Source organism: Hypanus sabinus, chromosome 7 (assembly GCF_030144855.1).
Source record: "Hypanus sabinus isolate sHypSab1 chromosome 7, sHypSab1.hap1, whole genome shotgun sequence".
Classification (NCBI taxonomy): domain Eukaryota; kingdom Metazoa; phylum Chordata; class Chondrichthyes; order Myliobatiformes; family Dasyatidae; genus Hypanus; species Hypanus sabinus.
In genome coordinates this window covers 165,048,369-165,117,535 of record NC_082712.1, presented here as the reverse complement: position 1 = coordinate 165,117,535, position 69,167 = coordinate 165,048,369, and the positions used below count along the sequence as shown (strand labels likewise).

Below are 69,167 nucleotides of genomic sequence, written 5' to 3'. Positions count from 1 at the left end.
TCCCCATTTTGTATTCCTTCCCTCCCCACCTTCTTATTCGGGCTTCTTCCCTCTTCCTTTCCAGTCCTGATGAAGGGTCTCAGCTCAAAACACGGACTGTTTATTCCCCTCCTTAGATGCTGCCTGACTTGCATTTTGTGCGTTTTGCTCAAGATTTTCAGCATCTGCAGAACTTGTGTTTATGAATTACAATCTCATTATTCATTATTTTCTACTATTTATTTATTTTTTATTTATAGTCATTTTAATTACAGTGTCTGTGCACTGTACTGCCACCACAAAACAATAAACCTCACTCACGTTATACAGTGATAATAAACTTGATTTTGATTCTGATTCCGTTCTGAGATGTTTGATGAAGACAAGATGTGATTGGCTGACTTGACCACAGGAAGGGCAGGAGTTGCCTGACAGAAGAAGAGAATGGAAAGTTTGTGAGGGGTGAACCCCTTCTGCCATTTATGCTGGACCTCTGTGTCATCTCAATGGCTTCCTGAATAGTTCACTGTGAGTTACCATGGATCAGAGTTTTCTAGAAGTCACTGAGAATATTTCATTTCATTAAGGAGGCTTTGAGTTTATTCATGAACCTACAAATTTAAATAAACAAGTATATATTATTCTTGGTTCTATCCACAATGCATGTCTCAACTCAAGATACTTTGACTGTAATTACTTTATGCTGTAAAATTCCTGTAATCATTATCTTACTTGTAAATCTTCTTCTTGGAAACACACCAATGCTCATACGTAGAAAGGTCTATAGAAATTGGTGGATACAGTCCAGTCCACAACAGGCAAAGCCTTTCAATCATTGAGTACATTTACAAGGAGCTCTCCCACTGGAAATCAGCATCAATCAAGGACGTCCACCATCCAGGCCAGGGTCTCCTCTCACCACGGCAGGAGATCCCACACCAGCTGATTCAGGAGCAGTTATTACTCTACAACCATCCTGAAAAGATGTGGATAACTTCACTTACCTCAACTATGAATTGATTTCACAACCTACAGAGTCACTTTCAAGGGCTTCTTTACAACTCATGTTCTCAGTTCTTTTTTTTAAATTTGCACAATTTGTCTTCTTTTGCACATCGGTTGTTTATCAGTCTTTGTTTCTGTGTAGCTTTTCATAAGTTCTATTGTGTTTCCTTATTTTCCTGTAAGTATCTTGTTACGTACCCCGTAACTGGGTGTCTAACCAGCAGAGAAAGAAGAATTCATTGGAGTCTGGTGGTACTATACTAAAGGTGTTTACTAATAAAAATAAGCAAAACCATATCAATAATGCAAATATACATATAAACCCAGTTAGCAGTAATAAACCTAAAAGTGTAGGAATAATAATAATCAATAATAAACAAGCTTTATCGATGTCTAGGGGTAAATAAATTGTCATAGAAAAGTATAAAGTTCAGTTCAATTCATGAGTGCTGATGTAGTTATGGTTGTTGCATTGTAATTGTTGGAGAGAGAGAGAGAGAGAGTGAGATGTCACCTTCCTTTGCTTTCTTAATCCGTCGTATCGGTGTGGTCATTCAGTTATGACCTCTCTGTCCTTCTGCTAGACCATTCTTCTATGGTGGACTCGTCACTCTGGCATGAGTGGATATACACACAAGTCCCCACCAGCCCTGCGTTTACACTGATAGCCTTAATGACTGACCTCCTGGATCGGTCTCTGAAGGCCCCACCTTTCTTGTGGGTTCCAACGCTCAATCAGTGTCAACTGGCATGTCTGGAGGGTGTCTCTCCAGACCTGTCTTTTATCCCTGTTACGAACCCCATAACTGGGTGTCCTACCAGCAAAGATAGAAGTGTCCATTGGAGTCTGGTGATACTATTTTCAACAATATTTATTAGCAAAAATATACAAAGTAATATCAATGCGAATATACAGAGAATATACGTTAGCAATACTAAACTTAAAAGTGTGGGTATAATAATCACTAATGAAACAAGCTCTATCGTTGTTTAGGGGATAATGAATTGTCAGATGGAAATATAAAGTTCAGTTCAGTTCATGCAGGCTGCGGTAGTTGTTGGTTGCTGTGTTGCAATTGTTGGAGAGAGAGAGAGAGAGAGAGAGAGCGAACAGTAACAGCTATTGACTTGCCAACTTTCCTTTACGATCTTGATCCATCGATGTGTTGTTGCTGTGGCCATTCAAGTATGACCCCTCCGTCCTTTAGCTAGACTGTTCTTCCATGGTGGACTCGTCACCCAGGCAAGGGTGGACACACACACAAGCCCCCACCGGCTCACTATAAAACACTGTGAGTTAAAATTTACTGACCCTTCGTTCGGTCTCCAGTCTCCCACCCTGTCTCGTGGGTTTCAGATGCTCACTAGAGTTTCTCCTGGTGCGTCTGAGGGGTGTTACCCCAGACCGCACTTTTATCCCCACCCACGGGGTCTCAGGTGTCAATCAGGTTGGGATGATGTAACCCATCAAACCAGCACACTCTGGTTGCCCCCTGAGGGGTTTCAATGAATAGAACAGTACCAAGTACACAATCCTTCTCCAAAAGACAATAGCAGTAATCAATGGTTCCGCTCTCCTTTTGTTAGCTGTGTCTCTCTCATTAACTTTCATGAGCTGTTATCAATAACAACTGCCCTGGCAGATTTCCTTTTGTCTCTCTTACTTCCTTGTTAACAGCATCGAAATAGTAGCGATTTGCGATTCTCCAAAAGGGAGGGGGCATGGGCGATTCTGCACCCTTCTTCCCATCAGAGTTGTTCATCCTTCGTAACATCCCTACTCACGGGGACTCAGCTAACCACCACTCCTGAATGACTGTGTCCATCAAATAAGGCCACTCCTTCAGTCCACTGAGGAATGTTTATGAGCAAACTATTGTCCTTGCAGCGAAACAGTAAGTAATTCAAAAAGGAGTCACAAAATGGTTAATCAGCAATTTCCCCCTCTCTCTTATCTGTCGCCGATGTTCTTGCTTGTTTTTTCGTCTCTCTTTCTCATGATCAGCATAGCAACAGTAATAATTTGTGTTTCTCAGGAGGGGAATGGTTAACTCTGTACCCCATTGTCCATCAGGTCTATTCATCACTCATAACAATCTGCAGGAAAATGAATCTCAAAGGTGATGTACACACAGTGGCCAGGTTATTAGGCACACCTGCAAACCTGCTTGTTAATGCAAAGATCTAATCAACCAATCATGTGCCAGTGCATTAAAGAATGTGGGTTTGGTCAAGAAGTTCAGTTGTGGTACAGACCAAACATCAGAAATGTAGTCCAAGTGACTTTGACTGTGGAATGATTGTTGGTGCCAGACAACGTGGTTTAAGTATCTCAGAAACTGCCGATCTCCTGGAATTTTCGTGCACAACAGTCTCTAGAATTTACAGAGAATGGTCCTATAAAGAAAAAAAATCCATTGAGCAGCAGTTCTGTGGGTGAAAATGGCTTGTTAATGAGGGAAACCGGAAGAGAATGACTGGACTGATGCAGGCTGACAGGAAGGTGACAGTAAGTCAAATAACCATGCATTACAATATTGGTGTGCAGATAAGCATCTCTGAATGCACAGCATGTTGCGTTTGAAGTGGATGGGCTACAGCTGCAGTAGACCACAAACATACACTGAGAGCCGACTTTATTAGGGACAGGAAGTACCTACTGAAGTGGCCACTGAGTGTTGGCATACTGTACTTTGATAATAAATTTAATTTGACTTTGACTTTTTCTTCAGGCATAATGATCAACTTTTGGGGAAAATACCCATGTAGAGTATTCAGGGCAAGTATACACAGAATCTCCTTACAAGCAATTGGATGCTTCATTGAGGGATCATCAAAATTTCTCGTGATCCAATAAAGATGGACTGAATTGTTCTACACATCGATTATTAACCTCTGAGCATCTAGGATTGTAATCAAGGATATGGTCACAATTCGTCATTATGAGAGTCAGAGAGTATGCAGTGTGGAACCAGGGTCTTCAGCCCTATGTGCAGCAATTTTGCTGAGAATGCACTGGAAAATAAATAATGGTGCTAAAAATTAATGCAGAGCCTTCAGAAATCTTCAGTAACAATCCTGTAAAATGACTTCTCTCCATTTCTTCCTTTAACTTTTTCAATAATTTTCAACAATATTGTTAAGGTTCGATGTAAGCATTTCTTTAACTTCTCTGTTCCAACTTCCCTTTTTTATATTCTTTGGTTTACCAATGTTTCACTAAAATCAGGAATTTCCAACCTCACCCTGTGGCAAAGTGACTCTCTTGGGGTCAATAACTAAAAACTAAACACAAGAGATTCTGCAGATGCTGGAAATTTTGAAAAACACAGATAAAATGCTGGAGGAGCTCAGTAGGTCAGGCAGCATCTACAGAGGGAAATGAACGGTTTATGTTTTGGGCTGAGATTCTTCATCAGGCCTGGAAGGAATTAGAATCAGAATCAGGTTCAGGTTTATTATCATCGTCATGTGTTGTGAAATTTCTTAACTGAGCAGCAGCAGTTCAATGCAATACACAATATAGAAGAAGGAAAATATATATATATATATATAAACAAGTAAATCAATTACAGTATATGTATACTGAATAGATTAAAAATCATGCAAAAACAGAAATAATACATATTTTAAAAGTGAGGTAGTGTTCAAGGGTTCAATGTCCATTTAGGAATCAGATGGCAGAGGGGAAGAAGCTGTTCCTGAATCGCTGAGTGTGTGCCTTCAGGCTTCTGTACCTCCTACCTGATGGTAACAGTGAGAAAAGGGCATGCCCTGGGTGCTGGAGGTCCTTAATAATGGATGCTGCCTTTCTGAGACACCGCTCCCCGAAGATGTCCTGGGTACTTTGTAGGCGAGTGCCCAAGATGGAGCTGACCAGATTTACAACCCTCTGTATCTTCTTCCCGAAGGGGAAAGATGCCAGAATAGGAATATTGGCGGAGGGGAAGGAGTGGTTAGAGAGAAGGAGATATCACAGAAGGGGAGCATTGAAAGAGGGACTCACTGAACTCCCGTTGAAGAGAATATTTAAACTTTTTCAGGGTGGGCATATCTCAAAGATACATCACAGTGGTGCACTGAAACATTAAAGTGTACTCTGATCTCCTCCCTTGACCAAAGTCCCTTATAGTCCCATCTGGAAAATTCACCTTTACATTAATATCAGTGGTTTGAGCTGCCATAATAAACACAGGAACCCATGGAAACACACAGCACACTGGGAATGATCCATGGAGAGAGGAACTGTTAAAGTTTCTCCTCCATGCACCCACCTTCCTCACTCACCTGGTCTCACCTATCACCTTCTAGCTTATCCTACTTCCCCTCCCTCCTCCTGATTCTGGCTTCTGCCCTCTTTCTTTCCAGTCCTGATGAGGGGCCTTGGCTTGAAACATTAACCATTTACTCCTCTCCATAGATACAGCCTGACATGTTGAGTTCCTCCAGCATTTTATGTCTTACTCTAGAGTAAACATCTATTCACCACCATTCTGCCACACAAACTGGACCACTTAAGGCTTATCTACAATTGATGTTTCGCATTTCGTTATCAGCTACTGGGTCCATTTTTGTTTTTGTGCCTGCTGCGGACTTGTTTATCTTTCACCTATGTTTAAATTTGGATGGTATCTCTAGCAGAGGATAAAGCGCACCTCCCTTCCATTAACCTGCAGGTCACCCTTGGGCAAGATGGAGCCGCTTAGCACCCCATCCCCACCCCGACTAGGGACACCTGAAGCCATGTGAGCAGATGGTGGATGGTCGTATGAGCAGCTGGCGCATAACCCAAGTCCTGAATATGCAACCACTGATGCCGGGTAGACTACCTCCGAAGAGGATTGAAAATGGCCAGGGTCGCCCATCTTGTAAAGACACTGCCCACAAGAAGACAATGGCAAACCACTTCTATAGAAAAATTCTAATCTTGATAAAGCTCTATTCGTTTAATTATATTTCAACTGTTAAATATCCTTAACCAAGTAGTTTAAAACTGCAATGATAAAAAAGCTTTAAATTAGTTACCTCAGCCTCTCAGATAACTGGTTAAGAAACGAGAACCAGTTCACTAAAGTCAGCTGACACCTGGGTGCTGACACTTCAGAAACTAAATTGGTGGTACCAGCAAAAAGCTCTAAGTCTTTTTGTAACCCGAGTTACAAAACCCGAGAGTAACCCGAGAGGACAGTTTTCATAGAATGTAGTTTTTGCTGATGGGACAGAATTAAGTTTTATATAACTAAACAGGTTTACATAAGTATTATATAAGCATTTGAAGGCAGGCTTGCAGGGCAAATTGTATGTTATCAGAAGGCAATTTGAATAAGGATTATGGGAGTCATTGCAATTGTACAGGACTTGGGGAAACCACAGCTGGAGTATTATGTGAGGATTTGGATTCCATACCTGCCATTAGAAAGAATGCTGCAAATATTCACTTGATTGGTTTCAGCAATAGCAGACTGAGCAGAGTTGGGTTAAGCTCTCACTGAATCCTATGGCTCAGAACCAGGCCCTTCAGCCCAACCCATCCATTCTACCCTAGATGCCAATCTATAAGCTGGTCCCATTTGCCGACTTTTGGCCTGTGTCAGAATCAGAATCAGATTTAATATCACCAGCATAAATCGTTAACTTTGTCCCTCTCAATCTTTCCTATTAACGTACCTGTCCAAGCACCTTTTAAATGTTGTTAATACACCTGCCTCAGCCACTTCCTCTGGCAACTCATTCAATATACTCCAGGTTAAAACAATAGCTCTCAGTTCCTAATATATTTATCCCCTCTCATCTTAACCCTAAGCTTACGGTTTTTGATGTTCCCACCCTGGGAAAAAGCAATGCATTAACACTATTAATGATACTCATGACTTTATGCACCTCCATCAGACCATCCTTCATTCTCGCTTGCTCCATTGAGTAATGTCCTCACCTCTCTACAACTCAGTCACTCGAGTTCTGGCAACATCCTCATAAGTCATTCTGCTTAATGGCATCTTTCCTACAGCAGGGTGACCACAATAGACAATAGACAGTAGGTGCAGGAGTAGGCCATTCGGCCCTTCTAGCCAGCACCGCCATTCACTGTGATCATGGCTGATCATACACAATCAGTACCCCATTCCTACCCTCTCCCCAGATCCCTTGACCCCACTATCTATAAGAGCTCTATCTAACTCTCTCTTGAATGCATCCAGAGACTTGGCCTCCACTGCCTTCTGGGGCAGAGCATTCCACATATCCACCACTCTCTGGGTGAAAAAGTTTTTCCACATCTCAGTTCTAAATGGCCTACCCCTTATTCTTAAACTGTGGCCTCTAGTTCTGGACTCACCCATCAGCGGGAACATGCTTCCTGCCTCCAGTGTGTCCAATCCCTTAATAATCTTATTTGTTTCAATCAGATCCCCTCTCATCCTTCTAAATTCCAGTGTATACAAGCCCAGTCGCTCCAATCTTTCAACATATGACAGTCCCGCCATTCCGAGAATTAACCTTGTGAACCTACGCTGCACTCCCTCAATAGCAAGAATGTCCTTCCTCAAGTTTGGAGACCAAAACTGCACACAATACTCCAGGTGGGGTCTCACCAGGGCCCTGTACAGCTGCAGAAGAACCTCTTTACTCCTATACTCAATTCCTCTTGTTATAAAGGCCAGCATGCCATTAGCTTTCTTCACTGTACCTACCTCTGCAACTAGATTCCTGACTTCTTCACTGAAGTCCATAGCCTGTGCAAATCAGAAATAACATCTCCTCCTCGCTGATAATCAACACTGGGGCACCTCAAGGATGTGTGCTTAGCCCACTGGTCTACTCTCTTAACACTCATGACTGTGTGGCTAGGCAGAGCTCAAGTGATATCTATAAATCTGCTGTTGACATGACTGCTGTTGGCAGAATTTCAAATGGTGACGAGAAGGTGTACAGGAGCGAGATAGGTGTACAGGAGCTGGTTGAGTGGTGTCGCAGCAACAACTTTGCACTCAATGATGGGCAAAGAATTGATTGTGGACTTCAGAAAGGTGTGGGAACACACACCAGTCCTCATAGAGAGACCAGAAGCGAGCAATTTCTAGTTCCTTGGTGTTAACATCACTGAGGATCTATCCTGAGCTCAACATATCGATGCAGTTGCAGTGGCTATATCTCATTAGGAGTCTGAGATGATTTGGTATGTCACCAAAGGCACTCACAAATTTGTACAGCTGTACCATGGAGAGCATTCTAACTGGCTGCATCACCCTCTGGTATGGGGGCAGGGGGAGAACTTGTAACAGAAACTCGTAACCTCTGTCAACTCCATCACGGACACTAGCCTCCCCGACATCCAGGACATCTTCAAGGAGCGATGCTCAAAAAGGCGGCTTCCATCATTACGGACCTCCATCATCCAGGACATGCCCTCTTCTCATTGCTACCATCAGGGAGGAGGTACAGGAGCCTGAAAACACACACTCAATGGTTCTGGAATAGCTTCCACCCTTTCCCATCCAATTTCTGAATGGTAATTGAACAAACAAACACTACCTGACTAATTTTTTTCCTCTTTTTGTACTACTTATTTAACTTTTAAGAAGTTCATACTTGTTACTGTAATTTAGTTTTTATTATGTATTGCACTGTACTGCTGCAACATAAATTTCACGACATGTCTATATTAAATCTGATATATATTACAAACAGTCTATTTTTTAATTTCATAGTGTCATCCATCCTATTAATAGTGCTTTTGTCGTTAATTAATTCCAGGCGTAAGGCTCTGATGTGACCTTTGAACAAATCAACCTTGGAGAGTTTATGGGCCTGTTACACAAAACCCAGCTGCTCCGGCTCTTGTGCTGACTTCAGACTGCAATCTTCTTCACCACGACCCCCTTGGACTGACTTGCACCAAGTATGTCCCTCAGCCCGCACACCTGCAGCCCGGAATGTGCCGTGTCGGCATTCACTCATGGACAGGTGGAAGACCAACACGAATCCACAAGCCAACTGAGCGTCAGCCACCAATTTTCAGCAGCACTGCCAGCATCTGCAGATTTTCTCGTGGGTTTGTGTTTTAATTTAAAATGTGTTCACTGTTGCATCCCTGCAAAGCCCTTTCCAACTGCGAAAATGTTGATTATTTTGCATAATTATTTTTTTTTTGTCTGCTCTGCACAGTGAACGTTTCAAAGGGAATGATAAATTGTATTCTTTCTGCTGGATTTCTAACGGTTTCAACACACATCTGCTCCAACAACTATCTCCACCTTGTCTCTATCGCGCAAAAAGAAAGTGCCCAATTGTTACCGAGCGGGGACGCCACCGAGATCGGACTACAAAATGGTTTCAGGTTCTTGACCAATCGCTGTGGAGGGACACGCCCTCTCCTTTGTGTGATCAGAGGAGTGGTGAAATCTAATTGGAGGAAATGATGTACAGGCGTTCCATGCCGACTGGTGATTGACAAGCTGAGTATTTACGGACTAGCGCTGAAAGCCCCGGTGCAGATTTTGCATGAGCATCGTAGGCAAAGCGGCGTTTAGTGATCGCGGTCCCACGGAAGCAAAGCGCACGGTAAGGATGCAACAAGTATAATCCAATGCTATATTGCAGCTACGCCCAGGTATGGTCATTTTTTAACGGTACTTAACGCGCGCCTATCGATAAAATCAAGGGATGGTGTTTGCAGATGGTCCGTCTTTATGCCAGCAGAATCTAGCGCCTTCATTTGGACAAGATGTACTGTTTGCAGCGGGTTAGGTATGTCCTCTACATTTTAAATGAGCGGTCAACCATTGTGGGGGTGGAGTTGGCTTGGACAGACCATGTATGCCCCCTCCCTTCGGGGCTGGACTGCGTTTAATCAGTGGTGCGAAAGAGGGGAAGGGTTATACAGAGGTATGTCATCAGGAGCATTGCTGAAACCTTCCCTCTCCCCGTCCCCCAGCGGGAAATCGCGCTTTGGATTTAAGCCTTTGGCGAGAAGGTTTCCGTTTTAGCGTCGTGATGAAGACCAGTTCCAGAGGAGGATCTGCGGTAAATAAAACCGTCCATTTAAAAGCGTGGTTTGGAGCGGATCCGAGCCGACAGTTTCATTAAGCCAATGGGCATTTTGCTTCTAGATTTTAAAAAGAGTTACTCCCAGTCAAGACAATGGATTTGTTTTTGGACTAGCAAATAAAAATCCTCGATAAAAATTCAGCCGAGGAAGCTGTGCAATGTACAAAGCCAGTTATAAAAGTGAGGTCACTTTTAGTGTGATTGAAAAATAACCCTTCATTTCGCCCTTACTTCAAAATACCAGCAGCCTGGTTGACTCTTGAGAAGTCCTGCGAATGGCTGTGGGATCAACTGGATGGCTCTTTCATCCAGAGCAACCCACACAAAATGCTGGAGGAACTCAGCACCGGGAATTTCCAGTGGACGTTTCGTGCCGAGACTCTCCATCGGAGCTTTTTCATCAAGTCTGTGGGGACCCAGTGGGCCAAATGGCCTCTTTCTGTGCTGGCTTCTGTCCAGTCTGTTAGGGAGCAGAACTAGATCTTGCATCAAGTCGGTATGGCCTTTTTGAGCCAAATGGCCTCTCCTGTGGCTGTGATAGGTGGTTGTTGAGACGTTTTTGCAGCCGCCGCTTGTTCTCCGCGGCACGGCGGCCTTTTGAACAGATTTCCTCCAGGTTATCTGTTAACTGCAGTGTTCAGATGGAGTTGGTGCACACAGTTGAACTGGCTACCACCTTGTAAGGTTTTACTGTGTGCTTTGAGTCTTTATGGATCACTGGTTTGCTTTCACACTGATAATGATCTTGATTTGATTTTATAACTAATTTCCTGACTAATTTGACTAATGTCCACTTGGCATTATTTACTTATTATTTAATTATTTATGGATTTATATTGCTATATTTCTACACTATTCTGGGTTGGTGCATCTGTAACGAAACCCAATTTCCCTCGGGATCAATAAAGTATGTCTGTCTGTATATTTGGTCTCAGCCTCTGATCATGTGCTGATTGACGTTGAAGGCCAGACCATCATCACTTCGGTATTGGGAGAAACTTTTTCTGCCAGTTGTTAACCTGAACAACACTCAGAGCAGAAGCTAGTTTGTGTTGGAGCCACACTGTAGTGAAACCAACTCATACCTCCTGGTACAAGGTTTTACTGCTTACGAAAGAACGCTTTCTGGGCAACTTTTCAAAACACAGAGAGTGATAACCAAGCAGTTTTAACTGCGTTCAGAAAGGAGAGAAAATCTGCAGATGCTGGAAATCCGAGCAATCTGGCCTGCTGAGGTCCTTCAGCATTTTGTGTGTTTAACTGCCAGTGTGCTGGTGTGATATACTATGTCCGGTGCTCCTGGTGTGGCCTTTTATATATTGGTAAGACTGAGAGACCGTTTCGCTGAACACCTACGCTCTGTCCGCCAGAGAAAGCAGGATCTCCCAGTGGCCACACATTTTAATTCCATGTCCTATTCCCATTCTGGTATGTCTATCCATGGCCTCTACTGTCAAGGTGAAGCCACACTCAGGTTGGAGGAACAACACCTTATATTCCTTATAACACCTTATAACCTTAGCTTCCAACTTGATGGCATGAACATTGATTTCTCTAACTTTCATTATTGCCCCCTCCTCTTCTTACCCCATCCCTAATTTTTAATTTTTGATAATTTTTTTCTCTCTTGCCCTCTCACAATAACTCCTTATCTGTTCTCCATCTTCCTCTGGTACTCCCCTCCCCCTTTCTTCCAAGGCCTTCTGTCCTGTGATACTCCCCCCCCCCCCCACCCCTTCTCCAGCCTTGTATCCCTTTTGCCAATCAACTGTCCAGCTCTTAGCTTCATCCCTCCCCCTCCTGTCTCCACCTATTATTTCAGGTCTCCACAACCCCCTCCCACTTTCATATCTCTTACTATCTCTTCTTTCAGTCAGTCCCGATGAAGTTGTCTCGGCCGGAAACGTCGACTGTACTTCTCCCTATAGATGCTGCCTGGCCTGCTATGTTCCAACAGCATTTCGTGTGCGTTGCTTGAATTTCCAGCATCTGTAGATTTTCACGTGTTTGCGTTACTGAGATAAAACAGCTGGATTCTCCTTTCTAAAAAAAAGTAAATTCCTTTTTATGTATTGCACTGTAATGCTGCCAAAAAATAAACTTCACATATATGTCAGTGATATTTATTGATTGATGCAGCATGGGAACAGGCCCGTCCAGCCTAATCAGCCCAATTATACCCATGTGACCAATCAGCTGACTAGCCCATATATCTTTGGAATGTGGGAGGAAACCAGGGTACCTGGAGGAATCTCACATGGTCACAGGGAGAACATACAAACTCCTGACAGACAGCGGTGGGAATTGATCCTGTGTCGCTGGTGCGGTATTGGCATTATGCTAAGCACTACGCTACCATGCCGCCCTCTCCGATTCTGAATAAATTATTTATTTTTATTCTGAAAGTTATCCCTCTGGTCATCTCCATGAATTTCTTTAACTTTATTGCCAGAGAGTAGTGAATCCGTACTATCTTTCTTTCCAGTCCTGATGAAGGGCCTCTGCCTGAAATGTCAACTGTTTATTTATTTCCATTGAGGCTGCCTGGCCTGCTGAGGTCCTCCAGCATTTTGTGTGTGTTGCTTTGGATTTCCTGCACTTGCTGATTTTCTTCTTAGTGAATCTGTTGAATTTATTGCCACAGGCAGTTGTGGAGGCCAGGCTTATACATATATTTAAGGCAGAGATTGATAGGTTCTTAATTAGTCAGGACATGAAGGGATTTGGGGAGAAGGCACTGAGAGGGAAATGGATCAGCCATGATAAAATGGCGGAGCAGACTCAATGGACCAAATGGCCTAATTCTACTCCTATATCTTATGGACTTGTAGTCTTACTGGTTAATTACTGAAGAACAGGTTTTACATTATGGTCTCCAAATATTGAATTAGTTATACAACACCATTGAAAGGTTACAACATAATTGTTTACCATTTGACTCAAGTCCATACAAGCTCAATGCAATTAATTCCAGGTCTCAATCACCTTTTATAATTGCTTTGTTTCTCTTTCAAGTATTTACACAGCTAACGCATGAACATGATTGAACTTACTTCCATTGCTACCTTGGTCGTGTATTCTAGACCCAATTTTAACCCTAAAGATGAAGAAAATTGAGTTTCAGCTTTCACATGCACGTTGCAACATACAGTCCTGATGAAGGGTCTCGGCCCGAAACATCGACTGTTTATTCATTTCCATAGATGCTGCCTGCTGAGTTCCCTGAGCACTTTGTGTGTGTGTTGCTTGGATTTCCAGCAGCAGCAGACCTTCTGGTGTTTATGATAGAGTAAAATGTATGATATACCGGTACGTCAAATCAGATCAGTGAAGTGTCACCACACGTCCAGCGCTAACAGAGCATCTCCATTCTTGTGGGCAGGTTTACTAGAGTTGCTGGGAGTGTTTTAAACTAATATGGCAGGGGGGTGGGAACCAGTATGATAGAGCTGAGGATGAGCCAGCAGGTTTACAAGTAATTGATGGATGTAACATGAATGCAAGAGAGTTCAAGCCAATGATTGGATACAAATGCGGACAGTGCAGAGTTCAATTGTATCACGGGGCAAAATTCAAAAAGGCGAAGAATGCAGGACTGAAGGTGCTGTATTTAAATCTGTGTCGCATTTTGAAATAAGATGGATGAACTCACGGTGCAATTGGAGATTGGTCGGTATGATGTTGTGGGCATCACTGAGTTGTGGCTGAAAGAAGGCTAAACAGTAGTTGGGAGCTTGACATCAAAGGATGTACTTTGTATTGAAAGGACAGGCAGGAACACGTAGATGGTGGTGTGGCTGTGTTGGTAAGAGATGGAATTAGATCTGTAGAAAGAGGTGACATAGGATCAGAGAATGTTGAATCTTTGTGGGTAGAGTTAAGAAACTGCAAAGGTAACAAAATCATTATGGGAATTTATATATAGGCTCCAACTCATAGGACGTGGGATTGAGATTGGGATTGAAAAGACATGTATTAATGGTAATAACACAATTGTAATGGGGGTGTTATGAGTGATGAACAGACCTGATGGACAATGGGGTACAGAGTTAACCATTCCCCTCCTGAGAACCACGAACTATCACTGTTGTTATGCTGACCATGAGAAAGAGAGACAGAAAAACAGGCAAGAACATCGGCGACAAGATAGGAGAGAGGGGGAAATTGCTGATTAACCATATTGTGACTCCCTTTTGAATTATTTACTGTTTCGCTGCAAGGACAATAGTTTGCTCATAAACATTCCTCAGTGGACTGAGGGAGTGGCCTTATTTGATGGACACAGTCATTCAGGAGTGATGGATAGCTGAGCCTGTTAGTAGGGATAAAAGACAGGTCTGGAGAGACACCCTCCAGATACGCCAGTGGACACTGATTGAGTGTTGGAACCCACAAGAAAGGTGGGGGCTTCGGAGACCGAACCAGGACGTCGGTCATTAAGGTTATCAGTGTAAAGTGGGGACTTGTGTGTGTGTCCACTCATGCCAGAGTGATGAGTCCACCACAGAAGAACGGTCTGGCTGAAGACCAGAGGGGTCATAACTGAATGACAGGCAGTGTGCCGGAGGTCTGAGTGTCAGCGAGCAGGGGTGAGTGCCATTGCTACTATAAATTAAAAGTGCTAGGTAAACTTAAAGGTCTCAAGGTGGATAAGTCACCTGGACCAGATGGACTGAGGGTCCTGAGAGAGGTTGCTGAAGAGATAATGGATGCATTGGTCATGATCTTTCAAGAATTACTTGATTCTGGTATGGTACCTGAACACCAGAAGATTGCAAATGTCACTCCACTCTTTCAGAAAAGAGGAAGGCAAAAGAAAGGAAATTATAGGCCAGTTAGCCTAACCTCAGTGGTTGGGAAACTGTTGGAGTCTATTATTAAGGACGAGATTTTGATGTACTTGGAGACTAATGATAAAATAAGTTAAAGTCAGCATGGTTTCTGTAAAGGGGAATCTTGTTTGACAAATTAGTTAGAGTTCTTCAAGGAGGTAACAAGCAGGATGGACGAAGGAGAGGCAGTGGATGTCATTTACTTGGATTTCCTGAGGGCATTTGTTAAGGTGCCACACATGAGGCTGCTTAGCAAAATAAAGTCCTCTGGCCTTTCAGAAAAGATACTGGCATGGATAGAGGAAAGGATAACAGGCAGGAGGCAGCGAGTGGGAATAAAAGGGACCTTTTCTGGTACGCTGCCAGTGATTAGTGGTATTCCTCAGGGATCAGTGTTGGGACCACAACTTTTCACATTGTTTGCCAGTGATTGAGGTAACAGAACTGATGGCTTTGTGGCAAAGTTTGCGGATGATACGAAGATAGGCGGAGGGGTAGGTCGTGCTGAGGAAGCAATGCGATTGCATCAGGACTTAGACAAATTGGAAGAATGGACTAAAATGGTAGATGGAATGCAGTGTTGGGAAATGATAATGCATTTTGGTAAAAAGAAGAAACATGCGGACTTATCTAAATGGGGAGGAGGTTCAAACATCAGCAGTGCAGAGGGACTTATGAATCCTCATGCAAGACGCCCAGAAGGTTAATTTACAGGTTGAGTATGTGGCAAAGAAGGCAAATGCAATATTGGAATTAATTTCAAGGGTGAATAGGACATAAAAAGCAAGGAGATGATGCTGAGTCTGTATAAGACACTAGTCAGGCCACACTTGGAGTGTTGTCAACAGTTTTAGGCCCCATATCTCAGAAAGGATGTGTTGCTGTTGGAAAGGGTTTGGAGGAGGTTCACGAGGATGATTCCAGGAATGAAGGGGTTAACATATGAGCATTTGGCAGCTTTGGGCCTGTACTCACTGGAATTTAGGCTGCGTGGGGATCTCATTGAAATTTACTGAATGTTGAAAGGATTAGATAGGGTGGATGTGGAGAGGATGTTTCCTATAGTGGGGGTATCCAGAACAAGAGGGCAAAGCCTCAAAATTGAAGGGCGACGTTTAAGAACAGAGTTAAGGAGGAATCTTTTTTTAGCCAGAGAGCAGTGAATTTGTGGAATGCTCTGTCACAGACTGCAGTGGAGGCCAAGTCAGGAATTTTTTTTTAGCTGGAGGGTAGTGAATCTGTGGTATACTCTGCCACGGATTGCAATAGAGGCCAAGTCCATGTATATATTTAAGGTGGAAGTTCATCATTTCCTGATCGGTCAGGGCATCAAAAGATAAGGTGAGAAGGCAGGTGTATAGGGTTGAGTGGGATCTGGGATCAGCCATGATGGAATGGCAGAGCAGGCTGGATGACCAATTCTGCTCCTATGTAATGGTCTAAACCTTTCTGTGTCTTATTTAAAAGTCCATAAGATATGGAGGCAGAAAGGTCATTTGGCCCATCAAGTCTGCTCCATCATTTTCTCACGGCTGATTTATTATCTCTCTCTCAACCTAATTCTCCTGTCTTCTTGCCCTCTCCTTGTAAACCTTTGACACCCTTGCTAATCAAGTACATGTCAACCTCCACTTCAGATATACCCAGTGACTTGGCCCCTGCAGTCATCTTTAGATCCTATGTGATTTTCAGTTTTAATCACTTTTTTTCACAACTTGCCCCATTATTTCAAATGATCCTTGCAGATGTACCCTGGGACCTGTCGTCATCCCATTTGGAATTGCATTCCCATGTTTATATTGCTTCACTTTCCCGTCCTTTAAGAAAATACCACTTCATTTCTCTGCTTTGAGTTACACCTGCCATCTATCTGACTATAGTGGTAGATTTCAGAATTTCTGAAGGCTGGAGGAATAGTCACGTGAAATGTTAACCAGTCATTCTAAGGTGAGTGTGAGGACTCCGTCGGTCCAGGTTGACCATGGATAGTGCATCCTTGCTATCTAGGTCTGAAAGCCGGGGTAGTACAATGTGGACAGCAAGCTGTTGCCCACGTAGCAAGCGCCCTCTGCACACAGCTAATAAACCCAAAGCAACAGCAGAGACTGATGCCGTTCGACATTGAACTCCATGAACGACTGCCTTAGGGGATCCAGCTTCGAATTCTTTTTCCCTCGGGGTTTACTCCCGAGGCCTTCCCCATGGGTGGGTACAGCCGCAAGGCAGCAGAGGTTTGAGATCGGAGTTTTCCTTCTCCAAGATGAGCTGCCAGCCAGGGCTGACGAACCCCATCTGCCTGAAGTGATTGGTTTTTAGGTGCCAATAACCCACCATTGCTCCTTCTACTGTTAGTAGAAAAGGTTCCGCTGGGCTTAGTAGCTAATCCACACGTGAAGGCCGGGAGCTGGACTTGGTTGTCAGAGGCTACTTGAGGTGCACACCATTGCGAGCATTAATTGTTAGTGGGAACTTGGATCCCCACTGTCACCCCCTTCTATAACAACATTGAGGAACCATCCACTCTAAGGTATAAATGTTAGACTGGTAATAAATCATCACTGTTGCAATTAAAGTCCCTTGGTACCAACTAAATCTGTCGAGTTACCTGAGTGGATGTTAACCTTGCACTCTGTGGCATGTATTGCTAAAGTTATAAACTTGTAATATAGAACAATACAGCACTATAACAGGCCCTTCAGCTTTTTCCCCATCTCACCTTAAGTGCACACCCTCTAGTATTTGGCATTCCTACTCTGACTCTATCCTGTCTCCCATAATCTTTGAAACTTCTTTCAAGTCTCCCCTCATCTTCTGACGCTCCAAGGGAAACAACTCAAGCTTGTCCAACCCCTCCTTGTAGCTCATGCCCTCTAATCCAGGCAGCCTCCTGGAGAACCTCTTCGGCACCTTCTCCAAAACCTCCTCATCCTTCCTATAACTGGCGGGGGGGGGGGGGGGAGGGTGGGAGAGGTGGGTGCAGAATCGGACACAGGATTTCAAGTCTGACCAAGCCTAAGTCTTATATGGCTGTAACATGAATGTTGAGTTTTGTTCTGTGTCCGAGAGAGTGGCTGCGTAGAGGTGCTGATATTTCCTGTGAGGTTTGTAGCTGTTTAGTTGGTGGAGATGTATGCCACGTGCTGTGGTAGTGACTCACATCTTGCTTATTTTGTGCATTTGTTCCATTCATTAAGTACACTGAGAAAGACACAACCTGGATAATATCCCTGACTAGAATTGTGAACTATCTGGATTGATACTGATCTAACATCTGGGTAGAAAAATCAAAAATACTAGAAGTACTTAGCAAGTTGGGCAGCATACACATGGGGAAAAAAATCAGTAGATGTTACAGGTCGGACTCTTCAAAATATGGCCCTGCCAACACTTTCTTAAGCTTAACATTTACCTTTTTATAATCTCCATCCCAATTCTGATCAAGGCTCTCTGACTTGAAATGTTGTTTCTGTTTCATGCTCCATAGATGCTGCCTCACTTACTAAACATTTTGTTTGTTGTTCAGAGTCCTAAGATGTACAGCTTCTTTGATTGCCAGATCTGTGTTGCATGATTCACCTTTTAGTCATGAGATTTGACAAAACACTTGGCGACGAGTTATCAGTTTTAATCTGACAATACGTGTAAAGGTATGGCATTGGAAACAGCATTGATAAGTTGATCTAGCCCTACTGCTAATCTTATCTCAGTGTTTTTGAAGATGAATACTCTTCTAAATTGCAGAACAAAACTTTTGTTCATGAAGATAGACATGTTGGTTGATTTGTTGGAAGAAAGTACTGACATTATAATCTGAGCTACAAGTAGAAACAGGTGCCATGTGTCAAAGAGTACAAGCTGATTTTGAGCCAATAGATAACCATGATAGCAACAGCACCTAAGGACTTGACTATTTTAAATAATTTTATTGAGATACAGCACGGAATTGGCCTTATGAGCCATGTCGCCCAGCACACACGTTTGTAAGTGGAAAACAAGCAGCCATCTTTCCAAGCTTCAGACCTTCCCAAAGTCCGTGAAGTACTTTTAAAGTGTAGTCAGTGAGGTAACTTGCTATATTTTACACTTTTGTACATTCTGACCTTGTTCAGATTCAAGGGTGTTGTTAATACCCCTTAAGGCCTTAAGGGTTTTAAAATGCAAAATTTCACCCCACCACTGTTCAAAGTGTCCGGGAAGCATTGCTTACCTCAAGTTCATGGAATCCTTGATAAATGGCATCGAGGCTGTAACAGCTGACAGATCATGTACTTGCCTGTCTTCCCAAGCCCTCTATTTTTCTAAGCGGCATGTACCTATCCAAGACCCTATTGTATTCGCCTCCACTGGCAGCCCATTCCATGCACTCACCACTCTGTGTAAAAAAAAACACACACACAACTTAACCCTGACTTCTCTGTACCTAATTCCAAGTACCTTAAAATTGTGCTCTCTTGTGCTAGCCATTTCAGCCCTCTGACTATCTACACAATCAATGCCTCTCATCATCTTGTACACCTCTATCAGGTCACCTTTCATCCTCCATTGCTCTAAGGAGAAAAGGCCGAGTTCACTCAACCTATTCTCATAAGGCATGTTCCCCAATCCAGGCAACATCCTTATAAATCTCCTCTGCACCTTTTCTGTGGTTTTCACATCCTTCCTGTCATGAGGCAACCGGAACTGAGCACGGTACTCCAAGTGGGGTCTGTGGGAGACCAGGGTTCGGTTCTCCCATGTGGAGGTGCTGTGTGGAGCAGACTTGATGGGCCACATGGCCTAATTCTGTTTCTATACTTTAAGATGCGGGGTCGATGGACTAGGCAGAATAATAGTTTTGCACAGTCTCGGTGGGCCGAAGGGTACTGTATGCTGTCTCTATGTGCCTCCTTGATCATCATCAAAATCGATCACTCACCACCAGTGGTGAGTAGCACCCTCAGGGCATCAGCTTTCAGACAAAATGCTGAAGCAAATCTTACTCTGTCCTCAGGTTTTCATTCAAAACAAGCTGAAAGCAGAGTTGGAAAAACAGGGTAATGACCCATGATGAAAGAGTTCCATTTAACCCTGGGTAAACTCTTCTTGTTTCTGTTGATGGGAGCTCGCTGTTCACAAATCACATGCTGCTTCCTACCTTAATGACAGCTCATGCACTTCAAACAACTTCTAGTGCTGTCTTCCAGTTTGGAGTGTCCACCAAAAGCAGAACATTTTTAATTCCAATTCCCATTCTCGTTCTGACATGTCGGTGCATGTCTGCCTCTTGTGCCAAGATGAGGCCTCCGTCAGGGTGAAAGTGCAGCGCCTTATATTCTGTCTAGATGGCCTCCAAACGAATGGCATGCATATAAATTTCTCTTTCCAGTAAAAAGTTCTTTTCCCTTCCCCTCCCCTCTTCTTCTGTTCCCCACTCCACCCTCTTACCCCTTCTCATGTGCCTTTCATCTCCCCCTGGGTTCCCTTTTCCTTTCCTTTCGCCAATGGTCCACTCTCCTCTCCTATCAGATCCCTTCATCGCCAGCCCTTGACCTTTTACCTGGCTTCACCTATAACCTTCTAGCTATCTTCCTTCCCCTTTCTCTCCCCCCCCCCCCCCCCACTTTTTTATTCTGGCATCTTCTCCCTTCCTTTCCAGTCATGAAGAAGGGTCTTGGCCCAAAGTATCGACTGTTTATTCATTTCCATAGATGCTGCTTGACCTGCTGAGTTCCTCCAGCATTTTGTGGGTTTTAAGCACGTTATAAAGCTGATATAAATGCAAACCTATTCCTTATCCTTCTGTTCAATAATTAATTTGTTCTTGCTTACTATTTCCTTTTACCATGGTTATTTTAAGCAATTCTTGATGAATGAAGACAGAACACAAAGAACCAAGCAAAGATTAAAGATGGGATGAAGATTAGTTTTATTTGTCACATGTACATCGAAACACCTCAATGGCAGACACAATCCGACTATTGTCCTGGGGACAATCTACAAATGCCACCACAATTCCATTGCCCAGAACTTACTAACCCTAACCCATACGTCTTTTGGAAGGAAACCAGAGTACACGGAGGAACTCTGGAGAGAAGGCAAGAGGATGGGGTTGAGAGGGATAATAAATCAGCCACGATGGAATGGCAGAGCAGACTTGATGGGCTGAATGGCCTAATTACGCTCCTGTGTGTTGTGACCTTAAACCAACACAGTCACGTTACAGACAGGAGGTGTAAGGTGTACTTTACCTTACACTGTAAAGTAGTTGCGCTAACCACAACGCTACTGGGCTTTCCAAACTAAAGTGGCAAAGTCCCACCTTCTCTCAACTCATACCACACCACTTGTGTCACTCATTCTTTCCTGCTTTAGCTTTTGTTTGTTCTGCCGCCCACCCCTTCCTCTGAAACAGACTAATGAAAGGTTCGTTGGGGAGTATTCTGATATAATTACGTAACTCCAGATATTAATTCAAGCAAAAGCCAGTTTTCAGTTGTTATTATAAACTGCAAGCAGTAAATTGAAATTAAACTGGCCCACACACTAAGAGATACGGTTTGCAAAAACCTGCATATGCGTCAGACAGTGGGGTTGTGTTAGTTGCCCCATAGCAATCTTGGCAACTATGGATTTTTAGGTAATTTGCACCATTGCAAGTGAGTTCAGGGAAGCTTGCTATTAGCAAAGGTATTTGAACATTGAGGTTTCTCCCAGTGTAAATATGTAACTCAAAGGAAGCATTGTCAACGCAAAATATTAAATAGTAACATTGTTTATTGAAACTATTGAGTCACCTTTGATATTAAGGGTATAAAAATGTGATGTATTTTTGGGTTTGTGAGCCTCTACCAAGAGCGTATTCAGAATGATGTCTGCTCGTTGTGTGAATCAAGACTTGTACGTATAAATCACCAACTGCAGCATCTCTCCAGTGACCTCAGTTACCAGTGTTAACTATTAACTCTTATTTCTTTCTCCACGTACCGTGCTTCACTTGCTGAGCACACTTACCATTTCTATTTTTTGGTAGTTATTTCAGATTCTTCAGTGATGTGCTTTTGTGCTACTGTGGCGACCCATTTCCTGGCACATCCGAACCGGCTCACAATTAGATAGCCTACAGGGGTTTGCGAGCACAGAGCTTTGGAGCCTCTGCGCCACGGGGGGCAGGTCGAGAGAGGCTTAAAAGTGAGGCTGAGGATTTCGAATAAAGTTTTTCCTTCGACTGCAGTTACCGACTCCGTGTCGTAATTTTAGCGCTGCATGTAGCACACCGCTACAATTGGTGACCCCGACGGTCCAAACGATTTTTGGACCAGAAATGACCGACGCCGCCTCTGTTCATGCGGTTTCGTTGAAACTGCCGGGTTTCTGGACACAGCACCCGAACCTATGGTTCCAGCAAGCCGAAGCCCAATTCCATGTTCGCCGGATCACCTCAGAAGACACCCGCTACTACTACGTGGTGAGCTCCCTCGACCAGGACACAGCGGCCCAGGTCGCGGAGTTCGTACAGTCGCCCCTGGCAGACGGCAAGTACACGGAATTCAAAGCCCTGCTCCTCAGGACTTTCGGTCTCTCACGGCGCAAGCGGGCTGCCCGTTTACTGCACCTGGATGGCTTGGGCGACAGACCTCCATCGGCTTTAATGAATGAGATGTTGTCTCTCGCCGACGGACACACACCCTGCCTCATGTTTGAGCAGGCATCCCTGGAGCAGCTGCCTGAGGACATACGCCTGCTGCTGTCCGACGCGGATTTCAGTGACCCCCGGAAGGTGGCAGCCCGGGCGGACTTGCTGTGGAACGCCAAAAAGGTGAGCGGGGCATCCATCGCACAGATCTCCCAGCCACGCTCCCGGCAGCAAACCAGTCCAGGCCCGGCCGCAGAGCCCGCCAACCCCCGGCCCAATGAACACTGGTGCTTCTACCACCAGCGGTGGGGCGCAGAAGCCCGCCGTTGTCGCCCGCCCTGCAAGTTCCCGGGAAACGCCAGGGCCAGCCGCCACTGATGGCTACGGCGGCTGGCCATCGGGATAGCCTCCTGTATGTGTGGGATAGAAGGTCGGGACGCCGGTTTTTGGTCGACACTGGTGCCGAGATCAGCGTTTTACCTCCGAGTTACGACACCTGCAGCAGGGCCCCCCCTGAGGGCCGTGAATGGCAGCACAGTAAGAACCTATGGCACCCGTCAGGTGCAGCTACAGTTCGGCTCCAGCCAGTTCACGTCGGACTTCACACTGGCCGCCGTAGCCCAACCGCTTCTGGGTGCGGATTTTTTGCGAGCTCACAGCCTACTGGTCGACTTGCCCAGGAAGAGACTGGTACACGCCGAGACCTTTCAGACGTTCTACCTGGGTGCAGCCCAGTTGCCAGCCCCTCACCTCGGCTCCATCACGCTGTCCGACAACGACTTCACCAGGGTCCTGGCGGATTTCCCTTCGGTTCTGGCACCGCAGTTCACAGCGGCCATGCCCAGGCACGGCGTACAGCACCACATCACCCAGGGACCACCCCTCCACGCCCGCGCTCGGCGGCTTCCCCCGGACAAGCTCCGACTGGCGAAGAAGGAGTTCCAGAGGATGGAGGAATTGGGGATCATCTGGCGGTCCGACAGCCCATGGGCCTCCCCCCTGCACATGGTGCCCAAAGCGACGGGAGGCTGGAGACCGTGCGGCGACTACCGCAGGCTGAACGAGGCTACCACACCGGACCGCTACCCTGTGCCGCACATTCAGGACTTTGCAGCAAACCTGCACGGCGCACGGATCTTCTCCAAGGTAGACCTCGTCCGAGGGTACCATCAAATCCCGATGCATCCTGACGACGTCCCCAAAACGGCTCTCATCACCCCGTTTGGCCTTTTCGAGTTCCTCCGCATGCCGTTCGGCCTGAAGAATGCCGCACAGACGTTCCAGCGGTTAATGGACGCGGTGGGACGGGACCTGGACTTCGCGTTCATCTATTTGGATGACATCCTCATAGCCAGCAGCAGTCGTCAGGAGCATCTGTCCCACCTCCGTCAACTCTGCGCCCGACTGAGTGAGTATGGTCTTACAATCAACCCCGCCAAATGCCAGTTCGGACTCAATACCATTGACTTCCTGGGCCACAGGATTACTAAAGACGGGGCAACCCCTCTGCCCGCTAAGGTAGATGCGGTCCGCCACTTTCCCCGACCCACCACGATCAAAGGCCTTCAGGAATTCGTAGGTATGGTCAATTTCTACCACCGCTTCCTCCCTTCAGCTGCCCGGATCATGAGCCCCCGTTCGCCCTGATGTTGGGTCCGAGCAAGGACATTACCTGGGACGAGGAGTCCGCCGCCGCTTTCGTTCAAACGAAGGAAGCTTTGGCGAACGCCGCGATGCTAGTACATCCCAGAATGGACGCCCCTACCGCCCTCACAGTGGACGCATCTAACACGGCAGTCAGTGGGGTGCTGGAGCAACTCATCGCAGGTCGCTGGCAACCCCTGGCGTTTTTCAGCAAAAACCTGCGGCCACCTGAGCTCAAGTACAGTGCTTTCGACCGGGAACTGTTGGCGCTCTACCTGGCAATCCGGCATTTCAGATACTTCCTAGAAGGTCGGCCCTTCACCACGTTCACGGACCACAAACCGCTTACCTTTGCGTTTACGAAAGCGTCTGACCCCTGGTCGTCCCGCCAGCAACTCCACCTGTCCTACATCTCTGAATACACGACGGATGTCCGGCACGTCTCGGGTAAGGACAATGTCGTGGCGGATGCGCTCTCTTGCCCTACCGTTCATGCCCTTTCCCAAGGGGTAGACTTTGAGGCACTGGCAGAGGCGCAGCAGGCGGATGAGGAGATTCCGAGTTACAGAACCACAGTCTCCAGTTTGCAGCTCCAGGACCTCCCCGTGGGCCCGGGTGAGAGGACCCTACTCTGTGACATCACCACCGGCCAGTCCCGTCCCGTCGTCCCGACAGCCTGGCGGCGCCGTGTTTTCGACTCCATTCATAACTTGGCGCATCCCTCCATCCGGACAACTGTCCGGATGGTTTCCAGCAGGTTCGTTTGGCACGGACTCCGCAAACAGGTCAGTGAATGGGCCAAAACGTGCATGCACTGCCAGACGGCCAAGGTGCAGCGGCACACCAAAGCCCCACCGCAGCAGTTCCATCCCACCCACCGGCGTTTCGACCACATTCATGTGGATATCGTGGGCCCCCTGTCAGTGTGTCGCACGGAGCGCGGCACCTCCTGACTATCGTGGAGCGGTTCACGAGATGGCCAGAGGCGGTCCCGCTCACCGACACCACCTCCGAATTTTGCGCCCGAGCCCTGATCGCCACCTGGATATCTCGCTTTGGTGTACCGGCCCACATTACTTCCGACAGAGGCGCCCAGTTCACCTCCAGCCTGTGGTCAGCTATGGCCAGCCTTTTGGGGACTCAGCTGCACCACACCACTGCCTACCACCCACAGTCGAACGGGCTAGTGGAGCGTTTCCACCGTCACCTGAAGTCGGCCCTCATGGCCCGCCTGCGAGGAGCCAACTGGGCGGACGAGCTTCCCTGGGTCCTACTCGGCATCCGCACAGCGCCCAAGGACGACCTGCACGCCTCGTCGGCCGAGTTGGTATACGGCGCGCCCCTGGTCGTCCCCGGGGAGTTCCTACCAGCCCCAAGGGGGCAAGAGGAAGTCCCGCAGCAGTCCTGGGCAGACTATGCGAGAAGCTCGGTAACCTGGCCCCCATACCCACTTCACAGCACGGGCGGCACCCAACCTGCGTACCCAAAGACCTACAGAACTGTAAGTTTGTGTTTGTACAAAGGGGCGGGCATCGGCCACCGCTGCAGCGGCCATACGAGGGGCCGTTTATGGTGCTCCGGAACAACGGGTCCACGTTCGTGCTGGACGTTGGGGGGAAAGAGGAGGTTTTCACGGTGGACCGCCTCAAACCGGCCCATGTGGACCTGGCGCAACCAGCCGAGTTTCTGGCACCTTGGCGCAGAGGCCGACCTCCCAAGCAGGTTCTGGCCCAGACTGTGGACATTGGGGGGTGTATCGCCGGTTCTGGGGTGGGGGTGGGGGCGTTATGTGGCGACCCATTTCCTGGCACATCCGAACCGGCTCACAATTAGATAGCCTACAGGGGTTTGCGAGCACAGAGCTTTGGAGCCTCTGCGCCACGGGGGGCAGGTCGAGAGAGGCTTAAAAGTGAGGCTGATGATTTCGAATAAAGTTTTTCCTTCGACTGCAGTTACTGACTCTGTGTCGTAATTTTAGCGCTGCGTGTAGCACACCGCTACAGTACAATACTTTGGTATGACATCACTTGTTGAGCTGAAAAGCCACTCAAACAGGGTAAGGACTTGCTTTGGGTACAAAAGTGTCCCCCCTGACTGGGAGTTTGAAGAGATTTGATGTATCACCAACGACTAGCAAATTCCTACTCATGCACCAAGGTTGTCAAGCCAAGGAGTGGTAGTGGGGACAAGCTCCCACTACCTAAAAGGGCACCTCAAATAGCCTCTGACAACCAAGTCCAACTCCTGGCCTTCTCGCGTGGCTTAGTATGTAAGCCTGGCGGAACTGTTTCTACTGACAGGAAAAGAAGCGAAGGTGGGTCCTGGCGCCTTAAAACCAGTGCTTTGGGTAGATAGAGCTCGTCAGCCTGGGAAGGCAGTCCATCTAAGAGAGGGAAAACTCTGATTTCAAACTTTCGCTGCCTTGCGGCCATACCCACTCATGGGAAAGGCTTCGGGAGTAAACCCTGAGGACAAATCCGGAGCTGGAGTCCCTAAGGCAATCCGACGTTGTCTTCAACCTCATTCTGGCAACTCCTGCTACGTCACTGGTGCCAAGTTGTATTAGCCCTTGCCCTTCCCTTGAACAACATTGGTGGCGTGAAAAGGGGAGACTTGCTGCTTGGGCATCAGCTGGTCTTCCATACAGCCTTGCCCAGGCCCGCACCCTGGAGAGGACACTCCAACGTTGCCTCACCGCAACACAGACTGAAGCAAGACTTTTCACGCGCAGATCCATGGTCTTGCGAGACTAACAGATGCCATCACATCACTATGATCTATGCACTTAGTGTCTGTGAGCTTTGTGGTGATTTGCCCACGATATGACGATATGACTGAGGCTTTGGGCCTACTCTAGCTGCTCCAGGATTCAGATCTGTGGACACAATTTGGTTCAGATTGCTGTTGTTTGCTTCTATTATTTCAACGATTTGTGTTTTTTTTCTCTTTCTCTATCGGGTGTTGGTCTTTTTTTCTAAATAAATAAATAAATAGAATTGGATTCATTCTGGTTTCTTGCTTTGTGGCTGCCTGGAAGCAGACGAATCTCAAGGTTGTATTATTTATACATACTTTGATAATAAATATACTTTGAACCCTTTGAGAACATTCTAACTGGTTGCATTACCATCTAATGTACAGGATTGGAAAAAGCTGCAGAGAGTTGTAAACTCAGGCAGGTCCATCATGGACACTAGCCTCCCCACCAATGAGGACATCAGCAAAAGGCAATGCCCCACCACACAGGGTATGTCTTCTGTCATTGCTACCGTCGGGGAAAAGATACAGAAGCCTGAAGGCCCACATTCAGAGTTTTAGGAACAGCTTCTTCTCTACAATCAAATTTCTGAATGGTCCATAAACACTATCTCACAGTTTTACTCACTTTTGAACTGCTTATTTTTTTCAATATATTTCTTATTGTAAATTATTGTTTTATGTACTGCTGTCGCAAAAGAACAGATTTCATGACATGTTAATGATAATAAACCTGATTTTTGATTCTGTTTGTTTTCCATTTATTTCAGGGATATTGACAAATATATTTATCCGTCCTTAATTGCCGCTAAACTAGGGGGCTCTTAACATGTTGGTGGGTCTGCTGTTGCATCATAGCCTAAAGGATGTTGGTGTACCAGATAATTTTTATTATGGAAATCCAATCATTAACAAGAATAACCTTGTTTTTTTAAAAATTCTGAAGTAAATTACTGACATGAATTAATTTAAATATTTCACTTGCCATGATGGGATTTAAGCTCCTCTCCAGAAAATAGTCCAATTTTTTTTGTTGCTTGTCCAATAACTAATCCTCTGCCCAACCATAAAGATACAAATATCTACAGATGCAAAAATGTGGAACAAAAAAATACAAAATATTGCAGGAACTACAGTAAGTGGGTCAGGCAGTGATTGTGAAAGCAGAAGAACAATTGACAAATTGGGCTGAGACCCTACACTGGGCCCTGAAACCATCCTTTGGTCTCCACAGATGCAACCTAACCCACTGGGTTCCTTCAGCAGTTTGGCTTTCACTCTACTCAACCATACTGATCAATATCTCCCATAATAGGTTATCCACACCACCCTACCTTCCTCTGTTGATACTGCCAGCTGGTCATCCAGCTAATGACTGCAGTCCCATCTTCTTCTCTACCATACCCCGATCTTCTCCTCAGCTGTCGCCACTTTCTGCAGCGGTGTGGAGCTGTGAAGGAAAGGCTCCATAGTGCAGGATGCAATGGACCCAGTGCTTCTCAGATTATTTGAGTCTTCCCTTTTGGGGAATTGCGATGTTGGTGTCAGAAGCCTGACGACACCTGCTGGCTGCCCAGCACGAACCTCGCTGGTGCAAACCACACATTTCACCTTATGCTTGGATGCCCACAATTCACTAATCCTATGTGAGAGAAAACCGGAGCACCCAGAGGAAACACACACAGTCACGGGGGAGAACGTACAAACTCCTTACAGCCAGTGGCAGGAATTGAACCCTGATCTTGCAGCTGGTGCTGTAGTTGTCTTGCGCTAACCACTATGCTGCAATGACGATCAATTATAGATTAAGTTCAACTGAGCATTATGTTGTACTGTGTCTCAGGCTGGTCTTCCACTGAATCCCTCTTACATATCGAATTAGCGATCACAATGACCTGTTTATGCAACAAGCTTCTGAAGTTGTTGTGAATAATAACTGTTTCCACGCAAGCCAACCTTCAGCTCTCTGTCCTTCTTTAACAGGCACCATGATAACTACAGAGTCTTCAGCTGCTGTGAAAAGGCAAAGGAAGGATTCAGGAAACGGAGGTGATCCAGATGAGAAGAAACACCTGGGGCAATGGGGCAGGGCCTGGTAAGAAAATGTATATAATAGTCAAGCATGCAGGAAATTTCTGAGACTGTGCTCCCTGGTTATACACTCTCTCACTATCAAATTCATCCTCTCTACGTCTTCTCCATCCAGACCTTTCAACCGTTGCCTCCAGACCAGTGACACAATATGTAGAAGGAGATGTGTTATTAACTTCAAACTTTCTGCATAATCACTCAGAGTTGACCTGCACGTGCATGTAACAAGAAATGTGTAATAACTCATCTCCTTTTACCTTAGGCCACGAACTGATCAATCACCCATCTGTGGACATTTTCTGGAGCTCCAAGAGCGCTGGACTAAGTGTGTAAATGTAGGAGGGGCCTATGCTGAAAAATAAATGTGCTAGGTTTTCTAAAATTGATTCCTTCTACGTTAGGCCACAAACTTATCAATCACCCCTCGTAATTTCTCTTTCTGGTTTAAAAAAAATCTCTCCTCATACCCTCTTGTTCTATTCCCCGCTCTGCCCCTTATCTCTTTCTTCTCACCTGCCTGTCACCTCTCCCTGGGTACCCTTTCTCCTATGGTCCACTCTCCTCTCCTATCAGATTCCTTCCTCTCCAGCCCTCTTACCTTTCCTACCCACCTGGCTTCATCTATCATCTTCTAGCTATCCTCCTTCCCTTCCCACACCTTTTTATTCTGTCGTCTTCCCCCTTCCTTCTCCGTCCTGAAGGGTCGAGTGTTTTTTTTTCATAGCTGCTGCCTGACCTGCTGAGTCCCAGCGTCTCGTGTGTGGTGCTTTCAATATTCGATGACTGGAAGTACAGGCCCAGAGCTATCAAACACTCCTCAGATATTAACCCTTTTGTCCTTGTAAACTTTCCCTGAACCCTGTCCAACCCAAGACTCTGCTAATACTCAGGTGTTTTATTGTCGGAACTAAGCACTTCAAATATAGCCTCAGGCCTTGTCCAGTGTTTCTTTTTTTTTGGTATCATTGCCGTCCAGCAAGCAAACTGTTATTTGAAAGTTAACCTCACAAATGTAATGAGGAATGAAGTGTGAAATGAGTTTGATATAGTCAGCAAACAGAAATGATCAATCTATTTCAGCTCGTCCATATTCCAGTAGTAGTGTTTTTGAAAACCCTACGGACAATAAAGGGATGTTGCTGGAATGGGAGGACCTGAGGAAATATTGAAATTGTGTAAGACATTGGTTAGGCCAAATTTGGAGCATTGTGTCCAGTTCTGGTCACCTACCTACAGGAAAGATATAAATAAGATTGAAAAACTGCAGAGAAAATTTGCAAGAGATGTTGTCAGGACTTGAGTTATAAGGAAAGGCTGAATAGGTTAGGACTTTATTCCCCAGAACTTAGAAAGCTGATTTAATAGAGGTGTACAAAATTGAGGGATAGAGATAGGATAAATGCGAACAGGCTTTTTCCACTAAGGTTAGGTTTGACGAGACCTAATGGGTCTAACATGGGTTAAGGGTGAAAGGTGAAATGTTTAAGGGGAGCTTTGTCACTCAGAGATTGGTGAGAGTGTGGAACGAGCTGCCTGTGGAAGTGGTAGTTAAGGGGTCATTTAAGATAGGTACGTGAATAGGACAAGTATTGAGGAAAATGGTCTGGTGTAGGTTGGTGGGACTAAGCGATGGTTGGAACTAGAATGGATCGGCACAGATTAGAAGGGCCAAAGAGCCTGTTTCTGTGTTGTAGTGTTCTACAACTCTGTAGTAGGTCCTTCATTTCCTCAGTCCTATGCTAGAAACGTTCATGTCTGCTTGAGAGAACATTTGGGACCTCGGTTTGCTGGAGGAACTCAAAATTAGGCAGCATTTATAGAGGGGAATAAACAGACTGTTTACTCTCCCCCACCCCTATCTGGATGCATCCTGACTTGCTGAGTGGCTCCAGCATTTTGTGTGTGTTGCTCAGGATTTCTTGCTGCTGAAGCTCTTGTGTTTGGGACCTCAAATTAACACCTTACCCAAAAGACGACACCTATGTGTTGCAGCACTTCCTCAAAATGGTGCACGTTAGTTACTGCCTGTTCCACTGCTGGGCAGAAGTGAAGATCTTCCATCTCCCTGTCCTTGTCCACACAGGTATAAAGTTCCTCATTGCTGTTACACAATTTATTTTTGAACATGCAGGGTTGTCAGCCCTGAGCTGAATCCCCAAACTTGGAGAATCTGTGGATTGGTGGCCTCTACCCTTTGACCTGTTTGGCATGGGTGACCCTACTAAGAGTCAAAACACAAGGTCCTGACTCCAGCCAATGTAGCTTTTTGAGACTTCTCCTTTTGAAGATGTGCACATGATGAGAGGTGCCCTTTCGTAGATGCCCTTAATCGTGTGGAGAGCTGAACCCAAGATGGGACTGGCTGAGTCCATCAATCCCTGCAGCCTTCTGTGTCCCTACGCGTTGAAATGCCCATCCCGGCCCACGAGGCAACCGGCTTGCCACGGTACATCTGGAGAAGTTTGTCAGAGTCATTGATGACATGCCAGATCTCCTTAAACTTTAAGGAAGTAGAGGCACTGGGTCACCTCCTGTTGCATGTCACTGCTGGGCCCAGGATAGATCCTCCCAAGATGTTGACACCCAGGAACATGAAGACACTCACACATTCATTCCACCGCAGCTCCTTCTACTCGGGGGGTGGTATGGTAGTGCTGCGGTTAGTGTAACACGATTACAGTGCCAGCGATTTGATCGAGGAACAAATGACCAACCACTCAAAGTGTTTCATCACTGTGGATGTGAGTGCTGCCGGGCGATGGTCATTAAGGCAGCTCCCATTATTCTTCTTAGGCACTGGTGTAATTGTTGCAATAATGTATAATTAGTACATTAGGCAGCACAAGCTTGTTGGGCCAGAAGGACCTGATCTATAGTTTTCATGACTCTGTGACTCTAAAATTGATTATCACATAAAAAATTTTTGAGAAAATGAAAAATAATCATTTCCAGTCTTATTGGGCCATAAGATATGGGAGCAGGGCTAGGCGATTTGGCCCATCAAGTCTACTCATCATTTCATCATGGCTGATCTATTTTCCTTCTCAGCCCCAACCTCCTGCCTTCTCCCCATATCCCTTCATGCCCCGACTAATCAAGAATCCATCAAACTCTATCTTAAATATACCCAAATACTTGGCCTCCACAGCCACCTGTGGCAACAAATTCCACAGGTTCACCACTCTGCCCCAATAATTTCCTCCTCATCTCCATTCTAAAATGATTTCCCTTTATTCTGAGGCTATGTCCTCTGGTCTTAGATTGCCCCACTGTAGAAAACATCCTTTCCACAACCATTCTGTCGAGGCCTTTCAACATTCGATAGGTTTCAATTGCATCACTTCTCAATCTTGTGAATTCCAGTGAATAGAGGCCCAGAGCTATCAAATGCTCTTCATATGATAAGCCTTTCAATCCTGGGATCATTTTCATGAGCCTTCTTTGAACGCTCTCTGATGTCAGCACGTCCTTTCTTTGATATAGGGTCCAAAACTGCTCATAATGAGGTCACACCAGTCCTTTATAAACCCTCATTGCATCCTTGATTTTATATTCTAGTCATATTCATTGAGGAGTACTTTTTTGGCAGAAAACTAGTGAGAATTCCCTTTCGCTTCATTAGCCTTCATAAGACCTGTTCTGCCCATTTTGATTTGTAGAATAAGTACAACTAAACACTTGTGTAGCTGTGATTACACTGTGTAACTAACCAGGTATCTGTCCAGGCTGGATAGACAGGACTTTAATTTTAATATTTCATTAAACAATAATTGCCTCCGACAGCAAGGTAGCTTCTCATTGCTGGATGGGAGTTGGGATCAATCAGTTCTGTAGTTAATCTTAAAAAAAAACATTTTCTGGTTCAAGTGAGCCAAAAAAATCTCCAAACTATGAACAACGTATTCATAAATATAAAGTTTTGTTTTAAAGTTGATATCTTCAAACAAATAATATTACTTAATCCTGCTCAAATCATCAGTGTTATCAGTCTGCATCCTTGGCAGTGTATTTAACTAGTACATTCCTATTCTTTAAGCCATACACTATCTTTTACTATTGTTTAAGCAATGCAATGGTCCTGATGAAGGATCTCGACCCAAAATGTGGACTATCCATGTTTGTAACTCATGAGATTCTGCAGATGCAAAAATTCCAGAATAGCACACAAAAGTGCTGGAGGAACTCAACGGGTCAGGCAACATCTGTGAAAAGGAATATAGCTTTGGTGTTTTGGGCCAGGACCCTTCAGGGGTCTGTTGCTGAGTTCCTCCAGATAGTTTAGAGTGTTGTTCTAGATTTCCACCACATCTTCCATCACCATAATGTTACCATTGATTTAACTGTATAAGTGTCAAGCTAGTTTTTTTTTAAAGTAAGATTTTCCAAACAAAGCAATAGCTAAGGAGTTTTGTAGTTTTGTCCTGTGGTCACATAACTTCAGCCTGAGGGACTGGAATCCTCTTCTTACCCTAACAAGTGTACACTCTGTACACAGGTGTGAAAAATTTTTTTTTTAAATTATCATGAACATTTATCAAAACAGCAATACGACAGTACAAAATAAAACTCAAACTGGTTGAATGTTCAGTTTAATCTTCAGATAGGTTTTTTTTAATCTTTTCTACAGCCGCTATCAGAGTTTGAAGTTTGCATTGTAAATACTTCAAGGCACTGAAAAAATGTCATGGTTCTTTGTAATGTACTTTGATTATCTTGCCAACCAGTGCTTCTTGTTTTCACTACAGTTCATTCATGCTTCCTTTTGGATCCGTGTTTTATTGCTGCATGTTACGAGTTCGGAGGGCTTGAGTCACAAGGAGAGGCTGGACAGTCTGAGGTCTTCTCCTCCTCCCCTCCCCCCAGAGCATAAGAGGCTGAGGGGTGACCCTAGAGAGGCACCTAAAGATCATCACCTGGCATTGGAGAAGGTCGAGAGAAAGTTAGTCATAGAATAGAACACGACAGTACAGAAACAGGCCCTTTGAACTGTGTAGTCTATGCCAAACTGCTGATCTGCTTAGTCCAATCAACCTGCACCCTCCAGACCCCTCCCGCTCTGTTGGTTTCTTTCCTGTAGATAGGTGACCAGAACTGCACACACAAATTGGATCTCACCACAATACTCTGTTACGTATCCCGTAACTGGATCACTTACCAGCAAAGATAGAGAGGTCCGCTGAAGTCTGATGGTACTATTTTTAAAAGTCTTTATTTATAAAGGGACACAAAAGTAAGGTTAATGCAAACATTCAGATAATATACGTCGTCAATACTCAATCTAAAGCGCGGGTATAGTAATAATCATCAATAAGAAATAGTTCTGAGTCCGATGGAAATATAAAAGTCACTCAGAAGTCTGCAGGCTTTTTGCCTTTTGGGAACCGCTGGGTTTCATGTGTTGGAGAGAGAGAGAGAGATTTCTGGTGAGAAAAGAAACTTGCCAGTCTTTTTGGACACAAACTGTTGAATCGGGAACGTGGGTTCCCCGTTGTCAGTTCGAAGTCCTTTTCGGTGTTATCAGCCACTCGTTTCCTAGGCCAGGGGAAACGGACCACACGTGGCTTCCGAATGGCTTCCCGTTATCACGGGAGCGATGAGCGATGGTGTCTCCTTCTGTTGCATCGCTGAGAGACTGCCCCCTGCAGCCTACCTTTTATCTGGACTTGCAGGGTTGTAGATGTCAATCAGGGTGGGGTGATGCAATCCCCCAGCCCACATTGCCTGAGGGTGTGCACGTAGCCCAGCCCACATTGACCTGAGAGCTGGCACGTAGTATAGGATCGAAATTCACAAAGGTGTCTCCAGGAAACAATGGCCAAATCCGTTGCTTTCTCCTGCTGAGGATTCTGTCTCATTTCCTGGGTCCAAGACCCAAATTAATAGCGATCTGGCGATTCTCAAAAAGGAGGTGGCTGGGATCATAACAACTCCAAATTGGAACTCAGCACCAACATCTTTTTAGCTTCAGCATAATGTCCCAACTCATGTCCACAGGAGTTGATTTGATTTATGAAGGCCAGTGTGCCAAAAGCTTTCTTTATTACCCTTTGTGTCCAGGAGGTATTTACTACCAAGTCCCCTTTTTTTTGGGACAGGTTTGTGATAAACACACAACTGTTGGGTAAACGATACTTCGTGTTTGTTGACTGCAGGTCATGGTCTCTTTTTGGGGCTTTGCAGTTACTTGGTGGGTGGCGGGCGTGGACGCTTTTTTGCTGAAATGGGGAGGGAGGAGTGTGATGTCTTCCTGCTGCTTTCAATGGGGGAGAAGGGACTTTGGGGTTCTAACGTTTTTCTGGTGTTCATTCTTTGGGGTTCTGTTTCTTGTGGATGTCTACGAAGGCAAAGTATTTCAGGTTCTATACTGTATACATTTTCTGATAATAAATGGAACCATTGAACAACTGGATATAACTTCGCCCTCTGTTATTGATGCATAACACACTTTGTACACTGTCATGGCAAAGCGATCACTATTCAGTTCTTTTGTATCTCAGGTTTCACAGACCCCAGTGAAATCCATATGTTGACCCAGTCCTTCTTCCCCATTTCCCTTTGCTATTTAGTCTTTAATTTATTAAACATTGTGTTTCATTGGGAGCAGGAGTGCAGCCTTAGTCTCATGTGAGAGAGAGATTGCCTACCTTCAAGCCAACTGGAATACTGAACAAGCAACCAGTGTACTGTCACCCACGAAATGGTACAAAACTGTTGCTATGGGGAGGACGATGGGAGGGAAAGAGATCAAAATCACTCTTATCTTTGTAATTCCACTATTAAAGTGACAAATATTTTTATTTGCTGCGTGCACATACCAAAATGCTGGAGGAACTCAGCAGGTCAGGCAGCGTCTATGGAAATGAATCGGCGGTTGATGTTTTAGGCCAAAACCCTCCTTCAAGACTGGGGAGGAAAGGGGAAGACGCCAGAATGAGAAGGTGGAGGCAGGGGGCTAGAAGGTGATAGGTGAAGCCAGGTGGGTGGGAAAGGTAAAGGGCCGGAGAGGAGAGGAAGGAATCTTTTGGGGGAGGGGGGGAAGAGGGTGAACCGTAGAAGAAAGGGAAGGAGGAGGGGATCCAGGGGGAACTGATGGGCAGGTGAGGAGAGATAACAGACCAGAGTGGGGAAATAGAAGAAGGGGGAGAAGTTGGGGAAAATCCTCTTACTGGAAGGAGAAATTGATATTCATGCCATTAGGTTGGAGGCTACCCAGATGGAATATAAGGTGTTGCTTCTCCACCCTGAGGTTTGCTTCATCTTGGCACCAGAAGCTGTTTTTTTTACTGTACAGCACACTACCAGGCCCTTTAGCTCACAATGTTCTTCTATCACTCCCCTGGCAGTGTGCTCCACACACCCACCACCTTCTGTGTAACAAGTCTCCTCTGAAAATCCCCTGTGCTTTCCCCCAGTCACCTTAAAATTATGCCCTCTTATATTAGCCATTTCCGTCCTGGAAAGAAGTCTCCAGCTGTCCACTCTGTCTGTCTCTGTCCTCTTATTCTCTTGTACACCTCTGTCAAGTCACTTCTCATCTTCCTTCACTCAAAGAGAAAAGCCCTAACTCATTCAACTTGTCCTCATAAGCGATGTTCCCTCTAATTTTTGTTTTAACAGCTGCGCAGACCAACTGTTGCTCTGATCAGGAAGTTTTTACTGAAAAATGCACGGCACTTGAATAAAACATTATATAAAGGAAAATTCAAGCTGCAAGACAACAAAGGTTATGTACTGTGTAGCCACGTACTTGTGCACTTTGGAGAGAACAGTGCTTGTAAGCTATGCCCTCTAATGCAGGTAGCATGCCGGTAAATCTCCTGCACTTCTCTAAAGCTTCTGCATCCTTCCTATAATGAGAGACCAGAATGGCACACAGTATTCCAAGTGTGGTCTGACCATTTTTCATGGAGCTGCAACATTACCTCGCAGCTCTGGAGCTCAGTGCCACTTGGTGGCGTGGTGTCATCAGCGCTGGACTTTGGGACGGAAGGTCCCGAGTTCGAATCCAGCCAGCTCCCGTGCATGCTTTCCATCCGTGCTGGGGTGAATGTCGAGCTAGCAACTCGACCTCATAAAAAAAGAAATTGCCTGCTACAGATACATCAACAGCAAAAACGTCGATAGCCTGTGCTCTCTTGTGAGTTGAAGGGCATTTCTTCTTGAACTCAGTATTGTGTGCTTAATATTTCAGTTACCTTTGAGCAAGAGTGTGTGTGTGTAATCTAGTTTGATTAAGCATTCTTGTTTATTTAAATAATTACATGTTATATGTATGAAAATGACAATTGCATATATCATCACAGTACCACGTGATACATTCATGCATGGCTTAAAGATAAAGATGGACCTGTATTTCTGATTCCCATGTCTTCCATTGGAATACTGTAATGTTTTGAAGTTACAAAACAAATCAATGATGAAAGCCAACACACTGTATGCCTTCTTAATCTATAAAGTACATTTGCAACCGAGAATCCACCTTGCAGTCTTGTATCTGTGCTTTTGTTTTTGCAGGGAGGTCGACTGGTTTTCCTTGGCATCTGTAGTCTTCCTGCTCCTGTGCGCCCCATTGATTGTATTCTACTTCGTGATGTCTTGCGACCAGTTCCAGTGTGCTCTGTCCGGTCCTCTTCTCAGTGTGTACTCTGGCAAAACCAGCATCAGTGACATCTGGGATCGAGCACCGTCCTTCAGCTGGACAGCTGCTAAAATCTATACCCTCTGGATATGCTTTCAAGTAAGATTCTGGATGTTGGGCCTGCAGGCTCTTAAAGCTTTGTGAAAATATGTACTTTGTACAGTACTGCACAAAGTCTTAGGCACATGTATATAGCTAGAGTGCCTAAGCTGTTAGCATGGTACTGTAGTCATTTTATGTATTGCACTGTACTGCTGTCACAAAGAAAGCAATTTCATGACATGTGAGTGATGATAAACCTGATTCTGATATGGGTCTCAGTTGTGGACTGAGAGTAGGGAGAGGAAAATCATGGTTGGGAAAAGGTGATGGGAGAGGGGAGGCAGTGGGATGCACCAGGGACATGCTGAAGTTCAGTAATGAGCAATAAACCAGTTGTTTGAATGACCTTGCCTGGTGTCTCAGGGCTACGTGTGTGTGCACCTGCACTATACCCTGCCCCCGGCACTGCTTCTCTGCCACGTGTCTCGTACACCTCCCTGGGTGCTCCACCCTCGCCGTTCCTATCCCTTGCTTCCGGCAGATTTACAGGCTACCCTACAATTGTCAAATACAGTACTGTGTGAAGTCAGGTACCCTAGCTATCTATGTGCCTAAGATTTCTGCACAATACGGTGTATTGCTGCATTGACAGATGTTGCTATCATTTCTTTATCATCCTTATGCATCAGTGAGATTAGAGCTGGAGGCCATGGGTTAACTTATTTATTTATTGAGCTACAGTACAGAATAGGCTCTTCTGGCCATTTGAGTCATGCCACCCAGCAATCCCCTGATTTAATCTGAGCCTAATCACAAGACAATTTTACAATGACCAATTAACCTACCAACCAGTCTGTCTTTGGCCTGTGGGAGGAAACCGGAGCACCTGGAGGAAACCCACGCAGTCACAGGGAGAACGTACAAACTCCTTACAGGCAGTGGCAGGAATTGAACCCTGGTCACCTGTACTGTAAAGCATTGTGATAACCACTACTCTACCGTACCGCCCCAGGGATTAAGGGTGAAAGGTGGAAAGTTTTTAAGCAGAGCACGAGGGAGAATGTCTTCACTCGAGGGTGACGAGAGTGTAACAAGCCATCAGCAGAAGTGGTGGATGCTGGTTTGATTTCAACATTATAAGCCCATGGATGGGAGGGGTATAGGTCTTGGTGCCGGTCAATGGGACTGTGCAGATTAATAGTTCAGCACATACTTGATGGGCTGAAGGGCCTGTTTTACTGCTACAGTGTTGTAAAAGTTCTTTAAGGAGGAAGGTTTAATTCATATACTTATTTCCATGCCTATTCAGGAGGGCAAAGTGCTTTTGAAATATAAGAAATGCAGTGACTGATGTGGATGGTAAGATCCCACAAACGGCAATCTTGAAGATGAGCTTTATTTGTCACACGTGCAGCGAAGCGTATAGTGGAGAGCACCGTTTCTGTCAATGACCAGCACATCGTGCTGGGGGCAGCCCACAACTGTTGCCACGCTTTCAGCACCAACACAACTTGGCCACAACTTACTAACGTTAACATTGGACTGTGGGAGGAAACCAGAGCACCCGGAGGAAACCCACACAGTCACAGGGAGAAAGTACAGACTCTTTCCAGACACTGGCAGGAATTGAACATTGGTTACTGGTACTGTCAACTGATACTCTAATTGCTGTCCCTGTTTCAATGACAGCAATCTGGTAAGGATGAACAAAAATGCTTTGTTTGTGTCAAAACAAACCAGTGAGGACAATGCTGGGCAGCCTGCAAGTGCTTCCAATAATGATAACATTCTGATAACAGTGACAGAAATGCGATGGTGTGCTGTTAATGAAAAGGTATAGATACAGAACTGCAAAGGTCTCAGGCACATATATATAGCGAGGGTACCTAAGACTTTTGCACAGTACTGTTTTTGTCAATGTGGAGCAGAGAGCGAGTTTCTAAATTTGGCGGAATTGTTGCCAAAGAATGTTGGGAATGGCCGCGGTAGGGTGTGGGACAGGTGGCAGAGAAGGAGTGCCAGGGGTGGTGTGGCGCAGATACAGACACACCCAGCCCTGAGACACCATTTAATTCCAAACAATTGGTTTATGGATCATTACAGAATGTCTCTCTGCTGCTTCACCCTTCTCCCTTCCCTTTTTCCCCCACCACGATTCCCCTCTCCCTGTCCCCTTCCCACTCTCAATCCACAATAGACACCGACATCAGAATCAGGTTTATCATCACTCATATATTTCATGATTTTTTTTTATGGCAGCAGTGCAGTACAGCATATAAAATTACCGCAGTCCTGTGCAAAGGTCCTAGGCACCTCGGCTATATATATGTGTCGAAGACTTTTGCGCAGTACGGTAGTGCAGGGAGGTCATTTGTGATCAATGGCCCCCCTAATTTGTAATGATCGGTGTGCACAAAAATCTTGTGCGCACTGAATAATTTCGTCCATAAAAACGATATAAATGAGCCAGTTCGAAAACCTGCAGACAGATCGTCGCAACGTTGTTAATGCTGTCCGCATCAGAAACTGGAAAAGGAAATGCGATTGTGTAGGAGCGTGAAATATATTTAACGTGCCAGCGAGGTAGAGGGTGACGGCCTTTTACGCGCAGTTTAAATTCCTTTGTGCGCGAGTAGCAAAAGATGTGTGTGCACACCTTAGAGGGAACATTGTTTGTGACCCACTTCAGACAGCAGGCAGAGCATTTGTTTTAATCTCAGTTGAAATACTGCACTTATCTGCTGCTGGATTGGAAACATCCATGGCTTCTGTGGTCAAACCTGGTTAAAACCAGGTCTTAACCAGGTTTAAGGTATGTTTAATTACAGAGCAATGGCAGCAGAATGCAACTTCAAAGGAAAGAAGCTTGTATTTAACAAAAGCCCTGGATTGTATGTAAACAATTTACAGCGAGGATTGCTAGCAGGATTTTTGCATATCCATGTGAAGCAGTTTTTAAAGTCTTTTAAGTTCATCAGTAAATAAGTATTTTAAATGAGAAGAAATTTTATATTCTGACATTTTGTTATGGTGTAGCACATTGTATTGCAGTGCCAGAGGGGTTCAATTCCTGCTGCTGCCTGTAAGGTGTCTGTACCTTTTTACCACGAGCTCTGGGTTTCCTCCACATGCTCCAGTTTCCCTTCACGTTCCAAAGTTGGAGCGGTTAATGTTAGTGAATCTTGGGTATGCTGTGTTGGCGGAAGAGGCATGGCTAACAACAACTAAGTAATAAACACGAGGTTCTTCAGATGTTGAAATCCAGAGTAACGCACACAAAATGCTGGAGGAACTCAGCAGATCAGGCGGCGTCTAAGCAGAAGAATAAAGAGTCAACATTTCGGATGAGAAGCTGAACTGGAGGGTTGTTTAGGTTATGAAGGGTTAGATTAATCTTGGAGTAGGTCAAAAGGTCAACATAACATTGTGGGTCAAAGAGCAAATGTGGTGCTGTAGTGTTCTTTGTTCTATGAATTTCCAGTGTCAATCAGCAAGCTGGAAGAGTCTCTTGGAATCGGTATTGCAGATGTTCCCAACTGCTAGGGACCCAGGAAGGTCTGTTGAACATTGGGAGACACATTCTTTTGATTCAAGTTCCTGGGTGTCATCATCTCTGAAGATCTACCCTAAGCCCAACGTATTGATGGAATTGCAAAGAGGTCACATCAGTGGCTATATTTCATTAGGCGTTTGAGGAGATTTTGGTATGTCACCAAGAACTCGCAATTTTCTACAAACGTACAACAGAGGGCATTCTAACTGGTTGAATCACTGAGTGGACAGGATCATAAAAAACTGCAGAGGGTTGCAAACTCAGCCAGCTCCATCGTGGACACCAGCCTCCCCAGCAACAAGGGCATCTTCTAAAGGCAATGCCCCAAGAAGGCAGCATTCGTCATTAAGGACCGCCATCACAAGGGACTACAGGAGGAATGGAGACTGGCTAACCCCTATTGACATCAATAGATCTGGGATTGAGAGGGTGAACAGCTTTAAGTTCTTCGGCATAAACATCACCAAGGATCTCACGTGGTCCGTACCTACTGGCTGTGCAATGAAAAAGGCACAACAATGCCTCTTTCACCTCAGACGGTTGAAGAAGCTTGGTATAGGCCCCCCCCCCCCCCCCCAGGTCCTAAGATCTTTGTACAGGAGCACAATTGAGCATCCTGACTGACTGCATCACTGCCTGGTATTGGAACTGTACTTCCCTCAATCGCAGGACTCTGCAGAGAGTGGTGCGGACAGCCCAGCGCATCTGTAGATGTGAACTTCCCACTATACAGGACATTTACAAAGACAGGTGTGTAAAAAGGACCTGAAGGATCATTGGGAACCCAAGTCACCCCAACCACAAACTGTTCCAGCTGCTACCATCCGGGAAACGGTACTGCAGCATAAAAGCCGAGACCAGCAGGCTCCAGGACAGCTTCTTCCATCAGGCCATCAGACTGATAAATTTGTGCTGATACAACTGTATTTCTGTGTTATATTGACTGTCCTGTTGTACATACTATTTATTATTAATTATTATATATTGCACCTTTAGACAGAGACATAACATAAAGATTTTTATTCCTCATGTTTATGAAGGATGTAAGTAATAAAGCTAATTCAATTCAGTTCATTGTTACCATCAAGGAGGACGTACAAGAGCTTACAGACGCACACTTAGGAATAGCTTCTTCCTCGTCTGCCATGAACATTACCTCACTACCTGTTTATTTATGCCTCTTTTTACAATATTTATTTAATTAGTGTTTGTGTTTATATGATGGATTCTGGTTATGAGGGACACATTAGAGCTGGTACACCTTGGCCCAATTAAGCAGCTGCCCCACTTCGTTCAAGTTTCATGGAAATCGTTAAATGGTATAAAAATGACAAACTACAGTTCAACTAAGTAACAATTTATGAATTTAAATAAAATACAAAACCTGTTAGAACAGTACCAATTCCTCTATAAAACTATTAGTTCCTACCAGTTATCAATGGAGGAATGCTGGTGTGTTCTTTTAACTAACTGTAAATGAAGAAAATCAGTGCAGACATGTAGTGCAGATAGTGGACTGCCCTTGATTGCATCCTCATCTTAACATTCAAGATGATTAATTTGTTGAAGTAGTGAAATTGTTTAATTTTCTAGCAACTCCAAGCCTGAATGTTTGAAACCATAGTGAGCAAAATAGTTCCAAATTGTCTTACTGCTTATTTCTCACCAATTATCAGTGACAAAAATCACTGCTTTTGAACACCCACACAGCAGACACCATTTAAAAACTGACTGCTCTGAGCATGGTGCAGTGTCTAATGTCACGCAAGTATATTCGACTGACCCTAGTTAGAAACTGCTTGGCACCAGTCTCCTGCCCAAAATAAGTGCCGTATCAACTCAAATAAATGAAGGGAATCCCGGATGTTTTCTCAATTTAGCTTTTGTTCTTTAAGAGTCGTCCCAAATAAACGGCTCCCTAATTAACCAATGTCCCAATTAACCGGAATGCACTGTATATTTCTATTGTAATTTATATATGTTTTTTATTATGTGTTGCAATGTACTGCTGCAGCATAACAAGAAATCTTACGACATATGCCAGTGATATTAAGCATGAATCTGGTTCTGGAGTGTGGCTGTGGAGTTCGTTATAGTACTGCCTGAAGTGTTATCATTCCTTACTGTCGTGGAAATTGAGATGGTATGCAGTACGTGAGCTGTGTTGTGACTACATTTTTGTCTGCAGTTTAAACATGACTTTACCGTTCTGACATTCTGGTGCCTTGGGTACAAAAGGCAAGATGCCCGTAGGCTGCCTTAACCCTTCTGTTTGTTTCAATGATCTAATCCACATCTCTCAGTATTTTAAAATTTGAATATATTGCTACATACTTTCATCCCATCCACCTTTCTCTGTTCAATTACTTGTATGGGTAGTTAGATACGTTATTGATCCCAAAGGAAATTACAGTGTCACAGTAGCATTACAAGTGCACAGGTATACAAATATTAGAAGAGAAATAAGAAAGAATAGAAAATAAGTTACCTCAAACAGTCTATCAGGAGGGGGTCATCACTTCCCCAACTGTATTATAGAGCTTAATAGCCAAGAGTAAGAATTATCTCATTTAGTGTTCTTTGGAGCAGCACAGTTGTCTTAGTTTGTTACTAAAAGCACTCCTCTGTTCAGCCAAGGTGGCATTTAGAGGGAGAGAAACATTGTCCAGAATTGCCAGGATTTTCCATAGGGTCCTTTGTTCTACCACAAAGTGACCAGTTTGACTCCTAAAACAGAGCCAGCCTTTCATCAGTTTATTGAGCCATCACTCACGTTGATGCCTTTGCCCCAGCGCAGCACCATATAGAAGATTGTATTGGTGATGACAGATATCATAAAATGGTTACCACCCCATGCAAAATCAAACGAAGCTATCCCATCACCGTGGGGTGGGCAGCATGGTATTGTAATGATTAGTGTAATCCTGTTACAGCGCCGATGTCTGTCTGAGGTTTGTACATTCTCCCCGTCACTGTGTAGGTTTCCTCCTGTTTTCTTCCACATTCCAAAGACGTTCAGTTAGGGCTAGTGAGTTGTGGGCAAGTAATGTTGGCGCCAGAAGTATGGTGACACTTGCAGGCTGCCCAGCACAATTCCCACTGATTTAATCTGATGCAGACAATGCATTATACTGCATATGTGACAAGTAAAGCTAATGGAATCGAATCTAATCTAACCTCTGGATTTCTTCTCCCTGACTCTCTCATTTCTCTGCAACCAAGAATCTCTTTAAGTTTTCTGCAAATCTGGAATTGTTTTCCTGCTGTTTTTGTTGAGATACAGTGAAAGGTAGGCCCTTCGAGCCACCCTTCCCAGCAATCCTCCAATTTAATCCGAGCCTAATCACGGGTCAATTTACAATGACCAATTAACCTACCAGCTGGTAGGTCTTTGGACCGTGGGAGGAAACCGGAGCACCTGGAGGAAACCCACGCGGTCACAGGGAGAACGTACAAACTCCTTACAGGCAGCGGCATCTTCACATGCACTGCTTCAGTGCTTCGAACATTTTAACTTTTTTCGCCTTCTGTGGTGTTTTGCTTTTGGGCTAGAGAGAAACTAATGAGCCTTAAAACTGGAGGAGACTCCATCTGATGATTCCAATTACTTGTTTGCAAATGCCTGCACCTCATTAAAACCTCCCCCTTTTTTCCACACAAGTGATTCTCAAAGAAACCAAGTGAAGTACAATTCTTAAAAATGTGTGCAGAATAGCTTAATGCTAATTACTAAAATGTTATTTTCTGTAAATGAATTCCAGGTGTTTTTGTACATTTGTGTGCCTGACGTTTGCCATAAGTTGTTTCCTGGCTATATTGGCGGAATTCAAAATGGTGCATGCACTCCTGCAGGTAAGAACAACCTCTTTATTTTAGCCAGCAATATATCAAAAAGAATTTTACCAGTTCTGTTGTGATTGATTGGATGTATGGTAACGTCGACACATAACAGTGAACGCATCAATGACCAGCGCAGTCGGAGGATGTGCTGTGGGCAGCTCTCTAGTCTTACCGTGCTCCTGGCACCAACATAGTGTGCCCACGATTCATGTACCTAACCGATACGGACATGGCCACAGTCATCATGAGAAATCGTTGGAGGTGGATTGGGGGCACTTAATGAGAAGGGAGGTCAACTCCATCATCAGACAGCACTTCATTGGACCATGCAATGGGAGAGGAAACGGGGGAGACCAAAGTCAACGGCACTGTGGAGGCAGAAAGAGGACCCTGAACCTCACCTGGGGCACAGTAGAGAAGATGCCAAGGACAGACAGAGATGGGGGACCTTCATTGCTGCCCTAAGTGCCAGCGGGCGTAGCGGGCAGTAGGTGAGTAACCTGAAACACAAACAAGAGGAAGTCTGCAGACGCCGGAAATCCAAGCAACACACACAAAAATGCTGGAGGAACTCAGCAGGCCAGGCAGCATCTGTGGGAAAGAGTACAGTCAATGTTTCGAGCCGAAACCTGCCGAAGCATTTTGTGCGTGTTGCGAGTAAGTAACTTGTACATCCTTGGAATGTAGGAGGAAACCAGAGCTCCTGGAGGAAATGCAAGTAGTGACAGGGAGAACATACAAACTCCTTACCAACAGCAGTGGGATGACTCATGATCATTGGCGCTATAAAGCACTGAGTTAACTGCTATGCTGCAGTCCTGCCTCCATATATTACAACTGTTATGAATGCACCACAGCTCTGAGGGGCCGAAGGGGCGGGGGACGGGGGAGCCCCCTCCTTTGTGAGAATCGCAAGAGCATTATTGGGTTGGGTCAGAGGACCCAGGAAATGAGAGAGACCTGGCCATTGTCTCCTGGAGACCATGTTTGTGGATTGGGGACTATGCTACGTGCAAGCCCTCGGGCAAAGTGGGCTGGTTGAGAGAGGGATTGCATCACCCCAACCTGATTGACATCTGAGACCCCGTGAGGAAGTATAAAAGAGGGTCTGGGGGAACAACCCCTTCGGACGCACCAGAAGAAACGCTAACGATCCCGTAGTAGCAGGAAGCCATTTGAAGGAAGCCACGTGCGTTCGGTTCCCTCGCCTGGGGGCCGGTGGCGGGTACCACAGAAATGATTTTCTTGAACTAACAACGGGGAACCAACTTTCCCGATTCAACGGATTTTCTTCATAAAAGACCCGGGCAAGTTTCTTTTCTCACAAATCTCTCTCTCTCCAACAAGTGAAAACCCAGCGGTCCCCAAAGGCTGAAGCCTGCAGGAACTGAGTGACTTTTATATTTCCATCGGACAATATATTATCCCCAGACAAACGATCGAGCTATTTCGTATTGATGATTATTATTATACCTGTGCTTTTAGATTGAGTATTGACGACATATATTATCTGAATGTTTGTATTAATCTTATTTTTGTGCCCCTTTATAAATAAAGACTTTTAAAAATAGTACCATCAGACTTCAACGGAGCTCTCTATCTTTGCTGGTAAGTAATCCAGTTACAGGAATTCGTAACAAAGTTGGGGTTCTCGTCTCGAGATTTGACACCAAATTGGGAGGCCAGTGAATCGGGATTGTAAGTCCAAACTTGGATCTGGTTACGCGGGTAGCCAGACGGGAAACCAGCAAAGATGGACGTGGATGAATTTATAGAAAACCTGACTCTAGAGGCGGCCACCAAATCGGACTTGATAAATCTGGCAAAAGGGCTAAACCTCACAGAGGTGAGGTTGTCCATGGAAAAGCAGGAGGTGCGAAGGGCAATAACTTGGTATTATATTGGGAAGAATGTGTTTGCAGCTGAGATATTGGAAAATATCCCTGAAAAGGTACCAGCTAGTAGGACGGCTCAGTTAGAGTTGGAGAAATTAAGGCTGGAACAGGAAATCAAGTTAAAGCTGCTGGAAGCAGCCGAGAGAAAGAGAGGGAGGGAGAGGGCCGAAAGAGAGAAAGTAGAGAGAAAGAGAGCATGAAATGAGGTTAAAACAGCTGGAGGCAGAGGAAAAAGAGAACCAGGAAACATGACTTGGAGATGGAGAAGTTAAAGCAAGAGCAACGCGGTCAGGGGTCAGACCGAGGGGAGCGGTTTAATGTTAGTCGGGAGTTGAGGTTAGTACCCCCGTTCGAGGAGACGGATGTTGATAGTTATTTCTTGCTTTTTGAAAAGGTGACAGTGAATCAGAAGTGGCCCAGAGATCAGTGGGTGGTGTTGTTACAAAGTGTGTTAAAAGGGAAAGGCACAGCGGGCATATGCGGCGTTGTCCATGGAGGAGGAGAGTTATGACAAAGTAAAGGTGGCCATTCTCCGGGGTTATGAGCTAGTAGCTGAAGCAGATAGACAAAAGTTCAGAAATTTACGAAAAGGGTGGAATCAGACGTATACCGAGTTTGCCTATGAGAAGGGGGTGCTCTTGGACCGTTGGTGCACCGCGGAAAAAGTGGACGAGGATTATGGGTTTCTCAGGAAGTTACTTTTGATTGAGGAATTTAAAGGTTGTGTTTCGGAGGACATCCAGATGTATTTGAATGAGAAGCCGAATAAGTCCATTTCAGAATTTGCTAGGTACGCGGATGAATATGAACAAGACAAAGTTTTCCTCGAATAAAAGTTCCCAGAGAGACCGTGGGAACGATCGAGAAAGCCCACCGGCTGAGGCAGAGGTCCCACCGGGAGCTAGCAGTATGTTGAGGGGGAAAGGCAAGACGGCCAGAGATTTCAGGGCTTGACCTGTTTTAATTGTGGGAAGAGTGGGCATGTTGCGTCTCAATGCTTTGCTCCGAGGAGGGAGACGGGAAAAGGGACAGCAGCAGTCCCTCTCGGATGTGCCATGGTAATCAGTAGATTGACAAGAGAGCCCCAGGTAGACAGAGTACGAGAAGGGTTGGAGACTTGTCTGTCACACAGAACCGTGTCTGTGAGGGAGGGAGACACACCAGTTCCCATACAAATCTGGAGAGACACGGGGGCTGAGCTGTCGTTGATCAGCAGTAAGGTACTAGAGTTTGGTCGAAAGACGAGAAGGGTAGCTGTAAAGGGAATAAGTAAAAGGATAGAAATGGTGCCTTTACATGAGGTCATTATGGATTGTGAGCTGGTGTCTGGACCCGTTGAAATAGGGGTGCCATCAGAATTCCCGAGAACTGACGCGTAGTCCTTCTCGGTAACGATTTAGCAGGTGGTAAGGTTTGGGCAGCCATGACGAGGACCAGCCGGCCGGTGAGTGTTGAGGCTCCGCCCCTAGAGTCCCAGATCTATCCCGCATGCGCGGTCACTCGCAGCATGTCGAGAAAGGCAGCTGAGAACGAGAGCAGTTTAAATCTGGCCAGTTTTGATTTGGCCGAGACGTTTCTACCGACCCTGTACCATGAGGGTTTAGAGGGTGGTAAAACGAAGAGTAGTAAAGTAAAAGAGGGTAAGGGAGCGGAGGTAGATCTGCTTTTAGCGAGGAGAAAGGTCCTAGAGGCAGAAAATAAAGATGAGAAACAGATAGAGTTGTTAAAAGGTCCAGAGTTGGACAAGGATGATCTGTCTGGTTTGGCAGAACTGTTTGAAGAAGTTTAAAATTCTAAAGGTGTTCCCGATAATGAAATGAGGGCAGCCCGAGATGAAAAGGGTGCCCTTACCTCGAAGAAGTCTGCTGGGTTGGAGATGAGGTTGTTTCAGCCCACGGGGTTGAGGTTACTCCAGAAGGGAGTTGCCCCGAGAGTACCTGGGAGAAATGGGGGAACTTAGAATTTGAAAAGGGTACGGGTATTGAAAGCCTGGAAGAGGCCAATGTCCCGTTTGAGTGTGTCCAAGATGGGGATGCACGTGATACTGAACCTAGTAACGGAGCTCAGAAAAAGTCTGAGGTATTTGATTCAGTGGAATGGGGCGGCCGTCCTTGTGGGTCAGATAGACTTGGTTCAGTGGAAAAAGGGTTAACCTTGGTAATGGTGGGAAGTGAGAGTTCCCAGGTGTTTGTGCTCGAAGGTGTGTTCAAAGTTAATGCAGAATTTAAGAATGGGGAGATAAGAATTATTATTGAAGGAAACGGAAAGTCTGTAGTTCCCAAGTCGAATGAAGGAATTTTAAACCACTTACTGAGTAAGCCGGGAGATAGCGGAGCCCCCCACTCTATTGTTATGCCAGGATGTGGTGTGAAGAGGCCGAACTCGAAATGCTGCGTGAACAAAGAGTTCGAATTAAAACCCAATAGCCTGAAGGGTCCTGATGAGGGGGCTAGCCACCTGGGTAAAATTAAAGAATTGGGTGGAAATGGTCTAAGTTTGGGACACGGTGTTGATAAAGTAAGCCCCTATGAAAAAGGCGGGCGGGAGTTTACCTCGCCAGATTACTCAAGTTCCCCACGTGGGAACTCACCAGAAAAGAGGCGATGGTTAATGGGGATGCCATTTTAAATAGGAAAGCAGTTTGTACGGGATTTCGCCACAGCCTGTGAATAATAAAGACAGCCCCCTTGGAAACCTGCCTGTTAAGTGACCGAAACGATTAGTATTCGCATAAATTTTTGTAGATGCACATAAGCGAAGATCACAACTCCTTAGTTTTGTTGCTGGAAAAAGAAGGTGGTTATTAAGTTGAAGTCTGATGCTACAAGACTTTAGGAAGGGACAAGATGTTAAAATATTAAAGGAAATGGCACTGTAATCGTTAACCGTTTGGATGCTGAATTGAATGTATCACTGTATTACTCTGTAGAAAAAAAACTTTTGTATTGTGTTAGCTTCTAAAACCTTGTAAGACTCTGTACTACTTCGTTTCACCGCTGGTGAAAACGCTTTGAAGAAAGGGGGTGTTATGAATGCACCACAGCTCTGAGGGGCCGAAGGGGCGGGGGAGCCCCCTCCTTTGTGAGAATCGGAAGAGCATTATTGGGTTGGCTCAGAAGACCCAGGAAATGAGAGAGACCTGGCCATTGTCTCCTGGAGACCACGTTTGTGGATTGGGGACTATGCTACATATAAGCACGCGGGCAAAGTGGGCTGGTTGAGAGAGAGATTGCATCACTCCAACCTGATTGACATCTGAGACCCCGTGAGGAAGTATAAAAGAGGGTCTGGGGGAACAACCCCTTCAGACGCACCAGAAGAAACGCTAACGATCCCATAGAAGCGGGAAGCCATGTGCGTTCGGTTCCCTCACCTGGGGGCCGGTGGCAGGTACCACAGAAACGATTTTCTTGAACTAACAACGGGGAACCAACTTCCCCGATTCAACGGATTTGCTTCATAAAAGACCCGGGCAAGTTTCTTTTCTCACAAATCTCTCTCTCTCCAACAAGTGAAAACCCAGCGGTCCCCAAAGGCTGAAGCCTGCAGGAACTGAGTGACTTTTATATTTCCATCGGACAATATATTATCCCCAGACAAACGATCGAGCTATTTCGTATTGATGATTATTATTATATCCGCGCTTTTAGATTGAGTATTGACGACATATATTATCTGAATGTTTGTATTAATCTTATTTTTGTGCCCCTTTATAAATAAAGACTTTTAAAAATAGTACCATCAGACTTCAACGGAGCTCTCTATCTTTGCTGGTAAGTAATCCAGTTACGGGAATTTGTAACACAACAAAGGCACAAGACATTCTGCCATCAGTGTGAAAAAAAGACAGTTCACTCAGCATTGGTACTTCATGATTTATTAAAAGTAAAAATCTACAATTTGACTATATTAAATGTGTAGCTCTGCTTGGTCCATCACTCCTGTATTGTTTTTTGTTCATAATTGTAAATCATTTGAACATGAAACTAAATGTTTAATTTCTCAAGCAAACACTGAAGATAACTTTAGATATTGAATTCATAAAGTACGTTCATACTTTTACCTTTGCTTCGATTGCAAGAAGGGTGAGTTGATAGTTCCAGATTTATATCTTTAAAACAAAACTTGAATTAGTATGAATTCATATTGCAGCGTGCATATTTCTTTCATGGTGTCCCAAAGATTTGTACAGACAGTGAAGTGTGGTTATTATTCTCAACAGCTTTGCTCACAGCAGTCTCCGTAAGCATCTCAACCTCCATAACGTTCTTCTCATTAAACTTTCCCACTTGACCAAGCATTTGGCCAACTGCTGTTGTGGTTCAGTGTCAAATTCAGCTGATGGAGTGTTTTATTGCATTAAAAGCATTATACACATGTAAACACAAGACATTCTGTAGATGCTGGAAATCTTGAACAACACACACAAAGTGCTGGAGGAACTCTGGGGTTCAAACATTTTTCTATCATTCATTCTTCGGGTTTTGTTTTCTCTGTTTTGTGGATGTCTGTGAAGAGTAAGTATTTCAGGTTGTAGACTGTATAAATTGAGTCATTGAACTCAGAGTCAGATAGCATCTAAGGACAGGAGTGTTACAATGAGACCAAACTCGGGTTGGATGAGAAGTATCTCATATTCTGTCTGGGTGGCCTCCAACCTGACAGCGTGAACATCAATTTCTCTAACTTCCAGTAATTACTACCCCCTCCCCTTCTCTTGTTTTCCCCATTCCTCTTTCTGGTTACTCTCTCACCTGCCTATCATCTCCCTCTGGTTCCCTTCCCCGCCCCCGCCCCGCCTTTCTCCATGGCCCCTCCCTGTATTATTCTGATATTCTTCAGCACTTTACCTCTTCCATCCAACACCTCCCAGCTTCTTACTTCATTCCTCCTCTGCACCCACCCACCTTCCCCCTCACTGCTTTTTCACCAATCACCTGCCAGCTTGTATCCCTTCCCATTCCCCATCATCTTATTCCAGTTTTTCTCCTCTTCCTTTCCATTCCTGATGAAGGGTCTCTGCCTGGAACACCAACTGTTTATTCCTCTCCATAGATGCTACCTGACTTGTTGAGTTCCTCTACCATTTTGTGTGAGTTGCTCATTCAACACATGCAAATTGTAAGAATCTATAGGGGATGGGAGTGAGGGTGAGATTATTGCAATGTTTTAGAACACAATTTATTGTTTTCTTTTTTAGATTTAGAGATACAGCTTAATAGACATTGGCTTTGTGGGGGAAGCCAGGGAGTGATAGTAGATGGTTGCCTCACTGACTGGAGCCCTGTGACTAATGATGTGCTGCAGGGGTCGTTGCCGGGGCTGCTGTTTGCCATCTATATCAGTGTTCTGGATGATAATGTGGTGAACTGAATCAGCAATTTTGCAGTTGACACCAAGTTTGGGGGTGTAGTGGACAATGAGGAGAGCTGCCCAGGCTTGCAGGGGGATCCTGGACCAGCTGGAAGAATGGACTGTAAAATGGTGGGAGGAACTTAGTGCAGGAAGTGTGAGTGTGAGGTAGGACCAACAAGGGCAAGTCTTAAGTAAACGGTTGGGCACTGAGGAGTGTGGTAGAACAAAGGGATCTGGGAATACAGGTCCATAATTCATTGAAAGTGATGACACAGGTAGATAGGGTTGTAAAGAAAGCACATTAGCCTCCATAAATCAATGTATTGAGTACAGGATTGTTGAAGTTGTATAAGACATTGGTGAGGTCTAATTTGGATTATTGTGTGCAGTTTTGGTCACTGGCCTACAAGAGAGATGTAAGTAAGGTTGAAAGAATACTGAGAAAATTTACAAGGATATTGCTGGGTCTGGCAGACATGAGTTTTTTAGGAAAGATTGAATGGGTTGGGACTTTATTCCTTGGAATGTAGAAGATTGAGAGAAGACTTGATTGAGTTATGCAAAATTATGAGAGGTATAAATGCAAGCAGGCTTTTTCCACTGAGGTTGGGTGGGACAATAACCAGAGGTCATGGGTTAAGGTGTTTAAGGAGAACATGAGAGGAAACTTCTTCACTCGGAGGGTTGTGGGAGTGTGGATGCAAGCTCAATTTCAACGTTTAAGAGAAGCTTGGATATGTACATGGATGGTAGGGATATGGAAGGCTCTGGTCCTGGTGCAGGTCGATGGGACGAGGCAGTTTAAATTTTTCTGTAGATCAGCCACAGGGCCTGTTTCTGGGCTGTGCTTTTCTATGACTGTATAATAACAGGCCCTTTTGCCCAGTAAGCCTTCACTGCCTCAAAACAGTCATACGGAAGCTGTAACTGGGAAGTCTAAAAGTCTTTATTCATACAGTGAAGCTGCCAGAGAGAGTCCAGGAGAATCTCACTCGCCTGACACGATGGTGTATACTTCAACACAAAGATCACAATAAATGTTTACATCCCAATTGCTATAGTCACCTACTTCACCATTTTGAATATAGTCAGGTAAATTTTAATATTCACTTTATTTTAACTTCAACCATTTGAAGATAGTCAGGTAAATTTACAGAATTGCATACTTAGAAACCCTTCCAGCCGATCCCCGATAACAGAACTCCTTTGAACATTCAATACCGGTGTCTTCCAAAATCCAGACACATAAAACATCCCTCTTTAGTTACAGTGTTCATGGATGGAGAATGAATATACAAGGTTAAATGACAAAAGAGATCTGTGCATCTGTTGCACCAAGTGGCAGCAAACACCTTTAACATTGTGTTAATTACAGTAACATTCATCTTTTGTCTTCTCCTACAGAGGAAGATGCCTTTTTTGTTTCAGTGTTAAGGGATGGCTTCATGAATATGCAAATAACCAGAAGGTTGTGTGACATAATAGACGTGCATTAATTGGCAGGAAAGCAGTTTTAATAATATGCTAATGGCAGGAACATTCCCCCAGCATCCTGTGTGTGTGTTACTCAGTTCAATTATCATTTCACCACACATGAATACAGCCAAAACAGAAGATTGTTTTTCTGGGGCCAAGGTACAAAATATACACAGCACAAGGTACATATAGTACATCTATGATAGCAAGTAAACATATAGTCACACAAAAAAATATATACATATATGTATTTACTGTATAGCCCAAGTTCTGGAGTGACATGCCCTGTAAATTGATGGTGGTATCGGCAAGAGAAAGCCGTTCTCAGCAGACCACAGAAACTAATGTGTACACACAAATGCAATCAGGTTGTCATCCCACCAGTTGAACACCGGAGGGCAACACTGAGCAGAGCCGCGGCACTACACCGCCTTCTGCTTTTCCCCTCCTGGACTGCAGCAACCGCTTGGGGCCTAATCCTCGCTGCAACAGAGGCCTCACAGCTTCCCGCCATCGTCGTGCCAATAAACAAGAGAAATGGACTTGCAGCATTTTACATTATCGGTGTCCTACAGGGTCTTGCGCCCGCAAGAGAAACACCCAGTGTAATCACTTGCTGTAGACTGCACGCTCCCTTCGTGCACTGGCTCCGATGCCTTCGGTACCTTCCTGTAGCAGGCAGTAACACGGTCCGCACCAAGTCCAGCCCCTCTGCCATTGAGCAGGTGGGGGAGAAAAGGACAAAAACACCTTTGGTTTGCTCCCCAGAGGCTGCTGCACCTGATCAAACCGCCATCTAATTGGAAGTCAGGAAGTGTTGATCAAGTGGCTTCCTCTATGTAGAATCAGAATGTCTCATTAAATTGTAAACAGGTTTTATTTCTTGGGGGCTGATTCTTTTTATTTAATCCTTAATTATGCTACCCATATGTCATCATCTAGAATGATCCTTAACGAGTGTCTTTACACCTGCAGGGCTGATCAATAAATATGAGATCAATGGATTACAGGCCTGGATTATTACCCATAGTCTCTGGTTTGCCAATGCCAACTATCTGCGCTGGTTCTCCGCCACCATCATATTTGATCATTGGATTCCTCTCCTGTGGTGTGCCAACATCCTGGGCTACGCAGTGGCAATATTTGCAATGTTGAAGGCATATTTCTTCCCCACCAATGCAAATGATTGGTAAGAATTTAATCTGCAGTCTGCTTTGAAGTGCCTTTCAGGTGATGACTTGTTACTATCAATGGTTGTCCTTCAAACAGTCTATAGTAAACACTCAGCATGCAGACTTACTGAATCATTTCATGAAGTAAGAATGAACTGACAATTGTCGGGGGGGGGGGGGGGTTGGTTTATTTTGAACATAACCTGTCTAACGGTAGCCTGTGGCTACACTGGATGATAGGTGACATTTGCATTCTTTAATAATAAATTTACTTTGAACTTAGAGTCGATGTGTATGACTCCTGCAGGTTTTGGGGCAGCAGGCTAGGACTAGTGTGACCTAGCGCTTAACATAACAATGTTAACCACAGGTATGTTGCCTTTTAACCATCTGTTTGAAATAAAGACTTCTTAAACTTGTCTAATCTTCTTCCTCAGCAAATTCACTGGCAATTTTTTCTACGACTTCATGATGGGGATTGAATTCAATCCACGCCTAGGGAAGTGGTTTGACTTCAAGCTTTTCTTCAATGGCCGACCTGGTATTGTAGCATGGACTCTGATCAACCTCTCCTTTGCTGCTAAACAGCAAGAGTTGTATGGCCAAGTGACCAATTCTATGATCTTAGTAAATGTGTTGCAGGTAGAGGATATTTCAGTTTCTTGAATAAATATTTCAGTCTGTTTTAATTTGGAAGATGCATTTATTCTCTGTAATGCAATTAACTTATTATATTCTTAGGCAGTTTATGTGCTGGATTTCTTCTGGAATGAAACTTGGTACCTAAAGACGATTGATATCTGCCACGATCATTTTGGCTGGTACTTGGGCTGGGGAGACTGTGTGTGGCTTCCGTACCTTTACACTCTGCAGGTAAGGCAATTTAAGATATCTTTGCTTTCAGATTCCTTCACCTTGATGGAAAAGTGGCAATAATATGTTTTATCTTAAGGATGGGTGGTGAAGTGGAGATACGTCTCTACCAAAGGAGGTGTAGAGCACTCCTTCCTTCCGCTAGCCTGCAGGTCAGCCCTGGGCAAAGTGTAGCTCCGGCTTATTCCCACCCCCTATCAGGGTCACGTGAAGCCATGGGGCCAGGTGGTGGATGGTCATATGAGCAGCTGGTGCAAATCACGAGTCCTAGTGATGCAACCACTGATGCCAAGCAGGCGATCTCTGAAGAGTATTGATAATGGCTGGGGTTACCTAGCTTGCAAAGACACCGCCCAGAAGAAGGCAATGGCAAACCACTTCTGTAGAAATTTGCCGAGAACAATCATGATCATGGAGGAGACCATGATTGCCCACGTCAGTAACAGAATGTGGGGGGAGGCGGTGACAATAAAACCCAACCTACCAAATATCGATGATTAGTCTGGGACCAGCACTTAAGTATCATCTCAAAGAAAGAACAGCACCTCTACCTTAGAGGTTTATGTAGATTTGGCAGGTCACTAGAAACTTTCACAAACCTCTACAGGTGCATGGTGGAGAGTATCCTAACTTGTTGCATCAGAGCCTAGTATAGAAACACCAAAAGCCCAGAAACAGAAAAGGCCACTGAAAGTGGTGGAGACATCCCAGACCAACACAGACAAAGCCCTCTCCACCACTTAGCACATCTACAAGGAGTGGTGCCACAAGAAAGCAGCGTCCATCATTAAAGATCCACCAGCATCCAGCCCAGGCACTTTCCTCACTAATACAATCAGGCAGGAGATGCAGAAGCCTTGGGCCCTACACCACCAGTTTCAGGGACAGTTATTACTACAGCTGTCAGGCTCCTGAACAGGTGTGGATAACTTCAGTCACCACTATGAACTGATTCTAGAACCTATAGACTTTGATTTTTTTTTCACTGTACATTGGGTGTTTTTTAAAAAATAGGTTCTATTGTGTTCCTTTGTTTTGTGCCTGCCTGTAAGGAGACAAATATCAATGTTGTATGTAGTATACATACTTTGATAATAAATGTACGTTACATTGAACAGTACACCAAGGAACCGACCCTTCAGCCCGCAATGTTGTGCCAAAGCACCTAAAAAGCAAATCACAAGCACTAATCCCTCCATCTTCCTCACATCCATGTGCCTATCTAAATGTCTCTTAAAAGCCTCTAATGGATTTGCCTCTGCCATCACACCAGACAGCACATTCCAGACAGCTACCACTCTCTGAGTGAAAAAACATCCCTCGCATCCTCTTTAAGCCTACCCCGCTCAGCTTCAATACATATCCTCAGGCATTAGACATTTCAACCCTGGGAAACAGGTACACCCTGTCTACCCTATCTATGCCACTCTTGATCTTGTAAACCTCCATCAGCTCTCCCCTCAGCCTTCACTGCTCCAGAGAAAACAACCCAAGTTTATCCAGCCTCTCATGCCCTCTGAACCAAGCAGCATCCTGGTAAACCTCTTCTGGACCCTCTCCAAAGCCTCAACGTCAGTGGGGTGACCAGAACTTAATACAATATTTCAAATGTGGCGTAACCAAAGTTTTATAAAGTACTTTGAATTTTGATGCCCTCATTTATAAGTTTGGAGCTAACGATCAGTTCTTCATCACAGGGTCTGTATCTCGTCTACAACCCAGTCCAGCTGTCAACTGGAACAGCAATTGCTGTTCTTCTCTTGGGGTTGGTTGGCTACTACATCTTCAGAATGGCCAACCACCAGAAGGATCTCTTCCGGCGCACAGGGGGCAACTGTGAGATATGGGGCAAGAAGCCCAGTTACATTGAATGCACCTACTTGTCCATCGATGGCAAAACGCACCACAGCAAACTGCTGATCTCTGGATTCTGGGGGTTGGCACGCCATCTTAACTACACTGGCGATCTTATGGGCTCCCTTTCTTACTGCCTGGCCTGCGGATCTGGACACCTCCTGCCATATTTCTACATTATTTACATGTCTATCTTGCTGGTCCACCGCTGTATCAGGGATGAACACCGATGCCTGAACAAATATGGCAAAGACTGGAGGCGTTATACAGATAAAGTGGCTTATCGTCTTTTACCTGGGGTATTTTAGGACTGTTTGCATCAACTCTCGTTTCCAGAGAGACTCATTTTCCTTTAAGCAAAGTAAGTTCACCAGTAGAAGCTCTGATCTCCAAGTACATTTTTACTCAAAGTAAAACCATGCCTTAAAAGTTCGAAATAAGATGGAAAATACTGTGCATATTGAAGGTGGGAAAAATGCTGAAGAAATTTCACAAGAATTAACTGCCAGCTAAGGTCAATCAGCTTACATTCACATTGCACTTCCTTTAAGTACAAAATTGAGACATGCATCTTCAGTCAGAAGCATGCTGTTTTGGTTTTATGGTATGTCGATGTCAGAGATTTTTACTGTTGCCGTTAGTTAAATTAATTTAATCTCTTCAAATTGATCGATGGAAGTCTCAAATGCTGTCATTCCTGCTGGGAATTGGAATTCGTGTGTGTTTGCTTACTGCTCGTTACGTCACTGGTGTTCGGGGCAGGAATGAAGGCCCTCCATCTCTTGCAATCTTCAGGGCTTCCCTCGCCTAGCTTCCTCTGGGTTTTCACTACTGTCAGTCATGTAAGTCCCTGGGGGAGACTCAGGAATACTGTCACACTCAAATATAGAAGGATTCCTCGTTGCTGCTTCCTTCGGAGTTTTGTTTTACCAGTCAGGGTCGTTAACCCTGAGCTGTACCCCCAAACCTGGTGGACCGGTGGACCACTGTCTGGCCTCTACTCTTTAACCTGTTTGACATGGATGACCCCACCAAGAGCCAAAGCGTAAAGCCCTGATTCCAGCCAGCATGGCTCTCTGGGTCCTTAAAACACACAAGCCTCCAAACCCAACGTCAAGGTTGTAGTGACATTTGATGGAACAGTGAATGGCTAGACATTATGAGCTTAAATATGCATTATAACTAGGCTTGGCAGAATTTATTTAATAATTTTGGCATAAACATTACTTTGACACATTTGTTTTGAATATAATTGATTGGAATTTTCATGATCGCATCAAATGTAAGCTGTGAGAAAAGACAATCTCAGCAGCTCCTTTTTTAATTTAAAATATAAAGAGCCTCAATATAAAGTAAATATCCACAGATTAGTCATATGAATCTTACCTCCTTTAAATCATTATGATTGTTTTATAGTTACATTCGCAAACAAAGTGCAAAGCACAAGCATCTTCCTCAGGTTGTCTGCTTAATTTTAAAAGATTTCTCTGATCATCGTTTTGCATTACTAATTTCTTACTATTAATGAAAATTAACTATTTTCTCAGTGTGAGATGAAGTTGATAATTAGCATTAACAGATTAGGAAAAAAATCACATTCTGCCAGGACTGATTATAATTTAATTTATAAATGGGTATTTTGGGTATCTTTCCCCAGATAGGACATTGGAATTTTCTTTTTTTTCCAAACTGTTTAAATGAGTTAATAGTTATGTTTGAGAGAGAAATGAGAGACCTTCATTGTTCTAGTGATAGAGAAAACAACAGATGCTGGAAAGCTCAAACGAACAGAAAACATGGAATTACTCAACAGTTCAGCTGCATTTGTGGGACAAGAAACAGTCAGTGTTTCCTATTGATGACCCATCATCGGAATAGAACGGAAACACAAGAAGCTTGTGAAGATGCAGTGGTGGAGCAGGAAGTCTTTGATAGGGTAAAACCTGAGTGAACGTGGGGATAGAATATAAGTGAATAGGAGCATTTAGAGAGTGAGGACATACAGGAGAGCCTAGACCAGGGAACCCCGACCTTTCTCATGCCATGGACCAATGCCATTAGGCAAGGGTCCGTGAACCCCAGATTGGGAACCCTTGGCCTAGACAACAGAATATGGGAGTTGCAAAATGTAGAGCTGGGGGCCGTGCCTGGCAGATCAGGAACAGCACCTCCTCTACTTTTACTGTGTGAGGTGGGAGGGTAAGAAACAAAAGAGGGGGTAAAAATTAGGCTTATCAGAGACATCCACCCCCCCCCCCCTTTCAGTTTTACAAACTTCTGTCTGCATTCAAGTTCTGACAAAGGGTCACTGATCTGAAACATGAACTGTTCCTGTTTGATCTGACTTGCTGAGTATTTCCAGCATTTCCTGGTCCCATTTTGCATCTGTATATTTCATACCTTTCACAGCCTCAGGAGATCTTGTCTACAATTAATTCACCACTTGTTCAACGCATGCTCTCGGAAAAATATGGCAGCCTATTTTCAATGTAGCCAGTGATTTGAAGATCAGCAGATAACCTGTCTTTAGTAAGATTGAGGAATGAAGGGCAGCACGGATAACCTTTCACCCTCTGAAGGATGCTAAACACCAAGGCAACAGTGCAGAGGAAGGTTAGCTGATGTGACATATTCATTGAGGCAGTTGTTTGTCAGTAGCTGTCTTGATTCTCATTCAGTCTCGCTTTATCAGAGGTTTTTAACCTAGATATTATAGACCAATCCAGGAGGAATGATGTATTTATATTTGAGACCATGTGTAATAGATTGGGTCCCTCGCTGTTTATGATGCCCGACTAGAAGTGGATTTGCATATTGGAGTTGCAGACCTACTCAGCCACAAAGTGAAGTTACACTGGAACGACACTAAAGCTGTGGAAGTACATCTTAGTAATAACCATTATAGTTGAATAATTTTTGAGTTTATATATTGGTAGTGAAATTTTACAGCTGTTATCTATGTCAGTTATACCAATTGTGTTCCATTTTAGAAGTTTCCTTAAAAAATGAGTTTTTGGACAATAATGACACCAAAAAATGCCAAGACGTCCAAAGTTTCTCTCTAAATCTGAAAATTCCATCTTCTCTTCTGTGTGCATTAAATCTGTATTTTAAAAAATACATGTTTCTTCATGGTATGTAGACGTCACTGGCAAAAATAGCATTTAAGGTCTATCTCCAATTGCCCGTGAATTGAGGGGGGAGTACAGAGCCAAACGTATCGGTGGGTCTGGAGTTACACAGAGACACAACCAAGTAAAGAGAGACCTCTCATCAGGACTTGGCCCATAGCTGTTGCTCTGAATTTCCAGCATCTGAGAGAGTAGATGTCCCTCCTTTAAGGCTGTTGGAGAACCAGATGTGTAACTATTTACAATGGGAAATCCAATTTAGTAAAATTTTGAGAAATAAAAGTGAAAAAAAAAATTCTAAAGTGTTGTGTATTTTTGTTTTGACTTTATAAATTGAAAGGTATTTTGTGTGTCATTTTTTAACTCCTGGAAAATCGTGGGTTTTGATTTTAAACTCTTCCAATTTTGAATGCAAATAAGTCAAGCTGACCCACTCAAAGTTTTAAGGCTGAAAAGAGAAAATCAAAGATGATAGATTTTTATGGACAGTACTAAGGCAAATTAACAATAAACTACGTAAAGAATAGGCCCTTCTGTCCCTTCAAGCCGCACTGCCCAACACCCCTGATTTAACCATAGTCTAATCAGAGGACAATTTTCAACGACCAGATAACCTGCTAAGCTGGCCGAAGGTGTAGTGAGGTTCAAATCCAGCAGGCTCCTTGCACACTTATCAATCGTACCAGTTTGAGCATCAAGCTGGCAACTCTGCCTCATTAAAAACAGACAAAATGCTGAAGAGCCAGCAAGGTTGCCGCCCGATGAGCCACAGGGTACTGAGAGGAACAAAAAAATTAACCTATTAACTGGTTTGCCTGGACTGTGGGAGCACCCGGAGAACATCCACCACTCCATGGAGAGGATGGATAGACTCCTTACAGATGATGCTGGAACTCCGTCCCTCTGAGCTGTTTCTGAATTAATTTTAATGTTGAGTGATTACCGGTAAACAGTATAAACAAGGTGTGTGTGTGTACCCTTAACTCCTGGTGGAGTCGGCGGGGCGCCATCATGACAAGCTTTGCACCGATCTTTTTGGTGATTGCTCATCGTACGACGTGTCTTGGGCATCTGAAACCTGGCGGAGCCCGTTTTTTAACGAGGTCGAGCTGCCAGCTTGACACGACCCAGGCACGGATGGAGAGTGTGCAAGGGAGCCATCCGGATTTGAACTCGGGACCTCTCACTCCAAAATCCAGCACTGATGCCACTACGTCACTAGCCGGTATAAACAAGGTACGCTTTGCCAACTTGAGTGAGCTGGATTTGGCTACTGTCTACACTGCCTAAAAATATGTTGAGGCGGTCACACACAAAATGCAGGATGAACTTAGCAAGTCAGGTAGCATCTATGGAGGGGAATAAACAGCATTTTAGCCTGAGACCCTTAATCCGGACTGAAAAGGAAGGGGGCAGAAGCCAAAATAAGGTAAGAGGAAGGAGTACAAGTTGTCAGGTGGTAGTTGAAACCAATTGGGGAAGGTGGGTGGGGGGGGGGGGAGGGGATGAAGTAAGCTGGGAGGGAATGAGTAAAAGTAAAAGGCTGAAGAAAGAATCTAAAAAGGATGGCAGACCATGGAAGAAAGGGAAGGGACGGGAACCAGAAGGAGGTGATTGGGTAGGTGAGAAAAGAAATTCAAGATTTAAGTTTGTTTGTCATGTGTACATCAAAAGGTGGAGTGAAACCTGAGGGTGTGCTGGGGACAGCCTGCAAATGTCACCACTCTTTACAGCACCAACATAACATGACCAGAATGCTTGGCAAGAGAACACAGAATACAACCAGCAACAAAAACAAACCCTGTCCATCCCTCCCAAAAGAGTGGGGATCTCCCCACCTTATCCCCTTCATGCTTCTTAGTTCATCAGCCCCCTCTCCCACCCAACTACCTTCCCCCTTGCCTGGTTTCACCCATCAGCTGTCAGACTGAACGCCTTCCCCTCCCTTCCCACCATCTTACACTGACTTCTTTTCCAGCCCTGATGAAGGCTCTTAGCTCAGTATGTTGACTGTTTATTCCCCACCATAGATGCTGCTGGACTTGCTGAGCTCCTCCAGCATTTTGTGTGTGAGTTCCAGCATCAGCAGAATCTCCTGTGTTTATATTGAGATGTTTAGGTTTGATGGAATGTTTCTGTTTCCGTATTTTGGAATTGGAATTCAGGAATATGATAGACCACACACTGTGCCTTGCCATTTACTTTTGGGTCTTCAAGATTTTTTAATGTCATTTAGAGTACACAACTGTAAAGGAGAACAAAACAATTGTTACTTCAGATCAGAGAGAGCACAAGAAGATAAAAACACACAATAAATATAAATACATAAGAAGCTTATATAGATTGTATGTCTGTAAAGTGAAGCTGGGCACAAGAATGTCTGTACATAAAGTTAAAAAGGGTCAAGGTAAAAGACCCTGGCTCTAAGGATGTGGCCTACAAATTACAACAGGAGATAGAAAATGCATGCCAAAAGGGCAATCATACAATAGTTATGGGGGATTTCAATATGCAGGTAGATTGAGAAAATCGGGTTGGTGCTGGATTACAGGAGGGGGGTTTTCTAGAGTTCCTACAAGGTGGCTTTTTAGACCAGCTCGTGGTTGAGCCCACTCGGGGATCAGCTATTCTGGATTGGGTGCTGTGCAATGAACAGGAATTGATTAGAGAGCTTAAGGTAAAAGAACCCTTAGGGGCATGTGATCATAATATGATCGAATTCACCATGAAATTTGAGAAGAAGCTAAAGTCAGATGCATCAGTATTATGTTGGAGTAAAGGGAATTTACAGAGGCATGAGAGAGGAATTGGCCAGAATTGATTGGAAAGGAACACTGGCAGGGACGATGGCAGAGCAGCAATGGCTGGAATTTCAGGAAGCAATTCAGAAGGCACAGGATATATACAACTCAAAGAGGAAGAAGTATTCTAAAGGAAAGATGACACAACCGTGGCTAACAAGGGAGATCAAAGCCAACATAAAAACCAAAGAGAGGGCATACAATAGAGCAAAAAACAATGGGAAGTTAGAGGATTAGGAAGATTTGAAAAACTAATGGAAGGCAACTAAAAAAGTCATTAAGGAAGTAAAGATGGAATACAAAACCAAGCTAGCTAATAATATTAAAGAAGATACCAAAAGTTTCTTCAGATATGTAAAGTGTAAAAGAGAGGTGAGAGTGGATATCGGACCGCTGGAAACCGATGCTGGAGAGGGAGTAATGGAGGTCAAGGAAGTGGCAAACGAACTGAGTAAGTATTTTGCATCAGTCTTTAGTGTGGAAGACACTAGCTGTATGGTGGAAGTTCCAGCTATCAGGAGTCATGATGAGTGTGCAGTCACCATAACAAGAGGAAAGGTTCTTAGGAAACTGAAAGATCTGAAGGTAGATAAATCATCTGGAACAGATTGTGTACACTCGAGTTCTGAAAAAGGTGGCTGACAAGCTTGCGGAGGCATTAGAAATGATTTTTCAAGAATCACTAGATTCTGGAATGGTTCAGGAAGATGGGAAAATTGCAAATGTCACTCCACTCTACAAGAAGAGAGAGAGAGGCATAAGAAAGAAAACCATAGGCCAGTTAGTCTGACCACAGTGGTTGGGAAGATGTTGGAGTTTCAGGGTACTATGAGGCACATGATTAAAATAGTCTGAGTGTCAGCATGGTTTCCTCAAGGGAAAATCTTGCCTGACAAATCTGTTGGAATTCTTTGAAGAAATAACAACAGGATAGACAAAGGAGAATCGGTTCATGTGTACTTTGATTTTCAGAAGGCCCTTGACAAGGTGCCACACATGAGGCTGCTTAACAGGCTATGAGCCCGTGGTATTACAGGACAGATCCTAATGTAAGGGGTTTCTTCTTTTATGTTACTGCTTCTTTGTTATGTTAAAAGTAAAAATGCTTTTTTGTTATGTTAACAAGTGAGAGAGTGCTTTCTCTCACGGCTTGTTTGGGTTATAATTACTGATAACAAGAATTGTATTCATTTGCTAACCAATTGGGATAGATGTTATTCTTTCTTGTGGGTCTGTAAGCTAGTGTTGCGCGGTCTTTGGGGGAACGGCGCGAGGGGGTTAGAGGGAGAAGACGCGATGTTGTAAGCTGGGCGACGGAACGGACCCCAAGCAGGGGTCTGAGGCCCAGGGTTTTCGGTGAGGAGAGGAGACAAGGACAGATTTGTGTGGAGCATCTGGTCGACCACCGTGGTAAGTCCCAGGCGGCAGGTCAAGGAGGTCGGAGGGGATCGAATGGTGGCAAGAAGACTTTGCTAACTGAGCTCCAACTGTTGTGCACGAAGTGGTTTGGACTTTGATAAGTTTGATGCCTTTTACTTTTCCTTTTATATTGTATCTCTATTAAGTACATGTTTCCAGTATGACCTATAAAGTGTAATCATTTAATCGCATATGGTGTTCTGTCTGTTTTTTGGTGAGGTGGGGACATCACACAGCATCCACACAAGCTGATTGCCCAATTTGATGGGGCCGAAGGCTGCTTCCCCCTAGACAAAAGTGAGGCTTACCATGGGGCTACACTAACAAGGGTAAAGCAGTGGTTGATTGGCAGGACACAGAGTGGGAATAAAGGAAGCCCTTAATGCCTGCCTGCCAGTGGTGTTCCACAAGGGTCTGTGTTGGGACTGATTTTTTTTTAACGTTATTTGTCAATAATTTGGATGATGGAATTGATGGCTTTGTTGCAAAGTTTGCAGAATTACGAAGGCAGGTGGAGAGGCATGTGGCTTTAAGGAAGTAGAGAGGCTACAAAAGGACTTAGACAGATTAGGAGAATGGGCAAAGAGATGGCAGATGGAATACAGTGTCAGAAAGTGTACGGTCACGCACTTTGGTAGAAGAAATGAAAGGGGTGACTATTTTCTAAATGGAGAGAAAATACAAAAAAATGGGGCACAAAGGGACGGAAGTCCTTGTGCAGGATTTTCTAAAGGTTAATTTGCAGGTTGAGTCTGTGGTGAGGAAGACAAATGCAGTGTTAGCATTTATTTCAAGAGGACTAGAATATAAAAGCAGGGATGTAAATATAAAATATGAAATACTAGAATATAAAAGTCAAGACTTTAGAAAACACTGGTGAGGCCTCACTTGGAGTATCGTGGGTAGGCCTGGGCCTTTATCTTAAAACAGGACGTGCTGAAACTGGAGAGGGTTCAAAGAAGGTTCACAAAAATGATTCCAGGATTGAATGGCTTGTTATATAAAGAGTGTTTGATGGCTCTGGGCCTGTATTCACTAGAATTCAGAAGAACGAGGGGTGACCTCATTGAAATCTATCAGATGGTGAAATGCCTTGTTAGAGTGGATTTGGGAGGATGTTTCCTGTGGTGGGAGAGTCTACAACCAGAGGACACAACCTCATATTAGAGGGCTGTCCTTTTAGAATGGAGATGAGGAGGAATTTCGTTAGCCAGAGAGTGGTGAATCTGTGGAATTATTTGCCACAGATAGTTGTGGAGGCCAAGTCTTTATGTATATTTAATGCAGAGATTGATAGTTTCCTGATCTGTCAGGGCATGAAGGGATACGGGCAGAAGGCAAGTGATTGGGGCTGAGAGGAAAATTGGATCACATATGTTGAAAATGGCGGAGCAGACTCAATGAGTCAAATGGTCTAATTCTGCTCTTATATCTATAGTCTTATAAGGTGACTCTGGCAGGAGATGATAAAGTGGTGATGGTTGGGGCGGTGGTGGGTTGGGTTAGCTGGTGGAGGTGTTGACCAGCCTTACTGCTTGGGGAAATTAGCTGTTTTTTGAGTCTGGTGGTCCTACTGTGGATGCTATGTAGCCTCCACCCTCACGGGAGAGGGACACACAATCCATGAGCAGGGTAGGTGGGACGCTTCATGATGTTACTGGCACTTTTCCAGCACCTTTCTGCATATGATGTCCTTTTTGGTGGGACACTGGTGCCAGCGATGGGTTTTGTCCACCCGTTTTAAAGCCTTCCTGTCCACTGTAGTGCAGTTCCCGTACCATGCAGTGACATGCTCTCTGCACGTCATGTCAGTATAGATGTGCCTAGTCCAGCTATCTTCAGCCTCCTCAGAAAATAGAGGTGTTGGTGAGCTCTCCTGATTGTGTAGAATGTGGTCTCGGACCATGAGAGATTGTGCGAGGAGATGTGCACTCCCAGGTATTTTGAAACTGCTCACAGTTTATACAGCCATGCCACTGATGTAAAGAGGAGAGTGAGTGGTGTGAGCTCTCCTGAAGCTAATAAGAATCTCCTTCGTCTTGGTGACATTAAGGAAGAGATTATTTGCCAGGCACCAGGCCTTGAGCTTTCCCAATTCCTCTCTGTAGGCTGTCTCATCGTTGGTGACAAGCCCCATCACTGTCGCCTCATCTGCAAACTTGACAATGTGATTACACAGGCGTTTGGCAGTGCAGTCGCGTGTGAGCAGAGCATACAGCTGTGGAAGTTAGCACGCAGTCCTGGGGGTGGGGGGGGGGGAACACTAGCGTTGAGGATGACGGGGAGGGAGGAGAGGTTGACTATCTGAGGTCTGTTTGTTAGGGAATCCAACACCCAATTGCCCAGTACTGTGTTTAGTAACATTGTCAGCCTCCTCTTGCACAGTGATTTCATCATAAGTCCCAAAGTTCAAAGGAAATTTATTATCAAATTACATATATGTCCTCATATACAACCCTGAGATTCATTTTCTAGTGGATATACTCAAGAAATCCATAATAGAATAATAACCCAAATCAGAATCAATGAAAGAAGGCACCAGCTTGGGCATTCAGTCAGTTTTCAAAAGACACCAAACTGTGCAAATACAAAAAGAGAGAAATAATAATAAATAAATAAACAAACAATAAATACTGAGAACATGAGATGAAGAGAATCAGAATCAGGTTTATTATCACCGGCATGCAACGTGGAATTTGTTAACTTAGCAGCAGCAGTTCAATGCAATAGATAATATAGCAGAGAAAAAAATAATTAATAAAATTTTAAATAATAACAATAAATAAACAAGTAAATCGATTAGGTATATTAAATAGATTTTTTAAAAATGTGCACAGAAAGAAATACTGTATATTAAAAAAAAGGTAGTGTCCAAAGATTCAATGTCCATTTAGGAATCAGATGGCAGAAGGGAAGAAGCTGTTCCTGAATCACTGAGGGTGTGCCTTCAGGCTTCTGTACCTCCTACCTGATGGTTACAGTGAGGAAAGGGTATGCCATGGGTGTTGGAGGTTCTTAATAATGGACACTGCCTTTCTGAGGCATCACTCCTTAAAGATGTCCTGGGTACTTTATAGGTTAGTACCCAAGATGGAGCTGACCAGATTTACAACCCTCTGCAGCTTCTTTTATTCCTGTGCAGTAGCCCCTCCATACCAGACAGTGATGCAGCCTGTCAGAATGCTCTCCATGGTAAGCTATAGAAGTTTTTCAGTATATTTGTTGACATACCAAATATCTTCAAACTCCAAATAAAGTATAGCCATTGCCTTGCCTTCTTTATAACTACATCGATATGTTGGGACTAGGTTAGATCCTCAGAGATCTTGACACCCACAAACTTGAAGGTGCTTACTCTCTCCACTTCTGATCCCTTAATCAGAATTAAGTGTTTCCATTGGTTACTTCCTGCCCAATCCAAGATAAAGTCCAGGGTCACTGAAGATCAGCCCAGAGATGGTGGCTGAAGGGCCTGGTTCTCTTTACTGTTCTATGTTTTAAGATTGGTACTCCTTCACCAGCAAATAACAAGCAGCTCATAATGCTTCCTATCAAAGAACCGTAGATTTAATATAAATTTGCTGCTTGACTATTCCTGTCCAAGACAGCTAGAAAAGAGGTGCTGGGAACTTTGTGGCTCTCAGTACAGTTCCTTGTAAGTTAGAGCATTTTATCGAGGTACTGTTTAAGATTGATCCATGTTCCCTTCTCAGCCGTACAAGATTTGCAAAAAATGAAAGAGAACGTATAATATTCTTTCTGACAACAGGAGAAAATATTGAAATATGATCCAGGAAAATGTCAACTGTTTATTCCTCTCTGTTGATGCAGACAGACCTGCTGAGTTTTGCCAGCATTTTTTGTGTGTTGTTCTGGACTTACAGCGTCTGAAGAAACTTTTGTGTTTATGATATAAAATTCTATATTTCATCTAGGTTTGTGCATGTTACAAGACACTGGAAGAGAATAATCTCACCTACTCAACCACAGGTAAAGAATTATTAGAATGGAATGCTCAATTGAATCAATAACTGAGTCACTCATTTGGAATTAGGCAATGAAGGAAGTCTGTATGTAAAAGAAATCATGGAAGTACTGGTATTTACGGTACAATAGAATGGAATTATGACACAAATGAAAATTGTAGGGAAAA

General features: G+C 44.4%; 1 protein-coding gene across 4 annotated transcripts; it reads left to right on the top strand.

The window, feature by feature from the left end:
* Positions 1 to 8,786: 8,786 nt before the first annotated feature.
* dhcr7 (7-dehydrocholesterol reductase) lies at positions 8,787 to 61,084 on the top strand. Of its 4 annotated transcripts, XM_059976046.1 has the most exons (9): positions 8,893 to 9,030; positions 9,148 to 9,543; positions 28,858 to 28,969; positions 37,480 to 37,702; positions 44,960 to 45,050; positions 54,740 to 54,953; positions 55,374 to 55,578; positions 55,678 to 55,809; positions 57,507 to 61,084. In XM_059976046.1, exons 3-9 carry the CDS (start codon positions 28,863 to 28,865, stop codon positions 57,969 to 57,971), a joined length of 1,437 nt encoding a protein of 478 aa, XP_059832029.1. In that variant the 5' UTR covers positions 8,893 to 9,030; positions 9,148 to 9,543; positions 28,858 to 28,862; the 3' UTR covers positions 57,972 to 61,084. The 4 variants fall into 4 exon arrangements, with proteins under 4 accessions (XP_059832028.1, XP_059832029.1, XP_059832030.1 ...); XM_059976045.1 differs by lacking the exon at positions 9,148 to 9,543 and having other exon boundaries at positions 8,787 to 9,030; XM_059976047.1 differs by lacking the exons at positions 8,893 to 9,030; positions 9,148 to 9,543 and adding an exon at positions 9,855 to 10,005.
* Positions 61,085 to 69,167: the final 8,083 nt, after the last annotated feature.

Coding starts and splice junctions, on each gene's coding strand:
- dhcr7 (XM_059976045.1), top strand. CDS start 8,916: ATGTGCCGTGTCGGCATTCACTCATGGACAGGTGGAAGACCAACACGA. Junction 9,031..28,857: donor CAGCATCTGCAGATTTTCTC/GTGGGTTTGTGT, acceptor CTTCTTTAACAG/GCACCATGATAACTACAGAG. Junction 28,970..37,479: donor GGGCAATGGGGCAGGGCCTG/GTAAGAAAATGT, acceptor TTGTTTTTGCAG/GGAGGTCGACTGGTTTTCCT.